Source organism: Pagrus major, chromosome 16 (assembly GCF_040436345.1).
Source record: "Pagrus major chromosome 16, Pma_NU_1.0".
NCBI classification, from domain to species: Eukaryota; Metazoa; Chordata; class Actinopteri; order Spariformes; family Sparidae; genus Pagrus; species Pagrus major.
This window is the reverse complement of record NC_133230.1, coordinates 5,865,889-5,931,225: the sequence shown is the minus strand read 5'-3', so window position 1 is coordinate 5,931,225 and position 65,337 is coordinate 5,865,889. Positions and strand designations below refer to the sequence as shown.

At 42.7% G+C, this 65,337-nt stretch overlaps 7 protein-coding genes across 11 annotated transcripts; 2 read left to right on the top strand and 5 right to left on the bottom strand.

Annotated features, from left to right (window-relative positions):
- The first annotated feature begins 6,357 nt into the window (after window positions 1-6,357).
- Window positions 6,358-21,506, top strand: LOC141010578 (guanine nucleotide-binding protein G(I)/G(S)/G(O) subunit gamma-2). Of its 3 annotated transcripts, none has more exons than XM_073483609.1 (4): window positions 6,358-6,493; window positions 15,409-15,485; window positions 19,492-19,615; window positions 20,328-21,505. In XM_073483609.1, exons 3-4 carry the CDS (start codon window positions 19,529-19,531, stop codon window positions 20,454-20,456), a joined length of 216 nt encoding a protein of 71 aa, XP_073339710.1. In that variant the 5' UTR covers window positions 6,358-6,493; window positions 15,409-15,485; window positions 19,492-19,528; the 3' UTR covers window positions 20,457-21,505. The 3 variants fall into 3 exon arrangements, with proteins under 3 accessions (XP_073339710.1, XP_073339711.1, XP_073339712.1); XM_073483610.1 differs by lacking the exon at window positions 6,358-6,493 and adding an exon at window positions 7,731-7,796; XM_073483611.1 differs by lacking the exons at window positions 6,358-6,493; window positions 15,409-15,485 and having other exon boundaries at window positions 19,523-19,615; window positions 20,328-21,506.
- A 980-nt stretch (window positions 21,507-22,486) lies between these two features.
- On the top strand, window positions 22,487-25,731 carry dusp23b (dual specificity phosphatase 23b). Of its 3 annotated transcripts, none has more exons than XM_073484069.1 (3): window positions 22,487-22,601; window positions 23,389-23,669; window positions 24,487-25,731. In XM_073484069.1, the coding sequence occupies exons 2-3, from the start codon at window positions 23,400-23,402 to the stop codon at window positions 24,670-24,672; spliced, it is 456 nt and encodes a 151-aa protein (XP_073340170.1). In that variant the 5' UTR covers window positions 22,487-22,601; window positions 23,389-23,399; the 3' UTR covers window positions 24,673-25,731. The 3 variants fall into 3 exon arrangements, with proteins under 3 accessions (XP_073340170.1, XP_073340169.1, XP_073340171.1); XM_073484068.1 differs by having other exon boundaries at window positions 22,487-22,617; XM_073484070.1 differs by lacking the exon at window positions 22,487-22,601 and adding an exon at window positions 22,642-22,719.
- Window positions 24,955-35,041, bottom strand: afdnb (afadin, adherens junction formation factor b). Its single transcript, XM_073483113.1, has 24 exons — window positions 34,946-35,041; window positions 33,522-33,714; window positions 33,312-33,418; window positions 33,090-33,211; window positions 32,903-32,985; window positions 32,082-32,162; window positions 31,777-31,982; window positions 31,484-31,629; window positions 30,964-31,058; window positions 30,533-30,804; window positions 30,183-30,326; window positions 28,921-29,119; window positions 28,729-28,820; window positions 28,558-28,644; window positions 28,372-28,437; window positions 28,185-28,258; window positions 27,932-28,050; window positions 27,699-27,854; window positions 27,518-27,612; window positions 27,218-27,358; window positions 26,104-26,982; window positions 25,783-25,846; window positions 25,620-25,671; window positions 24,955-25,048 (listed from the first exon to the last, which is right to left on the bottom strand). Exons 1-24 carry the CDS (start codon window positions 35,039-35,041, stop codon window positions 24,955-24,957), a joined length of 3,663 nt encoding a protein of 1,220 aa, XP_073339214.1.
- An 858-nt stretch (window positions 35,042-35,899) lies between these two features.
- slc22a3 (solute carrier family 22 member 3) lies at window positions 35,900-41,556 on the bottom strand. Its single transcript, XM_073484067.1, has 11 exons — window positions 39,344-41,556; window positions 39,107-39,210; window positions 38,868-39,022; window positions 38,528-38,696; window positions 38,324-38,441; window positions 38,105-38,208; window positions 37,791-38,005; window positions 37,593-37,701; window positions 37,092-37,204; window positions 36,900-36,999; window positions 35,900-36,657 (listed from the first exon to the last, which is right to left on the bottom strand). The coding sequence occupies exons 1-11, from the start codon at window positions 39,740-39,742 to the stop codon at window positions 36,609-36,611; spliced, it is 1,635 nt and encodes a 544-aa protein (XP_073340168.1). The 5' UTR covers window positions 39,743-41,556; the 3' UTR covers window positions 35,900-36,608.
- A 185-nt stretch (window positions 41,557-41,741) lies between these two features.
- LOC141011171 (prostamide/prostaglandin F synthase-like) lies at window positions 41,742-44,804 on the bottom strand. The gene is made up of 9 exons (XM_073484417.1): window positions 44,682-44,804; window positions 44,416-44,509; window positions 44,230-44,283; window positions 43,415-43,460; window positions 43,211-43,338; window positions 42,942-43,056; window positions 42,568-42,690; window positions 42,335-42,472; window positions 41,742-42,145 (listed from the first exon to the last, which is right to left on the bottom strand). The coding sequence occupies exons 1-9, from the start codon at window positions 44,788-44,790 to the stop codon at window positions 42,032-42,034; spliced, it is 921 nt and encodes a 306-aa protein (XP_073340518.1). The 5' UTR covers window positions 44,791-44,804; the 3' UTR covers window positions 41,742-42,031.
- A 1,012-nt stretch (window positions 44,805-45,816) lies between these two features.
- Window positions 45,817-50,330, bottom strand: txlnbb (taxilin beta b). Its single transcript, XM_073483883.1, has 9 exons — window positions 50,090-50,330; window positions 49,695-49,786; window positions 49,438-49,608; window positions 47,549-47,743; window positions 47,180-47,299; window positions 47,007-47,081; window positions 46,824-46,916; window positions 46,529-46,624; window positions 45,817-46,390 (listed from the first exon to the last, which is right to left on the bottom strand). The coding sequence occupies exons 1-9, from the start codon at window positions 50,319-50,321 to the stop codon at window positions 45,890-45,892; spliced, it is 1,575 nt and encodes a 524-aa protein (XP_073339984.1). The 5' UTR covers window positions 50,322-50,330; the 3' UTR covers window positions 45,817-45,889.
- Window positions 50,331-55,251: 4,921 nt separating this feature from the next.
- On the bottom strand, window positions 55,252-64,413 carry hivep2b (HIVEP zinc finger 2b). The gene is made up of 6 exons (XM_073484017.1): window positions 60,538-64,413; window positions 59,189-59,346; window positions 58,856-59,031; window positions 58,050-58,148; window positions 57,175-57,968; window positions 55,252-56,030 (listed from the first exon to the last, which is right to left on the bottom strand). The coding sequence occupies exons 1-6, from the start codon at window positions 64,411-64,413 to the stop codon at window positions 55,623-55,625; spliced, it is 5,511 nt and encodes a 1,836-aa protein (XP_073340118.1). The 3' UTR covers window positions 55,252-55,622.
- Between the last annotated feature and the right edge of the window lie 924 nt (window positions 64,414-65,337).

Below are 65,337 nucleotides of genomic sequence, written 5' to 3'. Positions count from 1 at the left end.
GCTGTCCATTTTAATTGTGATGTATCCGTTCATAAAACGTTAAAAAAGCAAAAAACAGTCACATAAATATCGTTTTTTTTTTACTTAGATCTTGAGTCCTAAATAAGACTTGTATTAATATAAACTCATTGATTAATTGTATATAATTTTAAAATAAAGTCTCACCGCATCATCTAAGTCGATACATTGCAATCATAACTTCATTTGTAATGTCAGCTTATCATATCACCTGATATGGTTATGCTCAAACCAGATGCTCTATGTGCTGACTTGAATATGACCTCACGACACGTGGTACCTTCCTCTGTGCTGTATCTGATGGGTTTACATCCTGCTGTTGGTTTAGGCAAAAAAACAAACAAAAACAAATAAATAAGAAAACACAGGATACGTCTGGAGCTGTTAGACCTGAGCCGCAGTTGTTTTTCTTATCTTTAACTCCCTTTCCTTTCTGACTTCTGGTGAACAACACCACCAAATAAAAATATTAAGAAATGTAATTGTGTTAATTCTTTTACTTAAAATGTCAGCTTATGGTAATATTCTTTGCTTCCCCTTTTGATTTATTCAGGCCCACAGCACACTGTTCTTAGACTGGAAACCAGGCTGATCTGTGAGCTTCTGTTGTCATTTTCATTTCATCGAGCCAATCACAACCAGCGTCACTGGTCCAGATTTGATGATTCACATGTCACATGTTTTGCAGGTACGTCCAGCGCAACTCAGGTCAAAGTGTCAAAACCAGGCTGCGCTTATGAAATATGAATTAAGACTCTGTCCCTGCATTCCTTATGTCTCTTAAAATGTCTCCGACATACGAGATCATTTCATTTGTGACCAGGAGTCTCATTTATAAACATTGCATACGCACAAAATGGGGCCTGAAAGAGGCGTACGCCATCTATAACAACAAACTGTGACGATTGTGGAGTGTTTTTCCTGTGTTTTTTGCAGAGGCGTGGCTTCCCTGGTTGGCTGGAGCTCCTGCCTCTCACACACCTGCAGCCCATCTGCTCATCAGCTTCAGCTTAAGTACTCCGGTCTTCTCTCCGCTCACTGCCAGATTGTTTCCGTTTGTCCCCGTGGTATCTATGGCGAAACCACTCTTGCTTAAACTCTGTCTGTCTCATTCCTGAACTCTGCTCATCGTTCCCAGAGCCAGTGCCACCTCTGAGCTCCAGCTCCACAGCCACACTGGCTGGTTAGTAGGCTGACATTAAATAGGAGAGGTTGCATCACAGTCAATCACACATTAGTGCATTTCCTTGAGGGATGTAACACCAGAGCACATCTCTCCCTGTGTGTGTCTCTCTGCAGAGCATGTGCAAATGGAAATAGACAGGAAGAGCAGAGCGAGGGCAGATAGTTTATCCATCGGATGCTGTCGTTCTCTCAGATGGTAAAAATGCTAAAATACGTTGTCAAATTTAATTGGGTGGCCAGCCAAGAAAAAGATAAGAAAGATAAGAAGATAAGAAAAGATAAGAAAAAGATGCAGCAGCGACATTTAAATATGGAATAATGTCGATTTATACTCGTGTTTTTTCAGCATTAAAGCATGTAAACCTGCTCAAAATGAAATATATACAAAAATGTCCCACATCTTTTGGACGCGTCCAAGAAGTCAAATATTTTTATATTCAGCTCTGTAAAGATTTTGGGATATGAAACTCCTATTGTTGCTAAGCTCCTGTATTTTGTTATTCATGTAAAATAACTAGAACAACCCTGAGCCTCTAAGCCTCAAGCAGTGGATGGACTTAATCAAGCAGATCTTTGTAATGGAGACGATCTCTCCCTCTATAGCAGAGGTGATCGTACCTTCCTGTGAATATCTATAGATAATAATGGACATGTGGAATCAAGATTACTTAACTGGTGTGCCCCCACTTTGTGTTTTGTTCTAATTATTTAAATAATCTTGAAAAAAAAAAAGTGAAATTATCGATTATGTTATCGATATCGGCCGTGCAAGGTAATTATCAGTCATCGTTATCAGCTGAAAAAACAATCCATATCGTGCATCCCTGTTCACTCAATACTCAGACAGCACTACAACACGACAAACTCACTGTGGAGTTTATAGTGAGTGATTTCGGACACGGCCACAGAATCGATATTTAAAGAAAAAAAAAAGAAAAGGAGAGCGACTCGTGGCAAATACAGGCAGAGAGAGAGGGAGAGGGACCATTAAAGAGAAAACATGGATGCTCTCCTCAGCGAGCTCCACCTCCTCCTTCCTCCACCACAGATAACGCGTCTCCCTCTCTCCCTCTCTCTCCCTCTCTCTCCCCTCCGAGCTCCACAGCTGTACAGGAAATCAGTCATCCACCATCCACTGCTGTCGCCATGGCAACACAGAGGGGGAAATCCATTCTCCGTCTCTCTGTCACCACCAACCCCCCCCCACCTCCCTTCTCCCTCTCCTTTTTCTTTTGTCTTGCTGAATTAGGTGTAGCTCTGTTGTTTTTGTGTTGTTATTTTTTTGTGTTGTTGTTCGCTGACCTTAAAAAAAAGAAGCTTCTCATGTTTTGATTAATTTCTGGAGGTTTCTCCTATTTTTTTCATTCTTTTCTGATACTTCCATACATCTTATCTTCTCATCTGTGAGCATGTGTGTGTGTCTGTCTCTGTGTGTGTGTGTGTGAGATCATTTGAGCCGATTGTTTGAGAGTATTAGGTGACAGTGTGCGTCTCCAGCAGCAGCAGTGGTGACCTCTCCGTAAATCCCATGGGGCATTGGGGCAGAACAGGCGGGGCGGCTCTGCTCAGCTCAGGCCGGCAGCTGCCTGGAGGAGCCAGATGGTCGAAAAATCAGAAATGAAAATCCAAGGCCCCTCCCCCCGCCGGTCGTGATAACCCCACCCCTCGTGTGCACACACACACACACACACACACACACACACACGCGCATAGAAACAGTGCTCGTGCAGGATCATTTGAGCATCCTTCACCCTCCTCCGCCTCACCTAAAATCACCTTTTGCTTTGTGAATATTAAACATGACCACATTTAACCTGAACTGACAGAGTACACACTTTTACAACACAGGTTCTGGATCCAAGGCAGTTTCTCCTCATTCCTGAAAAGCTGACTTGTGTCTCAGCTCCACCCTTTGTACAAAACGGCCCCATTTATCGCGGTAGAAAGGGCGATTTCAAGTGATAATAAGACCGCGAGTCACCACATCTGCCCCTTTCCTCTTAGAGGTGGATTAACAGCTCTTAATAAACCAGCCTATTAACCAAAACAGCTGCACAGACACCACAGGCTTCAGAGATGATCCCCAGAGCCGATAATAAAACATAGTAATCAGATTACAAATAAACAAATCTCTGGATTTATCTCGTTTCCAGTGATGGAGGGAGGGAGGGAGGCTCTTACTGTCTCTGCTGATGCTCAACAAGGCCGTAACATGCTGTAGTTCAGGGCGATGAATACCGACCAGGGGCACCTCTCAGTGCGTATCTGCAGTGTTTGCCTGAAAACTAGTGAGCAAGTGAGCAGATAAGTTGAAATAGCCAATTGGATGAATGTGTGAAACTGTAGGCTAACAAACAAACAAGTTACACAAGTAATGAATGGAATGTTGAAGTAGTTAGCTTAGCATAGGCTAATGGAAAAACATAGTAGACATACTCGACATAGTACACTAAAAGTAATGGACATAATTAAAGTGACTAAGCGGAAGTTTTATGTGTTTACGAAACAGTCTCATGATTCCTCTGATGATTATAAATGACCTGTAACATCAAACGAAACCGAAAACATCGCCTGTTGACGTCAAATGAATGAAAAAAACAGTCAAATAATTAGCTGAAAGTAATCACTTGATATAGTTAGCTCAAATTAAATGAAAAAATATAGTAAGCTAAAGTACGGAATAACCTGTTGACATCAAATTAATGGATAAACACTCAAAATAATGGATAAACTGTTAAAATAATTAGCTAAACATACACCTTGTAGTTAGCTCAAATTGGCAAATCAGTATTTAAATTGTTAAAATAGCAAATGAAAAGTAGTTCAATGGATAAGTGATTGAAATATTTATCTTAAAGTAGAATATGGATGAATAGTGTAAATATAATATTAATACAGAGTTATAATAATATTAATTAGCTAAATGTAAAGATTTGAAACAGTTAATCGAGTAGTATGAACGCAAACTTGAACGACGCTCTCTAAAATATTCTATAGTCTATAATTGATGGCGTCAAACAACTTCCAGTTTATAATCCGTTCAGAAAATAAAATTAGGAAGATGACGGATGGTGCCAGCTTGAGCCGACCTGACTGGGCTGTGCGGGGGCATCAGGCTCAAACGGTTGGTAATCGCTGACTCATGGGACCGAGGAAAAGGCTATCACAGATCAATGTTGTATCCTGGTGACAAAGACATTTCCTGTATTCTCCTCCAAAGGAACCATGACTCATTAATTCTCCATCTTCCTCCTCCTCCTCCTCCTCCTCTGTCTGAGTCTTTCCTTGAACGTGCACTGTTGCTGTAAGTTTCACGGAGAATAACAGCTGCATGAATGGAGCTGAGGAAAGTGTGATTCATAGAAAACATGGCGTTCGGTTCAGACAGTAGGGCGAGGATGAGTAACGCTGAGCCGAATCTCCCTGCAGGCAGAGCACGAACATGCATGAAAGCAGATGTACAGTATGCTTGTACAAACACAGATGGATAGATAGTCAGCAGTGTGCAAGACAAACATCACAAACTAGGAAGCTTTTAAATATAAAATACACAAAAGTGAGTTTTGTTTGCAGGATTTCTGCGTGTGGATGTGGTCAATGGTTTATGACAGTTTCCAGCAAATGAAACCATCACACAGGCTTATTTAAATATTTAAAGTAGGTTGGATGAAACTTGGAGGAAGGTTTAAACAAGAGTCGACAACTACTCTGGGAAGCTGTTTTTAGGTGTAGCAGTAGTTTGAGCTCAGCTAAAGGCTAATTTCAGCATGCTAACATAGTCATAATAACAATGCTAATGTGCTGATGTTTACCAGGTAGAATATTTTTACAATGTTAATCATTTTATTTTGTTTGCACACTAACAATTGTGAATTAAAGCTGAGCAAAATATACAGGTGAGGATGATAGTAATGTCAGAAAGTATACTAGCATGGCTAAAAACAATCAAAATGGTGGATAAGAGAAGTAGATACATTACCTCATCGTCATGCATCCTGCAAATCAAGATCTTTGGACAGGAGGCAGTGGGGACACTACTGCTTGTGTCCACAGGGGGCGCCAGAATCAATTAAAAATGATTCCTTGTAGCTGCTTTAATATCAGACACGATCAACTAGCATGTGTTTTTTTCAGTTATATTTAGGACACTTGTTTCTAGACAATTTTCACTTGTTTAACTGGCAGATTTTTAAACTTAACACAAGCAGAAACACATTTTCATTTTGTACTTTTACTTAGTTTTGAAGCGGCATTTTTCTTCCACAGTGGAAGAACAAAGAAATCCAGAAAAATACATTTCTTACTTGTTATAAGCAAAGCAATTCACAAACATAAGAACGTATGTATGAGAGTAAAAACACCCTTGGTGAAGGTAACAACTCTCCTCAGCTGCATGCATACACTCACACACTTGATCTTGTTGATCTCGCCTTTAATCGAGTGTATCCTGTACATGCAGAAAACCCTGTGCGTAAACACTCAGATGTGAAAGAGCTGTGTGTGCGCCACGCTGTTTGTTTACGCGTGTTGTTCCAACTTTGCTGAACAGTTGCTGGGAGCGTCTTTCTCTTTTTGTTTCAGTCTTTGATGCCTTCACTGTAATATACAAGTGGTCTAAAGATTAAAGCTCTGGCAGAGAACATGTCGTGTGTGCAGTGCAGGATGTTGTTGTTGTTGTTGTTTTTGAGGTTTGAATGAGTTTTTCTCATGCAAAGCCTGAAATCATACGAAGTAACGTTCACCGGGCAGGAAAATGTGACGTTAATGTGAGTGAGGAAGGCAGAAAAGTGAGCCGCAAGCGCCCGTCTGAATATTTATCAAGATGGAAATCCAGCTAGTCCAGACTGTCAGCTTTCCTGCTATGCATTTGTTTACTGAAGGTGTTTAGAGAGACAGTCAAGGCTTTTCCTGTGGACCTTTGGGAGATGGAGGGAGTGTGTCCAGATAGCAGAGAAAGACAGAAAGAGAGAGGGAGGGAGGAGGAGGAAGAGGAGGAGGAGGAGGGTAGTTTTTCTTGCAGCCTGAGCGTTTGGCTGAAGGGTGGAGACTCAGAGCAACAGCGAGAAGGAGGGAGGCAGGGAGTATCTCAGCTGGAGCAGAGAGGGAGAGGCATACAGAGAGGAGTGTGTGTTGTGTGGATGTGCTCGCCTGCCTCTCTGACTGACTGACTGACTGGCTGTGTGAGTGTGTGTGTGTGTGTGTTTGTGTGTGACAGACAGAAAGAGACTAGAGCGCGTGGATACTACTCCACAGGACTGGATGTGTTTGGCCTCACAGACACATAAAAAAGGTAGGATTTTTAAATTTTTTTTTTTAAGGGGCGGGTTAATTGAATTCTTCTCTTTTGGTGGCATCTGGGTTAATCGCATCCTAAACAGGGTGTGTTCCAGAGGAGGAGGGGGGTTTTTCATTTCCACGCTGTCGTTTTGTCAGCGCTCGAGGGGCGAGATTGATGCCACTGGCTGGTTTACATCATGGAATCCCCTCCTCCCTCTCAAATCTCTTAAAAAAAAAACCTCCTGGCTGTCAGGTGAACTGCTTTCCCTATCTCGTACATCCTTTCATACATGTGTATATGTGAAGGGGGAATAATAAGAGAAAGGACTCTCTTCTCCCTTCTCTTCTTCCTCCCTCCTTCTTCCTTCCCCCAGGATTGGGCAGATCTTATAATGGTGAGCCAGAGGAATTAAGGGCATCTGTTTCAGGGGATATTTGCACGAGCAGAGGGGATGAAAAAGAGAGCGAAAGAGAAGGATGAAAAGGGGGAGATGTGGCAGTCGAGAGAATCCCGACAGCCTCCTGTGAGGTTTTTTTTGCCATTCTTGCCCTCAGTACCGCGAGGAGAAAGGAGTCGACCACACACAAGGTCCATGTAGTGGTTGTATCAGGCAGATGGCTGGGAGAGGAGGGGGTGGGGGTGGTGGTGGAGGGGGGGTGGGTGTTTTTATGTTGCTCATAGACAGACACAGTCGCTGACAGGGAGTGCATTCGCAGGAAAACTGAGAAAGACGTGCTGTTTTTGCCACTCGTAGCTCGTCACACGAAGGCATCGTCACGTACAACTCATTAAAAACCATCCTATCATGTGCTCGTGTGTTACATATACAGGCGTGTTACAAACGCAACACAGCGAGTCACAATTACGCAAGAGCTCACGTCTGTACTGTATCTCCAAGGCAAGCTGCTCCAAGGCCACAGATTGTTTCACACACGGCGATGTTGAGACTAGAAGAGCAGCTCGAAAAAAAAGTATCACGGGATAAACAAGAAACATCAAAAACCTTGAGAGTTTTTCCGGAAGAGTGTGAGTGTTGCAGATAGAAAGCATGGAGGGAGTTAGGGAGGAATGACGCGAAAGACAAGTGAGAAAGAATGAGCAGCCATCCACGCCTTACTGACCACTCTGACCTCAACACTCCCATCACTGCCTTCGTCCAAGAAAATCCAAGTCAGGCCAAAGTGTGAGCAGTTCTCGCCTGCTGAAGTCTGGCCTGTGTGAAGCCTGGCCTGTGTGAAGCTTCCTCATCGTACTTTCAAACAGACCAACTTGTTTCTCAGAGATGTTCGAGTGTTCAGAGGGAAGGTAACACGAGGTAGGAAGGATAATGTCGCACTGAAGGCTTCGACCTTTGTACTCGCTGCACCTGTTTGCTTCTGACAGTGTTGATTTTTGGTTTTAAGCTTATTCAGCCGTGCTGTGGTTGGATGAGAGCATCCGGTGCAGTTTTTGAGTCTTTTGGGGGAAAGAACAAGTCAAGTCACAAGTCTTTAGAACTTGAATATTTTGGATTTCAAGACTCTAGTTAGTTAAATCTCGTAGCAGTCAAGTCCAGTCTTGCCTCAAGTCTTATCCAACAAGGTCTCAACTAAAGTCTGTAGTCCTTGAAGGCGAAATGTGAAACTTGAGTTAACGTGAGCAAACTCTTTACAGAGTCAAGTCCAAGTGAAGCTCCAAGTCTTCATCGTTTGTTTAAATCTGACTCGAGTCCAAGTCTTCATAGAGTCTCAAGTCTTGAATGCAAAAATTGAGATTTGAATGTTTTTGCTTTCAAGTCACAAGTCAAGTGAAGTATTTTGGGAAGCGAGTCCCACAGCACTCACAGTTGCACACTGTGCAAGGCAGCTGGATCCGTAAGATCATATGATCTCGCAAATCCATCTCACCAGACCTCAAGCTATGCACTTGTGACCGAACCACAATGTTTCAATCAATCAGTGGACTTTGAGGAACCACTGGCGGCTACGAGCGTGGTTTGGGTGTGACGATCCGGAAGAGAAACGACTGTTTGTTGTTTGGTGGCTCCTCAAGAGATTAGCGTAACATCAGTTGTATCAGAATCGGAGAGCAAAGAACACACTGAAGGTTTTATCTGCAAAAAACGTTTTCGCTCGTCCCTGACTGATTTCGTTGGTAGCGCTTTCCTGCTGTTGATCTTACTGGTTGGAGTTAGCCGTGATAGATGGTGATAGTCAGATGGTTTGTCCAAGTACCTGCCAAGTATGTTTTTAAAGTGTCCTTTTCCAAAAAAGTCCTGAGTCCTCGAGGGTAAAACATGAGACTTTGTGAAAGTTCTTGTTTTTGTGTTTAAGGCTTCAGTCGACTCAAGCATGTAGAGTCTCACTGCAGTCAGGCCTAGTGAAGTTCCTAGTCCTCATTTTTTTGTTACTTAAGTTGGACTCAAGTTCGAATCAAGTTTCAAGTCTTGTCCAACCAAGTCTGAAGTCAGGTTTTAAGTTTACGATTGAAAGGATTAGTAAATGCTGCCATAGCATCAGTCATATCAGAACTGGAGAGTATATTTCATTGAAAGAAGAGCAAAGAACGTCACTGAAAGCTTTTCTCTACGGAAAACATGTTCTTGCTCTCTTCCAACTGACTTCAGGTTCTGCTGGTGGTAGCTCTCTCCAACATTTGGTCTGACTGGTTGAAGTCAGCTCATGATAGATGTTGACAGACCGATGAACCATCTTTCCAGATGGTTCTGTGTGACAAACCATACGGTTCGTCGTGATACTCTCAGTCAAACTTGAATGAATGCCTCAAATCTACCAGAACTTCATTTTAACCTTTTGTCACAATTCTTGTCCAAACAAGTCTTGAGTCCTCGAGGGTAAAGCATGCGACTTTCTTGTTGTTGCTCAAGTCAAGTCAAGCCTTTAGGGAGGTCCAAGTCCTCATTCTTAAGTTGGACTCCAGTTTGAATCAAGTCCCAAGTCTTGTTCAACTAAGTCTTCAGTCAAGCCTCAGGTCTGTGACCTCAAAACATAAGCTTTGAATCTTTTTATGAATCAAGTCTCACAATTGTCAAGTCAAAGTTAAGTTCCAAGTCCTATTTTTGTGACTTAAGTCTGGCCCGAGTCCAAGTCCCAAGTCTAAGAGGATCATGGCAAGTCTCAAGTCATGCTCTATGAAGTCGTAAGAAGGGTCTCAAAGCTTTACAGCAAACATGAAACTTAAGTGTTATTATTCTCAAAGCACTCAAGCCCTTGTTTGAAACTTAACTATGACTCAAGCGCAGCTCTTAAATCTCAAGTATCTTTGTCTGTAGGGGGTAAAGTCTCTGAACAGTCAAGTCTAAGTCAGCATATTTGTGACTTATGTCTGACTTTATTCTGAGTCTCTCAAGTCTTCACCTGTGGAAGCATCAGCTACAAATGTTTCTGACAACGTGGATGAAATGTATGACGTGTTAAATCTTCCCCACAGCAGATACACTTTCATTACTTTCAGCCAAACCCACAGTTTGAGCAAGTCATGGTCTGAAACCGTCCGAGCAGCACACTCACGCTCTCAGCAGAATCTAAACAAGCCCGGATGTTTGTAATATTGTTAACAGCCCAGGAGTCTGGCCGTGTTATTCTTGGCATGCCGATTGATTCCAGAGGAAAAGTATGTTTATGCCTCCTCACTCAAGGCAAATGCACAAATACCGCTGAGTCCTCACAGTTAATGCACGGAGAATAGATCTTAATGTACACAAAAGCTGGTGAAACTATAATCTGTGACAAACTTGGGCAGGAAGTTAACCTTTTAAACTTGGCGACCACAGTCGAGATTATGGAAAAGAAGCTCCGCATGATGGCTGGTTTCCTGCCAAAGTTGTCTGGAGGAATTTAAAACAACCCTCTCACTCACAGCCAATATTCACCAGTATTATTTGACTTGTCGCTGGTGTTAATTTTCCACCCTGACTGCACTAAAACACATGCGTTTATTTCATCTAAAGTCTGTAGCTGTCCCCGTGACAGCAGTGACACGCATTGTTTCCACCCCACCAACTACGCTGCTGTTACATAACGCACACAAAAGGTTTTAAACATGAGTCTTTAAACGTTTGAGGAAAAGAAAAACCACTTGGTCGCTGCTTTAATGTCACAAAGAAAGAAACATGCCAGGCCTTCATCGTTTGATTTAATAAACATAATAGACCACATTTGTGCTCCCTGGAGCAATAAGCCTCCTCCCTGCTGCCTCCTTGACTCCCAGAGGATGCATCATTTCCTGGGCCACTGCCTTCTCCCCTCCCCCCTTCTGGGACCTAGATTAACCCTCCACCAACACACACACACACACACACACACACACACACACACCACTATCTCTAAGATGGCAGGGTGGGCAGGGCATGCTGGGGGTGGCACAGATGTCCGGGCTAATCGAATATTCACGGGTGGTCGTGGTCTGACCGAGAGGCAGCGTCACAAGGAAGGAAAGAGGAATAAGAAACATAACACATGAAGGTGGTCTATATCTTCTACCGTGTTCGAAGGAGTGGTCGTATACAAAAGCAACTATTATTGTCCAAAATGACTGTGCAGGAAAGTAATGTGCCCATTCTTAATTCCACCGACAAAAATATGATTGTTTGACTGTTTCTCTGTGAAAAAACATCAATGAGCACAACGTCAGGGGCCTCATTCATAAAAATATGCTTACATTCGTTTTATAAAAGATGCTGAGCGTTAAAAACCTGGCATAGGCAGTTTCTAAGCATCCCTCCTTGTAACTCATGTACATTTGAAAACTGAAAGACCAGCAGTTGACCAAATTAAGCAACAGATGCCTTCACATTTAAACCTCTTGAGTATACCATCTCTGTATAATGGGGTGTATGAGGCTGCTGTGATGCGATCCCGGAGGTCGGCTCGAGGTCCTGGTCTGATGCCGCCTCAGAGACAGAAATAGTGATGGAGAAGGACGCTCAGCTGTCACACTCAGCGTCATCTCCCCAGACAATCATTGCCTGACAGCGCTGCTCTCTGCGTCCTATCTCTTTGTGTGCTCAGGGAGGGGTGTCCTTTCTCCTATTCAAGGGCAGTACGTCCGTGCTGTATTACATTCAATAGTCAATATCCTCTTGATCGTGTTCATTAATAACTCCGGAGGTCAGTTTTATGTTACTTCAGCTTGCTGCGGTCGCTGTGAAAGATTCTCTGGGAGAAGATATTACAGTCACATCTCGGCCTCTTTTATCTGATGAACTTTTTTCCTTTTTATAAATTAATTTATCCTCATTCTACGTAACCTCTCCGACCAGTTTATGACTGTATAAAGCTGAGTGTGCCCTTCACGGTGACATCGCAGACTGTACCTCATTGTCCTACTGCACACTTGGGACATCTGAGGGTGACTTGATGACTGAACTTTCTGCATGTGCGCCAGTGTTTCTGCATGCTCAAGCACCACTGCTGAAAAAAACAAGCTTGCATTTTTGAGAATCTGCAATGAGGTTTCGTATTTCTTCTGTGGGTTTTTGTAGTAAAACACATAAAAGAAACGACTCAGTCAGCACCGAAAAGGATCGAGTCAGCTTTTACAGTAACAAAATTGGAGTCAGGAGGGTTTTTTTTGTGTGTGATGAACAAAGAAGCATCCCAGTTTTTAAAGGGTCGGTTCACAAAGATTCCTAAGTGGTAAATCTTCCATCGTTATCATTGAGAACTGCACATGTGTAGAGTGAGAAAACAAAACTTGACATTCAAAGCAACAGTAGGCCTCAGCAGCCCTCGCAACTTAGCCTCGCTTATCTCCGAGCGGGGGTCCCATCCTGCCTCCTCGCCTCCCTGCAGACCCTTGCAGGTTAATCACCGGCTCTCCAGGGTCCAGATGGCTGAGCTAAGGACAGATTTTTAATTACCACGCTCTGATTTCACACCCTGGGCATCACAGAGGACGAAGCACTCCCTGCCTGGCTGCCTTAATTTATCTCTTTGGATGCCGTAAAAAAAATATGATAATAACAGAAAGACAAAGAGGGAGAAAAGGGGGAGGGAGAGTCAGCGTGTGTCAGAGTGCGTGAGAGATCATCATTCTCGACAGGCCAGGAATTATATTTTCCTCACCAGGATGTTTCCTGCGGGGCTTAATCACCCTCTAAGTCAGCGACACCCAGAGTCGAGCAGCAGCTATAATCACATCTGTGGAGGCCCTCGTCATGAACACAGACCCCCCGAAAACCCTGAGGAAGGGGTTCAAAACGGCTCCAAATGGCAGGGGAAGGATGGCGGAGGGGGTCAGATTGATTCGTCGGTGTTAGCAGCAGGGCGGAGCGTGCTGGGGGTGTTTTAGTCCCATCACTGAACACCTGTCCGCCACCGAGGGAGGGATGGGAAGCAGAAGGCTGGAACACAGGAGAGAAATGGATCACCAGTCGCGTCCCGTAGTGCATCTTTCTGTTTTTTTTTTACTTCAGTTCAAGATACTTTAGAGAAACATGTTGCCAAAGCATGAAGACAAAACAAAGAGATCTCACTGCTGCAGGGAAATCAAATTCAGCTTTTTTCTTTTTTAAGGACAGACGGTAACATTTAAGCCACATTGTTATGCAGTGTAGACCTATGAGTAATTCTTCCTTGATCGAGTTAAAGGACTTTTTTTGTGTGTGTTTGCAAGATCTCGCTCCTTAAATCTGCTGTTTTCTGGCCTCTTCGGGGAGCACAAACAAACTCTGAACACAACAACGACGCTTTTTAGCAAAACGTTTCTTAATGGCTCATCTGGCATATATGGAGCGACATTATTATTAAAGGATTAGTTCACCCACTTCAGTTGTTTAGGAGGATGCTGCAACACTGTTTTGCTGTAAAGGTCCATAAATGTTTTGAGGACTACAAAACTTCACCCGACTTCCCATCAGCAGGAGGGCGACTAGATAATGACTCAATTTTGATTTATGGGTGAACTTATCATTTAATTTAGAGTCACCTGATGACATAAGTCCAAAAGTCACTGTGTTTTAGCTCACAGCTAAATACTTCACTATGTTCACACACTAGCCGCTACCTGTTGTCTGCCTGCCTTGTGCTGCTGTGCAGGTATGGCAGTGGGTTTTAATGAACCAGCTGGAAGATGCTAGAAATACCCCGTAGAGTGATGTGGGGTTCAACACTACGAGTGAAACCTTTCACATATATGCAGTCAACTGATCCATTGTTCGTGAAAATATTGATTGTATCAGGATCTCAGAATTGCATTACCACGTACTGATAATGTATCTCTGAAACAAATGAATGCAGACTTTAGAAAGCAGTGTTTGGCAGGAACGATGGACAAAATCAATCGAATCATGAACAGAAAACACTCCACCGTTATAAAACCTTACTGTCATCTCCACAACCTCCAAACCACCCGCAAACAAACAAACAACAGACGATTGTTAGTTAGTTTTTCTGGGAACTTCCCAGCTGTAACTGTGAGTCCTGATGAGCGACGAGCCGGATGCCTGTGAGAGCGAACACGTGCTGCGAGCAAATAAAACTCGTCATGTCACAAGTTACAGGTCATGTGACTCTGACTTTTGTTTGCCGTCTTGAGCTCATCTGTCAGCAGGAGAGAGAAAGTCAATAACGGTGGTTTGTTGTCACTGGGTCACACTGTGCTTTACATATTAACCGTCCTGAAGCACGAACAGTGTCTTGATGAAATAATGCAAGATTATGTGGGTTTCATATGAAAGTGATTTATAGAAGCAGATGCACATGATTGCTTATGTATTTTTTCTAGTTTCTCTATCAAAAGTGAGACCTAAGACATTTTTAGTAATGACCAAAATGTGTCCTGAGCATGGTTTATTCAAAACCGCATCCAACTCTGGTCAAATTCATAATCTTCTTAACATATTTCTGATTGATTGCTTCAGATTTAAATAAAAATGATGCCAATTATATAATGTTTTGTGCAGACAAAGTTCTTGTTTGCAACATTTAATATCTGAGGACTTTGGCACATTTTTTAAATGTAGAAAAACATGTTAAAAGCATATTATTATCTAAAAAACCTGAATTTAGTATCCTTCACACTAGTACACACTAGTTTAAGAATCACTGCACTGATAGAAATGATTGTACCACTTGTACAACATGCTGTAACAGCAAAGATTAATGTCTGTTGTTGAATCAGGAGTGGTGACAATACGCTACAGTGAGACATCCTGCTCTCCTTTTTGTTTGCTTTTTAAACTCTAAGCAGTTTCCACGTTGTTAGCATACTTTGGCTCAGGGGTTCGGCCGCTGTTGTCGAGCTTTCGTTAATGGTTGCCTTCGCTGTAACGTTGGTTTAGCGTTGCGAGCCGTGCCGTGATTTACGATGGGTGGATTCTCCCGTCCTCTGCAGATCTGCTCATGCAGGGTAATTGGCCCATTTGTCAGAGGCAAGAATGGATCTGTTCGCCCAGAGTAAGGGAGGAAGAGGAGGAGAGGTGAATGGGTCGGCACCAGCAGAAGCTCAACTTAAAGGAACTGATTGCTCTGCCCTTTTTGAGTTTGATGAGAAGATTGACGCTACAGGAAGGTGGTGCCAGGAGCCTGTTAGCTTAGCTTAGCATAAAGACTGGATGAACAGAAGGAAACAACTGGGATTATTTCTCAGTTGAGGGTTCTGACTTTCTGAAGTAGTCCAGCCCACAATCCATTCTTTACGCAGAACTGAGATAACCATCTCCTGGCTGACAGACACGAGAGTGGTATCAACCTTCTCCTCTAACTCTCAGCAATCCTGAACTCTTCCTTTTAAAGTAATTTATCCCCTCAATTAAGTTCTCACATGCATCTTCCTCTGTAGTTTGCTTCCTCGATGGAGCGTGACATTCTGACACAGTGATCAGAAGTCAGCAGCGACATACGCGAGCCTCTGCGTAATTTATCTGGAATGTGCGGAGCTTCTGCCTCCGATTCTCACACTCTTTATCTGTGTTTCTCTGTTCGCAGAGAGTCGGGCGGACGTGAACTGCTGACTGAACTGCAGGCAGACACCAGGGCAGAGTGCGGAGGAGTAAGCAGACAAGGTAAGTCAAGACAAGAGGGGGAGGTGCCGTAGCGTGTTGATATCGGTTAAAATCAGTTTCATATCGCAGCACGAGTGGTCGGTGACGTCACAGCCCTCGGCCTTGCTTGGAAACCGGTGCAAATTGTGCAATGGGAAAGAGTTTCGGCATCACAGCTTTCCACAGTAACAGGCCCGTGTCCATCTGAATGCATTATTTATCGCCGCCTGTTGCGATGTCACAGTTATCAGCATGTTGACACCATGTGCAACATCTCAGGAAGGTATTTTGGGCAGCTGACAGATAGGAAGGAAAGAAGCACAAGAGGCTTCGTGATATACTGTCAAAGAGGTGAAACTACACAAAACAGAACCAACGACAATCAGAAAAGCATCTCCAAAAGCAGAATGAAACAAGAGAGGGAACAGTCTACTCTGTTCATTGTTCATTAAACCCTTTCAGTTGCCTTCAAGGTACCAGCTCTTCTTCCTAGAGTCGACACATGCATGGGCATCCGTCTCCTCGCCCTCCCTGTCCAGATATGAAAATGTCAGCGTGGCATTTTCGCACGCTCCAACGACAATGAGCAGGAAAATGACTCTGTAGATACAGTGACAGCTCTGCTGAATAGCCTCCAACATGTTTTATGTTCTGCTTTTTTTTTTCTTCTTTACATGTTTTGCACAGGCAAGTTTGCATTTGTTAAAAAATGTAAGTGAACAAAAACACAAAATGAACACAGGAGGGAAATCAGACCTGTTATCAACATCTGTCCTGAGTGATCCGATCACGAGTGGACAGCTTTAAGCCCGTCACACCTGGCATAAACATGTGTCTCGAGTGACCACCTGTGTTGGGATCTAACCTCCCTGCTCTATATGCAAGCAACATCAATGCATACAACGTTTTTACACAACTTATCTTGATGTATAACTTTGCCGAATTAACAAGAAGGCCCAAATAGTGAAGAACATGTTGTAAACTGCACTTCACAAAGTTTATAAAGTTTCCCATTGCGCAACAACTCTCAAAAATTTGGGTTTTTTAAAGGGAGTCTGGGATCTTTCTCCACAGGCCAACAAAGAAGTAGCCTGTATTAGTTTCTTTTCTTGGTATCTTCAAAATCTGACATGTTTACCGTCAATAAAATGTTAATGTTCGTGCAAATGGACAAATCAGATTAAAAACAACGTGTTCAAACAGCTGCTGGGAGGAAGGAAGCACTGTGGACACGAACACAGACAGGCTGGTCCAGTGACGCCTCAACAAACTGACCCTTTTTACAAGGAGAAAAACAACTTACTGTCAAGCATTTAATGCCAAATTTACAGGGAGACTCGAATGATTGAGGATTTGTCGTAACCGATTTGTGCGTTTGTTAAGTTTCTCCTCAGGCAGCTCTTAAAATCTTATTATTTTGGAGGGAGCTTGTTTGACTTTGAGCAATTTGTAGAAATCGAGTGTCTCATGATCGCTTTAATTTCCATAGCTGCTGTGGCAAATTGTCTTATGTTCCCAAGAACTTGACAAACTCTTGAGATATAACACAATCAAAACTGGGTGTTCCTTCCTGTGTCTTCTAGCCCCTAAAGACACACTTTTCCATTCGTCCTTTATGGTATTTATTTAAAACATCATCTCTCATCATCTCCTGTCAATTCCACTCAAACCAGGCCATTGTGTCACAGCGTCTGATTATCTCCTGTAACGAACAAGGCTCTACTTTTGCCGTAGACATCCCAGAAACCTTAAAGAGTGACATCGCTCCCTATCAATAGTCTGATGATATGCTGCCCTGCTTCGACGCCTCCCCCGAGTGTTGAAACAATATTATGGCCTCGATACGAAAGACGCCAAAGACTAATTTCTACTTGTCAATCACACCTTTGTAGTAAGACTGTGGCCTATTTTTATTTTGTTGAGGGACGAAAGTGGGGTTTGTGTGTAAGTCCCAAGATAATTGTGCATAACTAAGTCTTTTAAAAGTATGTAATTCATTATGAACCTGACATATAAAACAAAACAACTTGCAGGAATGTGACTTTCACAGAGGGTCACCAGATTTTAGTATTTTAACCCGACAAAACACAGTTAGTCTGGACCCAGGAGTTGTTCTGCGACGTCTCTTTCTTCTGTATTTCTGCGAAAAGAAAAGCTTTGGGTTTAGTTTTTTAAATTACAGCACCATGACCCTAAAAGGTGATGCGCTCGTCTACGTGAGAACATCCAGGTTCCCTCTGCCGCAGCGACTATAAAACATAATGTTTATGTTACGCTGTTAACACTGTGCCGTCTGCTGCAGGTTGTGCTCATAAATCACAACTGTCATCTGGTTTGCACTGATAATGATTCAAGATTTTCCAGCCCGGTTCTGAGAAAATGTTTCAGGCCTAAAAAATGTGTGAATCACTCAGACAAACTGGAACCGGTGACCCTGAGCAGGTTTTAACTGATGATCAGTTCATCGGGCGTTCGTGTCAGTGTGCTGTGACAGCGGAGATTCCTGCAGCAGTTCAGCGTCCTGATGAGCAGGTGTGCCACCGTGGGTTATCAATATTCAGGCTCAGCTCCTGCACCTCGCTGAGATCAGTCTTAACCACACACTGAGTCGGACCACAGTGCACGCAGAGGGACGACGGAGGGGGAGCGGCACGGGGAAGATTGATTTCACACGCTGTTTTAGAGCGCTCGCAGCTTGATCCATCTAATCAAAGAGGTTATAAAAGCCAGAGGAGCATCTGAGGACAGGGAACTGAAACTGTGCACCGGTGCGGACGAATTAAAGGAACATCTTACTGAGACTTCTTTAAGTTGTGGTTTCATTCATCATTCATATACTCTGTATAGTATCCAGTTTGCATGGTTAGTATTAGGGCTGCACAATTAATTGAAATGTAGTCAAAATTGCAATATTACCAAGTTTTTCTAAGTGCTATATCGTTGGCAACTTGACTTGTCTCACTTTCTTGAAGACGTTTCACCTCTCATCCAAGAGGCTTCTTCAGATCTAACTAACTGGAGGGGAGTTGCAGGCTTTTGAACCTTGCGTGGGAGTGTCCTTACAGAGTCGTTAAGGACACGTGTGAGCGCTGAGTTTCAGAGTTTGAAAGAGTAAAAGAGTCCGTCTATGTCAAACTGGAACAACCGTCTTTGAGCAGAGGAGCTGGCCTACGACACAACCTATCACCCACCTACAATGCAGCACTGAGTTCCCTCCCCAGACAGCGCAACAACCATCCACACCCGGGCTCACCTAGCCCTAGCGACACTCCCACGCAGGGTTTAAAAGCCTGCAACTCCCCTCCAGTTAGTCAGAACTGAAGAAGCCTCTTGGATGAGAGGTGAAACGTCTTCAAGAAACTGAAACACGTCCAGTTGCCTACGATACAGCACTAAGGAGTGCACTATCTAAATCGTAGAGGCTGAAGTTTGAAGGTTAAATGTGACAAATGTGAACTTTGTTTCAGACAAAGTTATAAATAAAGCTTTGTGATGGCACCTATTGACTGTGTGTGGACACCAGTGATACACGCTGCCTGCGAGGTGACCTGTCCTACCTTGGATCAAAGACAAACTTCATCAATTTATCGATTCATCATCCTTCACACGCTGCAGACGCTCGACTTGACACTTGTGTGCCCTTGTGTGACACAGCTACTAAAAAGTGTCGATAAGTATGAGAAGGCACGTATGAGGTTTTTCATTTTTGAAGCCAGTTATGTTAGTTATCCGTTTATCTTTTTTTAAATATAGAGTTGGACAAAGCGCTGCCCCCTCACTCTCCTCCCACCGTCCCTGCCGCCCCCTCACTGTCACAGGCTGCCTAGCAACTGACACCATAAATAATATGCCTGTGTCTTTGGTATGTGTGTGTGTCTTCACAGGCATGTGACAATAAACAGGGCATCTGCTGCCAGTGCCTCTCTTTAGATGCTCCGCTGTATCATCGTGCTCGTCTTCATCAGTGTCACGCTTGCGGGTGAACTGTGATGTTTGGGATGTTTGAGTCTGGTTCTCTTCTCGGCAGGCACAGCACAGCACACGAGACCTGACTGACAGCGCCCATGGCGAGCAATAACACGGCCAGCATCGCACAAGCCAGGAAGCTGGTGGAGCAGCTGAAGATGGAGGCTAACATTGACAGGATAAAGGTGAGCAGACACACAGTGACCACAATGACAGAGAATTTACTTTATAAATACTACAGGTGGTTTTCTTTTTAGATTGATACCACTCTCATATCTGTAAATTGAATATGTAGCTGGAGCCAGCAGGTGGTTAGCTCATCTTAGCTTAGCTCAAAGACTGTAAACAGGGGGGAAACAGCTAGCATGCTCTGTATGTAATCTGAATTAATATTTTGTATATAAGAGGGCTCTTTTCAGTGGAAGACACATGCTGTAAATACTTTGTCTTTATGCTAAGCTAGGCTAATCACCACCCCTGCCACCTGCTCTGGCCCCATACTCAAGAAAAAGTGTGATATATTGAAAAATATTTACTTATACCTTCTTATGTCTGTCCAATAAATATGTAGCTGGATCCAGCAGGTGTTTAGCTTAGCTTTGCTTAGCACAAAGACTGGAAACAGAGGGAAACTGCTAGCCTGACCTACCTGCACATTTAAAGCTCATTTAATATCTCTTTATTGTTTAATCCGTGAGGAAGCAGATGTATAAAACCAAATATTTTTACGGTGGGCTTTTTGGATCTGTTTCCCTGTTTGCAGTTTTTAAGCTAAGCTAAGCTAAGCTAACAAGCTGCTACATATCGAACATACACACATGAGAATAGCGTCAGTCTACTCATCTTACTCTCGGCAAGAAAGCAAGTAATTGTATTTATTTGTCTGTTTGATTCCAGGTGTCAAAAGCAGCAGCAGACTTAATGTCATACTGCGAAGCTCATGCCAAAGAGGACCCTCTGCTATCGCCGGTGCCGGCCTCAGAGAACCCGTTCAGGGAGAAGAAGTTCTTCTGTGCCATCCTGTAAACTCGGCACGGGCCCTTCAGCAGTCTGCTCAGTGTGGGACTTTGAACGAGGACGTTCAAAATACGTAGAAATCTTCTAGTAGGAGGGGCACGGCGATTATTGCCCCCTTTCTTGAACGGCACCTTACGAGTGCGAAAAATTAAAAACCCACAGAGTTTACATGTAACCATGAAAGGGGTTGTGATTGCTTTTTGTTGAAGGGTGTTGCAGCATGTTGAAGGGATCTGTGCTTTTTAGATGACACAAAAAGGGATGATGAGGATGAGGATGAGGATGATGAGGATGATAACCCAGAGGCATGATGGACACCCAGTCAACCCACCAAGTCTTCAGGTTGTGATGTGTACAAAACAAAAACAAAAAATAAGATAAAATGAGAATAAAAATATGTTGTGGTTCTGTTGGGACTTCCAGATGTTCTGTTAAATGGTTCGTGGCTGGGTCGAGCAATCGTAGGACAGCAAACAAAAATACGCCACCTGATTATTAGAATGTTTTTTTTTTTAAGTTGTCGTTTATTTTATGTTTTATTTCAACTTTACCTACCAACTAGATATCTTTCTATACCTGTACGTGCTTACTGAAACAGTTCTGTTAACTCTTTTCTTACAACAGGTTAGTGAAAGCTTTTTTAAATGGGGATGTTTGAAACATTCGACTCTGTGATTCTCTCTGTCTGAAAATCAAGTCTCTGTGTATCGACACCTATCTGGCAAATGTGATGCAGTTTGTCTCCTTCAGATACAAACCCTCTTTCTACTATTTGTATAAAATGACTAGCAAGTAAACTGTGCTGTGCTGTGAGTTCTGGATGTTTGTGTTTGTATCATTAACTATTTGCATGAAATGAAACAAACAAAGTCTTCTCTATTTCCTTTAATGTGGAGTTTGTATGGAACAGGGGCGGCCTCCATCTGGAAGTGCCAAAGCTATATTAAAAACAAGAATGATTCATTACGGACTCAACGAGGACGTCTCTCGCATATAAATAAATTATAATGGTGACGAACATGAAGCTTTGCAGACTGAGGAAATAACTTTCTTATATCGCTAATGAGATAATTAACTGCAGGAGGCATCGGGATTTTTTTTTCTAGAGAGCAACCAAAAGTCAAACTTGAGTAGAAGTAAGACTTTAAAATATGAATTTGGTAAAAGTGGAAGCAGCTCATACGATTAATACTTGAGTAAAAGTCTTATTGTCTGATATTAAATGTACTTAAGTATCAAAAGTACAAGTAAAAGTAAATGAAACCTATATTTACATGTATGTTTTGTACACTACGAGTTGAATGATTATCGGATTCAGTGTTTTTTTTAATGTGATTGCTGAAATTACGTTACTTTGGCTCTGATGTAGCACCAAAATATACATAAACAGAAGAAATGAAAGAAATATGTGTCCGTATGTATACAAACTGATACTAAAATGGCTTGAGACAAAGTAGAAACTTTATATTTTCAATACAAATAAGTTAGAAGCGTATAGAGATAACTCTCTCTGTTGGGCCCATTGTGTTCCCCCGAGCCTGAAGATGTACAGGCAGCACAGGATCGTACAAACACAGCACATCTTGGCGATTGTTCACACTTGTAGTTACAGCTGTCCACTCAACAGACACATGTTAACGCCAGGCGAATTTTCAGAAGTGGGATTCGAACCCACACCTCCAGGGGGAGACTATCAAAGCTAACAAGTTCAAATCTACTCAAGCGACATGGTGAGTATTATTATTTACAACAGTGCTTTATATGACATGACTTTAAGTACATGAATAACAGCGTTTCGATAACAAAATGTTTCGACTATGAAGCAGAATATTTCGACCCAATCCTTTAAATTCAGATGTATAATATATTTATACAATAGGCTACATTCACGTTATAATAATGTAGTATACAAACTCAGTTACAAGCTGAACTTTTTGGGGGAATGGGGAGTGACGCGTAGCCCCAGCTGCGTAACTAAGGAACACCCCCTAAACCAGAAGTGATGTCCAAATAAGGCAATGCGCGTCACGCAGCAGGTCGATGCGACCGCCCTCAGCAGAACGTCGGTTCTGCGGAGCCGTTAGCTTGACTGCTAGCCGGTTAGCACACGCTTTTCAAATAGCGAGGACGTCCATTTGTCTCAAAGGAAAAACTGTACGTAATCTTGAAGGTAGTTTTTGGGGAGAGACGGAGCGTTGACACGGTTGTGTTCAGTTGTAGACGGGCAATGAATGACTTCCCGTAAGCTAATGGCTAGTGGCTAGCGAGTTAGGTAAGCTAGCTAGTAACTTGGTGATACATTAGCTAGCTAACGTCAAACCAGAAGCTACACTCTTTTTCCTTTTTCTTCTCATCTATCTGTAAACATGACGAGCTGTGTGACCTGCAGAGTGTATTTTCCCATCAGGCCTGTATCTTATTATACTGAAATAAGTACAGTTGTTGAACTAATCCTCCTGTCAGACACTGAACTATCCAGCAAAGCCAGTGTGCTAATGTTGGCTAGACAAATATCTTGAGGCTGTCAAACAGTGTTTGAGTGTTTCTGCACTTTCTCACGGTCTCTTAAACCAACTTGCTGGAAAGGTAGCCCTGTAAAGCTGGCTACAAAATGTCAAAGTCCTCCTTTTTTATAACCATGTGTGGTTAAGAGTGTTTTTTTATTAACCAGAGACAGATAAAGTTCAGTACAAGTGATCTTTCATGGCAGGGATTTCACTGCTTCATTTAGTGTTGTTGGGGTAGTTTCATGTGTTTTCTCCAAGTTCCTGTCATGGTTTGTCTTGAAACACTTGGTGTAATAAAAATAGTCATTTAAAACCATTACAACTGGTGTTTAGATCAAATGTCTGAAGGATATGAGGGTACTGATTTAATTTGGAGCACAACTTTAGGTCCCCTGAACTTAATAAATCTCATAATCTTTGCCTCCTCTCCTCAGTTTTTACAAGCATGGCCTCCATGTCTCCAAACAACTTCTCCTGGGTCGAACCAGGAAAATTGGCCGGACTGGCGCTGCCCAGGATGACGTGTGAATACCAGTACCTGCTGGACAACGGTATCAAACATCTGGTTTGCCTGTGCGAGAGAAAACCACCTTACCATGACTCGTGCCCAGAACTGCAGCTGCACCACATCAAGATCGCGGACTTCAGTCCTCCTTCACCGAGCCAGATTGATAGATTCCTCTCCATCGTGGAAGAAGCCAACTCCAAGGGGGAGGTGAGAGCTCAGATGCTTGATAGACTGTGGCTGACGAATGCTTGTGCTTATAAAGTACTTTCAGGACTCTGAGGTTGAGTCTATCATTGTGCACAAGCTTACAAACCACAAGCATTGTAACCTCATACATCTGGCATCAAGTTAACTTGATTTTGGCAAAAAAAAAATCCTGGAACATTGGGAAGGAAAAAGTGTCTTTCACAACCTTGCAGCTCCTCCAAAGTGCATGAATCAAAAAGCAAAAGGATAAAAAGCTGGAAAAGCCTTTGTCAGGTTATTGACTTTCATACTATGTACGCATTTATTCATGTCTTACAAAGGCTATCAGGTTTTAATAGGTTAGTCTGTTGTTTGTAGTATCTGCTTTCTCCTTTTAACAGTCGGTCAGGGTCGGTGTTCCTGATTGTGTTCAGTAATACCTTCAAAAAAGTTCCTATCCTGCTGTCTTTGATAATTTAGCCCCAGGACCTGTTTAATACCAGGTTTTGGTACTTAAGATGTAACTTAAATGATTCATTAGTTTTATAAATAGTCAGAAAATAGTGAAAAATACTTGTTGTAATTCTCAAAATCAAATGTCAGGATGTCTTCAAATCGCTTCCTACGTCAGATTAACACACTAAAACCCAAATATATTCAGGTTAACATCACATAAGACAAAGAAAAGCATTGTTTTCTAGAAAAAACTACTTCAACAGGTAAACGATACTCTAAATAAATGGCATTTAATTTTGTCTTATAAAAACAACTACCGCAGGATGTGTGTACTTTGTTACAGACTGTTGAACAAAGTAAATATTGTGTTGTTTCTGTTAAGGGCGTGGGAGTTCACTGCATGCATGGACACGGGAGAACGGGGACCATGCTGGCCTGCTACCTGGTGAAGACGAGGAAGCTGTCTGGGATCGACGCCATCAACGAGATCCGCAGACTGCGACGCGGCTCGATCGAGACTCACGAACAAGAGAAAGCTGTGGTACAGTTTTATCAGCGCACAAAGTAGCAGTAAACAGTTTTTACAGTTAATAAGCATGAAATAAGTGGAAGAAGTGCCTCGATTATACTGCTAAATGAACTTTACTATCTTGGAACAGGAAATACAAACAGTACTGAATTTGTGGCCCTGGGACATTTCACTAAGACGAACATCTCTAGTGTACATACATCCACACACCCTCTTTTCACATGGTACTGTATTCTGTCCTTCTGCTCGCACATCTTCACTTTTGTTTATATAGATTATATAGACACGTTCGCCCTCTGTTCACAGGGCTGTAACCTTCATTTAAGCACTGGACGCCAGAGAGAAGAGACGCTGACGCTCCTTGAACGTGAGCTTTTCAGGAGCCGACGCTCTCTTCATTTTCTCCTCCTGGTTTCTGTAATTAAACAATGATATTAGCCAAATACTTGAATTTTATTAACAGGGAATCACTTACAGGGGCACAAACAGCAGCCTGTGCTGTTTTAAAATGTATTTATAGAGTGTCGTCTGCAGATTTATGTTACTCAGGGATCTCTCTCAAATGCTTTAAAGGTTTGGGAGATTTAAATCAATTACGTGCCACTTTAGGAATGTACGTTCGCCCAAAAATGAAAATGCCCCCATGTCGCTTCAACAATCAGTATAAAAGTGTTCGCTCCACCACATCCTCCTCTCAGAATCAACCCATTTCATAAAAAATAAAAACTTGGCAGAATTAAATCTATGAGGTCAAGGAAGGGCATGTAGACTACTGTACTGTACTGCAGCCTTGGTAACACTTACTTGGAAACCTAAATCATATATAATGACTAAATCTTTCATTTTGGGGTGAACTGTTCCTTTAAAACAATTAGACTAGAGAAGCTTTGTGTGGTAGTAAACAAACTGTGCATGGAGATTTGTGTGTCATTAAGTCGTCATGAGTCGAAATGCTGCATAAAAAGCCAAACAAATGTTAAACTCACTCTTTGAAGCCGATGTTGATCATATCGTGACTCGGTCCACTCGGTCTTTGATCTGCCAAAGACATGGACGTGTTGTAATGTGCAATAAAATAATATGTCTGATGAACACAAACTCTTGTATCAGCAATTTTCTATTTTCTGTACTGTATCAGCAAACAGTTACCTGTTTTCTCCTTGTCGTCCTCTTTCGGTTCAGTGTCGATGTTCCCAGCAGAGCTTCTCCTGATCTAAACAAGGAAAAGAAATCATTTGATATAAGTTCTCGTGATGCTTTAAATATAATTTTTATTATTCAAACGTCTCTCTACTTAACGCAGAAGTAAAATGCTCTGAAACATCACATCCTGTGTACTTTTAATCTGTTATTTATCAATATGTGATGCTGAGTCTTATTTGTTGTACTCTCTTTTCTAACATCCGCTTTATCTACTCAAGTATTTTATGGTGGATCTTCCCTTTAACTGGACCCTGTGTGGTGCCTCACCTGCGTTCTTCTCTCCAGCTGCTGTATTGTCAGCATCATGTCCAGATCCTCGTCTTCCTCCTCATCCTCGTCCTCTCCTCTCTGCTGAATCTCCTGCAGCCTCTTCTGAAACTGCCACTCCAGGCTGAGCTTCCTGAGCCGGTCGCTCTCCTCCGCTGTGCGCTTGGCTTTACCCTGGAGCTCCTGCACCTCCTGCTCCAGGAGCTCCACCGCATGAAGCCTGTGCTGCTTCTCCAGCTTCTCCTGGGCCTCCCTCCTCCACGGACCAGACAGCTCCTGCGGGTCTTTTTGCTTTGTTGGGCCCTGAGTCGGAGGTTCTTGGAAGGAGACGTGTTTTGTTGGAGGGATGCTGACTTGCGGTTTTGCTGCTTGATCCCTGTGTGTGGTGGATCTTTGTGATGGATGTGAGGGCTGAGGTAGCTTCTTGGTTGCAGTAATGGGACATGCATAAATATGGTTAGCTTGGTTTTGAGGACTCTGTTTGTTTCCGTTTACTTTGAGGGTTCGGCTCATCTTCGCTGCCAGCAGAGACGAACTTTGGAAGGTGGTGAGTGGAGGATTTGTGTGTGTGTTCACCGCTCTGGTCACCGGGATATCTATGCGTATGGGCTGGATCGAAGGCGTAGGTGTTGGATGTTGCGAAAAAGGAGTTCTCCAGACACCGGCGCCACTTGTACGGCTGCCCTGCTGTCGCTTTGTATGAGGACAGTCGTCTGAGAGGAGGTCATGACTTGAAACACTTGAGCGAATGGGGAAAGATGAGTAGTGGCTCATGCTTTGCTTTGCATGCTGCTCCTTCTGCTCCCATAAATTCTGCCTTTTGTCCAGCAGGGGGCCTCCACTGTCCACGCACAGGTTCTCCTGTGACAGGGCCTGACGCTAGAAGGGGAAATGCAGAGATTTTAAATATGGTGGAGTAGAAAGATAAAGTAAAATGTAAATACTCAAGAACCTCTAAACTGTACTTAAATTCACTACTTGTTCTTAGTGACATTACACCACTGTGAACAACATGTTGACTTTTCCTTTCTTTACAGCTGATTAAATAATAAATGTGATGAAACATTTCTGCTCCCAGAGGGACATTAATACTCTTTATTTATTAAAGACTTACCATTAAAGTCCTTTTACTGGAGCGCTGTCCGTCTAAAGGCCTCAGAGAGACTTTAAGTGTTTGCTGTGGTCGACTAGGATCAGACAGGTGCTTGTCCTGGGATTTAGGAGTCGGAAGTGTCAAGTATTCCCTGTGAAATGTCTGGATACAGACATGGAAAGTAACAAAGAAGGATATAAATTCAGTTGACAGTGGCGTTTTTGTGGCTGTGCAGCATTTCCTTCCTCAATGCCTTTTTACAGCAACTGAATATTTTACAAATGTTTTAAGAAATTAGACAGAGAAATCTAGAAAACTCACGTCGGCACAAAGGTTGATACTGGAGACAGCAGCCATGTTGTTCCCTCTCACAACCGGGAGAACAGGTTCATCTCCATTCTCAGGGCTAAAATCTGCTGAAATAAAGAGAAAATGTATACATTGGACATTCATCATATTTCACAATAATGCATTTAAGTGATGAAAACAGAAGTGCACCCACTGGTCATGTTGGGGTTGGAGCGATACAGTTGTCTGTTTCTCTGCATTATCTGCTCCTTCTTCCTTCTGCTGCCTCCGTGATGTTCTGACGGACCAGCGTCCACGACGCTGTACAGCTCCACAGCTTTACCGTTTGAATTAGCCAGACTTTCATCCCCTTGTGAAGCAGGAAAAAGTCTTAAATCATGCCTGAAATTGTAAATAACAAATGGTTTGACGGGTAGAATAATGTACCTGGTTTCTGCTCTGAGGTCGGTTCACTCAGCAGAGCCCCGAGGCCGTGGTAGCTGGCTCCAAACTTGGCAACCTGTAAGGTCACAACGGGGCCGGTTTGCATCATGATCGCTGCTGCCCTAAATCATTGTAAGAATAATAAGGTCAGTTCTCCATTTTATTGACGTATTAAATTTTTAGTTTGGAAAGATTGCGCTGCTATAAAAAAAAGTACTTTGTCATGGACGTCTAGATAATACTGTCATGTGTCTACCGTTCTTGGCTGAGGCCGACCAGGCTGTGACCGTCCACACTCAGCAGCTGATCCCCAGCTGTTAACCTGCCATTCTGCACACAGTCGAGACACAAGAGATATTTGTCAGTTATTTCTTGTATAACTCCCCTAAAACGATTCTCGAACAACTGAAGTTCAGCTCAATCAATAACGTGTCGGCTCTCACCATTTCAGCCGGGCCTCCCCTGACGATAGATTTGATATAAATCCCAAGGTTACCTTGTCCTGCTCCCTGTGGCAAAACAAGAGGGAGGACGTTAATTAGCTGAGACGTTTAGCAGATATATTTCATGTTTGAGCAGTTCCAGTTAGTGAACACATCAGAATTAGGGACGAACGCTGAGGCAGTCACCTTGGCAGCCACGATGCTGACACCCATCCCACTGTTCAGAGGCTTGTTCAGAGTGACGGTCACAACCTCTGGCTCTCTTTGTGCTGCCTGTTGAAGAAAATGGAAATAAGACAAAGAGCTGCTCCACAAGTGCTGTATTTGATGTTAAAATTGAATTATATTTTTGCTTACCAAGTATGTGCTCCCTGCAGAAGAAGCCGGTTCATTGAAGTACGCGGTCCAGTCACCTTTAGAGGTCGGCTGGGATGTTAAAGAGCAGAGACCTGAGGAGAAAGATGTCATTCAGTATAAATATCCAACAATGAATGAGTTTATCTTACATGCAACACATTCCTGGTAATTTATATCCACATTTTGACAAACCTTTCCGGCATATTGGCTCCAAAAACTCCCTAAACCCTGGAGGGATTCCTCTCACAGAGTCACAGGAGTACCCTCCCTCCGGCAGCAGGAAGGGCAGGTGGAGGTCGAGGCTCTCCTCCAGCTGGACGTCCCGTCCTTCGCTCAAAATCAGGTTATCTGCAGAGGCCGCCGCGGCCGTCACTACAGCATCGATCAAATCCTGCAGCGGAGGATGACATGTGGATCGGACAGCGGAAACATTTCAGGAAAAGGTCGTTCTCGTGTGTGGATTGACATTTGTCATTGTGTGACAAGGCTTCAGGGAAGGGACATCCAATCTGTCTGCTGTGACCCTGAGAGGAATACTGGAGACCTTCCTGCGGACGACGCTGACTGCTGACCTTCTTAGAGAGGTAGAAAAGTCCAAAAATAAAGTAATGTATACTCACTAGAAACTGCTGAACAGAGTAAATGATGAGGGTGAAAAAGTATAGTTTTGAGGTACTTTTACTGGACTTGAGTGCAAATCGTGGCAGCTTAACCTCCGTTTTTAAGATATTCATCAAAAGACTCTTTGCATTAAAATAGTTTTCATGTTTAAATGTTTATTTTTTTTAATGTTTTTAACCTAACCTTACTCAAACAAAGAACAGAGGTGGAAATGAAACAGTTATTTGCTTGAATGTACATGAGAGGCGTAAACTGGGGCTTATTTTGCATTTCCTGTGATAATCTTCGTTGTGAATTAATTACTGAACTACTTCTGATGTCTAACTGCTGGGGGTCGAATTGAGTTTGTGTTACTAGCTTGATGTGTTTGTATTATATTGTATTTGACTGTAGTCTTGCACACAGCAGATCCACTGGACTCACTCCCTGTTTTATCACTTCATGGGGAGCTTGACATGGCTTTGTCACACATTCACAAACTCGAATATTCAGCAAAATATTAGAGAAATCAGTCAAAAGCATCCCACTATTCCTCATATATTATTCATGGTCATATTCATTATTTTTAATAATTCATATGACCAGATCTATACTGCTGAGCTCCTGTTCTGTGGTCGAAGCAGCACTAAATTCCCCAAATATCGACTCTGTACTTTGCATTTTCTCTGTTTATATAAAGACGCTCTTATTAGTAGCAGTACTTTCATTTCTACAGGCTTTTCCTCTTGATATCACAAATGTCTTGTAGGGATTTGTCCCAGAAAGCATCATCAGACTGTGGTGTGAAACAGGGAAGACAACAGCAGCATAAGAGGAGAGGAAGAAGTACTCACAGAGGGGATGTGAGGCTCATTGGTTGCATAGAGATAACCAGCCAGCAACATCTGCAGCTGCAGTGAGTTCAACTTGAAGCAGGTATTCTGGATGTCCTTCGCGTCTTTCATTGAGTACTTATTCATGGTCAGGAGCATGGTTGCCTAGAAACAGCCAGGCAATGCTATTTTAAAAGCTTGTACCATCTGAAATATGTGCTCTGACACGTAATTAAAACCTGGGGTAAAAAACTGCAAAGCATAAACAACTTCAGACATGTGTCGCCTCACAAAGAAGCTCAGATTGATGGACACTGTGTAAGCCTTTCTTTTTACCAGTGTTCGTCCATGTATTACAGGCAGGGACCGACCTGAATAATGTGTCCGAGGTGGCAGTCAGCAGCCAGCTCCAGGCCCTGCCTCTCCGCCCAGCCTTCGATGGCCATGAGCCTCTGGCGGAGAGCGGCTCCCCAGTAGTGGGAGCGCAGGCCGGGAGTGTTGGCCTCTGGGCTCGTCAGCTGGTTGAAGAGCCAGGCGCTGATGAAGTGGAAGAGTTGGGAGAAGAGCTGGATGGTGAGGGCAGGGTTCACACGACAGCGGCGTAAAAGAGACATCGTGTTCATCAAGGTGTTCAGCACCATCTCTGCAAGCAGGCAAGACAGAAGTTTATAGTTTATATGTAAAGTGGGAGGCAGAAGACTTTTATGACTTTCTGGTACTTTTCACAACACAGCTGGCAACGTCACAGCTCCTCTAAGAGTCTTAATTTATGTGTGCTGAGTAAATTAATTAAAGTATTTACCTATACCAGCTGGCAGTGGGCCATGCTGCTCCGGATCAATCAGAAAAGTTGGCAAGTGCTTCCTCAACTCATTCTGTAGACAGTGCAGCAGGCAGCTTGGTGGAGGAAAACACACATGTACATTTACATTATGTGAAACGTGCATCAGCACAAGAATTCTTGGGAATCAATGTTGTATCTGTAAGTAAAATATTGGCTGATAAACATATCAGCCCATAAATCATTATCAGAAAGTATTTACAGAGAGAGAAGACAGGAAAATTGCATGTTGAAGTCAGAGAATCAGCTCTAAAGCGCTTGTGTATATGTACTTTTTGTATTTGGGAGCTCAGAGCTGCTGCAGCAGTGGGAAACCTATTTTTAAAGTGGTTTGTTTTGGTGTCAAGACACTTGTGGGGCCTCCAAGAGGGCAAAGGCTTGGATAGATACTTTTGATTACATGTTTTTAGCACAGGGACTCGTTTGATGGGTGGTGGAAGGGTGATGTGGAGTGTGTCCTGCTGTTCCAGCTGTCTGTTACCTGTAGGCTTTGTGCACCAGGTGGGACAGATCCAGCTGACATTGCTGGGTGAGCAGGCTGAGGTGTTTGTCATGCTTGAGGAAGTTTAGCAGCTCAGAGGAGTTGGCCATCCAGAAGGCGAGAGCGCCGGCGATGGCCTGCTGCCTCTGCGAGGCAAAATATAGCAGCGGTGTCATATAAACGTACACAACACCTGGCAGATGTGACTTTGGTTTCACAGTTTGCTTTTGAAGTTCGAACTGTCATCTATTCAGTGTGTGCACTTGAAACAAAAAGAGTTTCCTCGCACTTGCCTGCATGACCTTTTCTGTCATGGCCACCATTTTGTTTGCGACGGAGGTGACACTGTGCGTCTGCCCCGAGGGCGGAGAGCCTCGCCGGTAATGGCGTTGTAGAGCGAAGCGTCCCACAGCGTAGAGGATGTACGCAGGTGAGAGCTTGAAATGAACAGTGGAGCTGTTGGTGTAATTTATGACTGCAGACAGGAAGGCCTCCTCAGCTGAAAATTAGAAAACACCAGCAGGGGGCAGGAGGACATTATGAGACGGGAAGGCAGTCAGCTTTCAACTGAAGCTAGAAAATAAGAGTTTCTACTCACAGTTATCACTGAATTTAATTCCAATAGGTAGTCCAGGTTGATCAGAGAAGTCAGGAGGAAGACTTCCTGTGTGCCTCACTCCTGTGTTTGAGTGGAGAGAAGTCATGTGAGGAACAGAAAAACAATGATGGCAGCCAACTATTTTGTAATCAATCATTTCTCAAGCGAAAATGACAATTATTTCCGTTTCTAGCTTCTTAAATATGAAGATTTGCTGCTTTTCTTTCTCATTAACGACAGTAGACAGGGCTGCACATTTAAATCAATATTAATAAATGGCCTTAACAATTGATTATTGGTTAATCATCAATAATATATGAAATATGTTGAAATATGATTCGATCTGTGTTTGAATACGCTTCATCCGGACTTATAAGAACAGAGAAAGTAAACACCAAGTTACTTAATAAACTAAATAAGATAATGTAATAATATCAGTTTGTGTAGAATATCTTTTTATATTTTTATAATGACATTTATTTCAGGTAAATACATTTCTTATATCAGTATTTTGTATTTTATATATTTGATATTTATGTATTTGTGCCCATCTGTGATTGTTGTTTAATACACTTTAATCTTTTAAATTCTTAAAAGAGATTAATTGATCAATCATTAATCATCAGTGTCCCTAATGGTGAATAGAGTTTTTAGGATTTTGGAGAAAAAACAGCAATTTTGGGGAAAATGTGTAGTATTATTCACATTTTTGACATTTTATAGACTAAACAATCAGCCCTGTATATGTATTTATATATATAATACAGTAGACTATGCTGTTCTTTATTATTTCTATCTTCTACACTTTGCACATGACTCACCCGGGGCAGCCTGCCTCTGTTGCTTTTTTCCCTCATGGTTGGAAACACAAATGCCGTTGTTGTTCAGTGGTTTCTCAGTTGACCTGGATGTTTGTTTAAAGGGGCGAATGTTATTCTGACGGTTTTGAAGGCCTGAAGCCAAAAGTCTGGAAAACAAACATTCATGGCGAACAATGAAACATTTTACCCATCCTCATCCTCTGAAACCTTGTCAGCCGCTTTGTTCTTCTCTTTCTTCTTGTCTTTTCTCGACAGCGTCCTCTTGAAGTTTTGGATCACGCCTCCTTTTTCCTTCTCGTGACAGTTTTCCTTTATTGTCGAACACATGAAAAGAACATAGATGTGAGATTGTATATGAGTGAAGAGAGAATGAAGCTGCTCGACTGTAGATAAATGCTTAGAGCGTTACCTCCACGCTCTCCTTGTCTCTCTTGAGCACAAAACGTCCTTCTCTGTTGTCTTTCGTCCAGTTTAATTGCACAACCAGAGGCCTCTCGTCTAGATCCACTTTGCGTTCTTATTCCACAATGAAAACACAGGAAAATAGTCAGAGCATATTCATAAATCAATGACAAACTCATGACCCTTTCACCTGGAGTCTCCTGAGTCCAATGAGTACCTTTATTGCCGTGGATCTCATACAGGGAATAACTCGTGGTCAGCATCTTCATGTCAGGCCTGAACTTCTCTGAAAGGGTTTCGATCAGCTCGTGAGTTGGAGAGTTGCTGCAAACACGCAGGCACTTGGTGGCCACGTTTCCTCCGACGTGATCCTCAAAGTAGAAGCGCATCACACCATGAAACTCCAGGTTCTGTTCGTCAAACAGAAAACTGTTACGATCTATTAAATCTGACTCTTACTGCTCAACAGTTTATTGCAGTTTAAATCTTAGCTTGAAAACAGAAAAGTTGTTGTTAAAATAAAATCAGTTAGAGCTTAATGTTTCTTTTTTGTTGTATGTGGAAACAGACAAAAGAGGAAAACATGGCAGGACAGAATTAGACAAAGCCAATGTGTGATTTATTTCCCGAGCCATCTTCACTTTCAACACCTCAACTCCCAACACAAACACTGTAAAACTAAAGGGCCACAGCAAAAAACACAGATTAAACCAGATTAGAGTAGTAGAGAAAGGTAAATTACACCAAACCCTCTCACTGATTAACACTTTCTTACAAGGAGCAGTAGTAGCAGTATTTTCATTTCTCCATGCCGACACTGCTGACAGTTGACTCTAAAACATGTTTAAAAAGAAGTGAATAAGAACAGTGCAAAACCCTAAATACATTCAGTTTATTACAACAAACAGCGGGGACAGAAAATCCTGGCATTTGAGAAGCTGTCAGCTTGTGACATGAAGGCTGTAGAGCAGGTTTGTTTACTCTGTCTGTCATTCCCTAAAGTGTGATGCCAGCAGCTGTCAATCAAACACAGACAGAGACACGCCCCTTCAACCGGCTAAGAGGAAAATTAGCATTTCTGATATTTTAATACTAAATACAAAAAAGTGAAATACATTTAAAAAACATTATTTTTGATGATGAAGCTGGATGACTAAATGTGATTTCAGTCAGACTACAACAAGCACACGATGCTCTCACAATATGCGCTGTAACTAATTCAATGTTTTCCCTCTGAAGAAACTGCTACCAGACTTTAAATTAACTTTGAAACAGACAGTTCAATACCAATAATATGATAATAAATATTATAGTATATGAATCTTTATTTAATAAAAACTTTAGTGTTGAAATAAAAAATATATTAAAGATGTTAGATAAAACATGAGTAACTGAATAAAATCAAATAACTTGCAGACCAGCAAGAAAGATCGTGTTAGAGTAAAAATCTAAAATCTCACAAGATGGAAACACTAAAGCAGCATCCCATTACTTCTTAACTACTTCATACTGAAGTACAACAGTTAAATATACTTTGGTGGGTGCAGTCTTTATATCTAAAGGTACATCTAAAACAATAAGCGTTCACCCAAACATACACAGATAAATCATTTGGTTTATGAACTCTGTCGGACAACTCACCTCATCAGGTTGGCTAATTTCAAACAAGTCCAGTCTGTTGTTGTTCCACTGTCTGATGACTTTGGCTAATCTCTCTCTTTCTTCCTCTTCCGGCATTTTTTCCCCCCAATTAAACTCAAAAGTTTAAGTTAACTCGAGTGGCTGCTGCAGATTTTTCTCCAGAGAGGAAAATATCCTGTGGCAGCAAAATAAAAAAAGCTCTAATCTGTCCTGGGTGTTGTTTCTGTTCGGACCCCACCCCTTCTTTCAATCTATTCCCCATTAGTTATAAACTCATTGTACTGTGCAGTGAGTTCTTAAACATAATTGCCTACTTCATCCCCGCATCCACATCCCCTCTCAAAGCCCCCACATCCCGCTGCCCTCATTTAACGGGTCAGTGGATCTTTGTTATGTGAGGCAAACAGTTTCCTAATCATATATCTGTCACAGGCAAACGATTCACCTCTTTATAGTCCGCCACTGAATTTTACCACATTATTTCCATGAGCCGGGGTGCACGTCTTGATTTCTCACTACGGTTTTGCTGGTGCACCTCTTTGCATGTATTTTCACCCCCGGCTGCAGAAGTCATCATGTGACACTGACAGTGTGCAGGACTCTCAGAGACTCATGAGAGAAAAGTCCATCCTCCTTTTCTCAGCGACACGGATATTTACGCTTGAGGGGATCCCACTTCTCATGCATACCAGTGATTTACAACACAATTTATGGTCTTCCCCATTCAGTTAGCACTATGTGTATGTAGGGCAGCTTTTGTTGGCCGCTCTGAAGCTTTCTGGGTAAAACTACAATGGAACAAAAGCCTCAACAAAACCAACCCTTAATTAGATATACAGTATAGCATTTAAAAAAAAAACACAACAACTTAACAATCAAGGGTATTGTTGTCTGGATGTTGGAAAATGAGGAGGAGATGAAACAATGATTAATTCGAGAAACAGGCACAGGACATCAGTAAAAATCATTTTATTTGCATTTATGAAGTAGAAAAAAAAGCATAAATCTGTCAAGGTTCAAGGTCAAGGTTTCATTTTTTGAAATAAAAGAAACACAGCTTAGACATTTTTAAACAGTATCCTAATCCAGACCTGCATCCAGTTGACTCAGGCCTTGATTTAACTCTGTCGGATGCTTAAATCCTCTCTGGAAACACTGAATTATAACGGCTATTATAACTTTAGCTTTAGCAGCACCCATCAAAGAGAGCATCAGTCAAATCAGTTAACAAGTTTATCCCAACAGGTAACAGACAAATATAATACAAACAAAGATAAGCAACCAAAATCAACACTATCCTCATGTGATGGTAAGTTTCACTGCCCTAATAAACGTTAGCTCAAGGTGACGTAAGCTACCCTCAATCTGGGTATAAATAAACATCATTTCACTGTGGGAAAATTAGCACTGTTGAGGTGTGAGGCTGCAAAGATATGGATTCTTTCATCATTTGATTTCCCAACACCTCAAAGTCTCACGTTAACACCTTTTAAAGCTTCAGAATATCCAATGTAACACAAGACTGCAATAACAACCACCGCAGTACATGTCACAGTACTTAACGCTGGCTGTACATCTAATAATGAGACATCATGCGTATTGTAAACTCAGCACATATATGTAGGACATATGCCAACAATGTTCCAGGTCTTCATGGCTTCAGTCATATGATAAAGCTGTTCCCTTCTGCATCCTTTGACTTGTTTTTCCCGCTGTCAGAAAACACAACAAGCACAAGAAACACAAGAAAGGCACGTTAAGGACTAAAGAATGAACATCTTAAAAGTATATTTTTGCCTCTCAGGCATCAAGTTGTCCCCTTTTCTTGCACTGCTCTAACAATCTCCCCCGTCTCGACACCTTTCTGTTCTGCCATAAATGCTTTTCTGCTAAATTTCTCCGCCGGACGGACATAAATGTATCTAATTATGTATTTTCAATAAAATCTATTCACCCTCCGAGATGCTCCACGTCCTCGATGGTCTCCGGCAGCACAACTCCTCTCATCTCAGGCAACATTGTCACCAATGCACTGTACAGCACCGACATCACACCTGAAACAAATGTTAACTTAAGTTGGTGAGTTTGAATTTTCCTCATGTGTCGTTTCAGAGAGCTTAGAGTATTTAAAGATTAACAAACTTACCATAAAGCAAAAGAGGCAGCTCTTGCCAGATCCTGGCCAGTCTGTAGAGCAGGAATGGGGCTACAATTGCTCCGAAGTCACTGGCAGATGAACACACCGACACACCCAGATTTCTGTGAGACATTGAACAGCAAATGAAACCACAACCGTGTAAGACATTCACAATTTCTTTACATATAGGACCTGGACATCCCGCTCAAGTAAAGTCTGTGGTGGAGTTGTGCCTTTGTAATGAGGCCTTTGCTTTTTGTCGGCATTGTTGAGGACGTCTCTGTCTAGTTTGATTCAACTTTATTGGAATTATCAACGGACAAAGCTAATCGTAGCCTGAGCTTATGTTCAGCGTGAGCATCCACGTCATGGCTCCTCAAGTGGAAACAGGAGATTAGTTTGGCGGCGTTTGAGGATGTCAGTGTTGAATCCTGTGTTGACATTGTTGATCATCTTTTTCAAGCACATGAAAAGCTGATCTTTGTTGACCAACAGACTTTGGATTCAAACCTTAGAGTTGTTGGGTACATCTCCGTGTTGGCAAAGTTCAGGGTCTCAAGTCCAATGGCAACAGCAAGCCTCCCGATAATCACGATTGACTTCTTCAGCCAGACATAATCTGTTGGAAAGACGGATGAAACAAAACGATTGTTCAGAAATGATCAAAATCCATTTTCAACTTCTGGTTCCTCAGTCAGCTGTGCTTACCCATGGGGATGAAGGGGACTATGAGGCAAGCGATGCCGCCGGTGAAGTTGGTGACGGCCATGACGGAGCGTCGGCCGAGTCTGTCGACCAGCAGGTAGAAGATGAGGCCGGTGGGAAGCTCCACCACAGCAGAGAGAAAGAAGTCCAGGTAGAGGTTATTGCCTGTGATGCCTAGCCGCAGGATCAGGCCTTGAAACACGACGGTACTTGTAAACCTGGATAAGAGGAATATCAAATAAGATATTACTTGCACATCCGTCAGGGACAGGATCAGGGCAGTATTTTATTGTATTGTGTAGAACAACTTGACTTACCAGGCATAAATTAAAATTAGTGTGTTTTTTCTTATATTTGGTGTCCGAAACAAATCCATTACTGAAATAGGAGTCACTTCATTTGTTTCCTCCACAAGAATAATCTGGAAAACATTATATCGAACAGTTAATCAGATTTGGTAAATCAGATTTCTAGATTATCATTTTATCCGGCACAGTTCACAGAAGCAGAAGCAGTTTTTATAAATGTTGTCACACCTCTGGAAGATTTTGCGGTAAAGATCTCCCGTTGCATTTGGCAATAGTCGCAGCAACCCTCTTGGCGTCTGTATTTCTTTTTTGTGAGAAGAGCCAGCGTGGAGATTCAGGAACAATCCTTTCAAAACAAACACACATCTGCATTGGATTCGACCCAGAGATGAATAAAACACGGCATATACGAAGCAAACCATGTTTGTATACCAGTGGTATGAGATAAACAGGATGCAGGGCAGACTCATGACCAGCTGCAGGGTCCTCCAGGAAGACAGGAAGTAAGCCAGGCCCGGCAGGATGACCATGCCAGTGGAGTAGAAAGTCCGACTCACCATGGACACATATTTCCTGTTGTTTGATCCGAAGAACTCAATCACTACGACAAAGAGAGATGATGTTGTAGCAGACCGATTTACCCTTTCACATATGTATTTATTTGTCAAAGCAAAGGCACAAGTTGTGAAATATTATAATCATGCAATATGACTAACATCAAGAAACAGAATTAGATATATGTCCTTAGATGAGCTCCGCTGTATGAACGTACCGAGGACATAGCTGGCCGTCCATGCTCCCTTTGCGCAAAACCCTTGTAGGAATCGAAAAGTAAGCAGCATCGGGTACCAAGGCGACAGCATGACCCCCACACCTGAGACGCCAAGGCCAACCATCGACGCAATGAAACATGGCTTCCTCCCAAACCTGTAAAAATATCAAGTATTATTAGTATTTAAAAGTAATTAGGAACTGATTGTGAGAGCTGAAACTAAACAGTGCAGAACAGACCTGTCAGCCATGTAGCCGGTGACAAAAGCTCCAACAAAAAATCCACATGCCAGGAGAACTTGATTCAGATCAGCAAGCCAGGATCTCTCACAGACCAACGAGAACTAGGAGGGAAAAATGTGAAAACACCTTTCATCCAAAACCAAAGCTAATAGATAGATGGAAGGTGCAGCCTCATATCAGATTGTGCAACACTGTTTCTGTTGGTAGAAGAGGCAGGAAGAAAGATGCACCTACCTCAGAAACAATAGTGCTGTGGCTTTTATCAAACACCCATCCGCTGTCACAGGGCACCAACTGGGTCACGTTAGAAGTCAGCAGCCAGTCAAGCTTGTTGCATTTGTCATGGCCGCTGCTCCAGTCTACGCCAAACCTCTCACAGCGGCTGAATGATCCTGACTGTTCAGAGCGGGGCACGGTGACTTGCCGCACCTCGAGGTCCGTCCAGCCACATTCCTCCTGGAGGCGCTCAGATTGAGGAGTCCAGCACCAGTGATCCGGAGTGTGCCCTAAGAAAACAACCCCGACAATTACAAAAGCAAAGAGTATCAAGGGTAACGAACCGAGCGTAACAACTTTCTTGTGGAAAGGCCCAAAATCTCCTATGTGCTCCATGAGTTTGTCTACATTTGCCATATCTGCTGATTATCTGACGTCTGGCATAAGATGCTGTGTCTGTCAGAGCACTCCCGTCTGAGAATGTCTCAGAGAAGGTGTGTCTTTAAAGAGACGAGAGGGGCACAGGTGTTGACACAAAGTCCTCCCTCCTTTCTCACTCTTGAGTTTACTGGTCATCTTTTCAAGGAATTGTGCAAGCTATTATTAATTGGCCTGTAAACAAGACTCCAGGGGCCACATACCATCCTTATTCCTCACAGGGAAGGACAGAAACTTTGTCTTCAGCGGTCATGTTTTTGATTCCCCCAAATTGGGGACAAAGAGTTATAATTAAAGGGTCAATTTGTAAGATATGGCCAGAATTTTAATTTAAAATGTGTGATGAAACAAGTGTTGACATGTCGATAGCTCCAGTAGTTTCAGCTTGGAGATATAAAAGCGGTGAATTTGCTATTCAAGTGAAGGCGTAAGTAAGCTTAAGGAGTCAAAATAAAGTCATAAAATGTAAAGAAAGGAGATATTTTTACACTTATTTCCTCACTAAACAGAAAAAAACAACTGTACATCGTCTGAATTCAAGTTTCTTTCTTCTACCAAACTAAGACAAGCTAAACTGCCTCATTAGCTCATCGCAAAACACACAAAATAAATCAAAGGAAACCCACAAAAACAGTCTTGGTTTGGTCTAAATAAATTCTGGATTCACAGAGTAAGTTGGGGAAAATATTCCAGCTCAAGCTCACAAGCATAGTTTGCTTTGCATGTTTCAGTTTGTCTGAGATAAACGGCCTTATCAAATTCATACCATAAATTGTGTTTGCTGTTTTTCATGATAGATTTCACTGAGCTCAATGAATCCAGAGGAGTGTGATAAACAAAACAAAACAAACAATGCCTGTACACACTTTAGGATTCTCAGTTTAACGTAAAGATTAACTGAAATGGAGCATTTCGGAGAAACGGGACGTTTTGCATTCCAGGTTACTGAATTCCCTTTTCCTAAACCAACAACATATATGTCAAGAGTGGCAACTTTCTGTCTGTTGGTTTTCTGAGAATTTTGTGCTCTTTGGTTGACATATTTGTGCAGGTGTTAATGTACACCGACGTCAGGACACCTTAGTTTCATCTTTAGGAACACTGTCCTCAATCATCTGGGTCCAGGACCTCATACAGAGAGCCACAGTCATTTAATCTGCCCTCACAAAATATAACTCAAGTTTGAGATCACATAAGAGTCTTTACAGACTTTAGTCTTTGAATTATGTATTTCAGATCAGTGATTTTGGTTGTTAAACTTCCTTTTAAACCTGGAAAATGTTTCAAAATATATGTTCCTTTGCTTCAGTTTGACCCTTCAGAAGGCAAATATCAACAGAGAGAACAATATATAGATAAGGGCGACTGATAAGATGGTAACCAGTAACTTTCAGCACGCGTCTGTGGTGTAAATCACCAGTAAAACATGTCAAGGGAACAATGTAACAATCCTCTTCTGAAAAGAGCCCAAAGCCTCTGTGCTTGATGAGTTTATTTACATTTGCAATCTCTGCTAATTATTTAATATCTGGCGTAAGATGAGGGTTTCAACAGCAGTCCAAAAAACATGATCTTAATTTGTTCTGCGTATGAGATTAACTGTCTCTTCAGATTAATTTACAAACAAAAACAAAACAGGGTAGCTTGAGAAACAAAGAAGACACAGCTGTGCACACGTTGAGCAGTCAGAATGTAGCATAATGTAAATATTAACCAGGAAACAAGATGTTCTGTAATCCAGGTTACTGAGTTTCCATAAACGACTTATATCACTCTCTCGCTGTGTTATAACTGATTAGGCAACCTTTCTGTCATGTGGTTTTCTAAGAAAAGTGTGCTTTAGTTGAGCAGCGTGATGAATGTTTGCGCCGTTACCTTGAGTAGACTTTGAGTAGGATTTTTCTGGGTTCAACCATTGTGGGAAGCATTTAGGACGATGTAAATACACAACTCAACAAAATATATAACAGTGTCCGGGTCATTTTTAGACATTTTATTGCGGAAATGTTACATATTATACAGTATCTCTGAAGGCATTAGTGTCTTTTATTCAATTTTCATTACAGAGCTCAATGAATTTTGTTATAAAAGTAAGATAATTGTGCAGTAACATTTAATTCACATTTGTTATCAACAAGTTGAAACCTTTTCATTTGTTGCTTAAAGCTTAGCAGACGTTCTTATTCCAAAACTGGACAAAAACAAACTGGAACAGGACATTAATTTGCTGACGTCGCCTGTTTCTGGTCTCTGTTAATTAACAGAGTTTCATCTTCCCAGTGCAGATAAGATGACCTCCACTGAGGGTCTGTCTATGGGGCTCTGACAGCAGTGAGAGAACAGCACCCTCCCATGTTCGCCCAAAACAAAGTCGCCTCCCAGCTAAAGAAATAGAAAAGGAAAAAAATTCAATTACAAATTAATCCTAATAAATTCTGTGTACTAAAGTGATCGGGGGAGAAAATATTTAACAAATAAAAATCCAGTTGGTGAATTAAAAAAGTCAATTATTTATTCTATGGTGAATAATTTCATTCATTTTCGTACGTGGAGCTTCGAGCATCGTTCTACCTGAAACATGTCGTCTTGAATCGATGGAAGCTCTCGTGGAAACTCCATGTTGTCCGCCACGTATTCGGCGTACAGCAGCATGTTACTGAAGTTTAACACTTTCTTTAGAGACGCTCCCAGGCCGAATGCTGCGTACATCTGCAACACCCCGGCAGAGTTAGCAGCTAACTTACCATCGGAAAGGATATGAAGTGTGTTTTCTATATTATTGTTGTGTAAAGTTGACCTCTGACCTTCCTCTCATGGTCCAGGAGCATGTCATATTGACAACCAGTCTCCTGCAGCCAGTGTGAAGCTCCCTCCTGACAGCCAAATGAAACGACCACCGCTTCAATTGAATGTGCGTCCAGGGACCTCTGAAAAATAATGTCAGGTACAGAGGACGATAATGAGGATAATTATAGCCATGTGTGGGTGAGAACATGCAGGATTTAAAAGGCAAATTATTGCATCCAAAGGTAGCTGTGCCAAATATTTTAGTTTAAAGTTGATTATTGAGATTGTGGTCTCTGTGAATAACACTGCACTAATAACATGGTCAGATTAATTAATTTGCCTCCTCGCTACGACGAGCGTGACCGCTTCAGCTTTCACTCTGTGTCTTTACCTGATTCTTCTCCAGATCTTTAAGATGGAGACGGCAGAGCAGACAGGAGAACTGGCGGATTAACACCAACAGGATCTTTTTACCTTCCCCAAGATATTTCTCTAATCTCACTTCTCTGCAAAACACACAGAAACAGCAAGCTTATGGCGTGAAGGACAAGGCAGTACACCAGAAAGGTTTAACCAGAAAATGAAATAAAGAGCACAATTTGTTTCTAGCTGAATTTCTTATCAAGTACAGCTGCTCACACAGAAATAAATCACACCTACTCTCCTGTTCTGGCATTGATGAGAGATGTATCTGGTGAGACGCATTTTGACTGATCGTCTGTATCCAGGATTTTAGCACTCAGTTGTAACTCATCATCCAAACGCTGCAGAAAGGAATCCCACTGCACCTGCGTTACATCGAACACAGTCAGTAAAAAACAAGATGCTCACACAAGAATGTTTGTGAAAATATCTTTGACTCACTTCTAGTTGTTCGAAGTCCTTCAGCACGGCCCGTAAGGCAGCACAGCTGGAGAAGTCACACAGCGAAGTTTTTACTAATGTTTCAGTTCATGGAAATGATCATTTTTGCATCACAATGTTTTGTTTTCTTACATCAGAGAACAAGTTTCTGCAGCACTATAATGCTGTTCTGTCACACGATTCAGATATTGCACTTGCAGCCCTGAACGAAACCTCATGCCGTGACTTTAAATATTATTTATTCGCTCCTACAAGGGCTGCAACTAACAATTCATTTCATTATTGATTAATCTACTTATTGTTTTTTTCAATTATTCGATTAATTGTCTAATCATGAGAAATGTCCTAAAACTCAAGTTGACGTCTCTAAATAGTCCAAAACCAAATCAAAACTATAGTGGCACTCAGTAGAGCATACACCTCCGCCAAGGCCCGACAGCCCCTTTAATTCAATCATGCCTAATCCAGTATCAAAGCTGATAGTTCAACAGATGTAGCATCTGCATCAAAATGTAATCACTCATAGATACCAGCCACTTAAAATACGCCTGTTTTCTTTATTTCCTGAGAAATTATCAAAAAGTTCCTGGATGGGCCCTTTTTTCTAGAGCTACACCAAAGGTTAATGGTGTCTATTCTGAGCCGAGACCCATCCTCCATCCACGTTTCCTGGAAATCAGTTCAGTAATCTTTGTGTCATCCTGCTCACAAAAAAAACATAACCTTCTTAGCAAATGATTACAATTGAGAAGCTGGAACGTCTGGATGTCAGGTGCCAAAATGTCAGGTCAGGTGTGAAAAAAATAAGCTCTTACTGATTGTTTATTCTCCACAGGTGCTCTGCATCAGTTTTCTTCTTAACAGACAGACTGAAATCAGAAAAAATCAAAGTAAACGACTCGTATCTACGTGTCAAACAGTGGAAAGCTGAATCTGTAGTGCTTTAAAGCTGTATTTACTCATTATTATATTGTTTATATAATGTGGTTAGTGCTCGTAACCTTCTGTACAGATCTGCACCAGCTTCAATCAGACCCAGCAGTGACTGTTTCTGCACGACGCGGATTTTCTGCCTGATGAAGTCCTGGAGACAGCCTGAATAAGCAAAAGTAAATGAAGTTAGTGTGTAACAGTCTGTCTGAGTTCAGTCTTTATGTCCAATGATTGACAGGCCTCCTGCTTACCCGACCCATGCTATGTCCATAAATCGCCTACCAGCTGTGGGTCACGGTGTCTATTTTTACATGCTGCACAAAGTGCTGCCTACCTTCCCGGCTCTCCGTCTCGGCTCGTTCCAGTAAAGCTTTTCCCTTTTCGACAAAAGCCGTGAGAGCTTTCACACAAGAGGCTGCAGCCGGGTCGGCTCCAGCAGCCATTTTATGTTTGAATGCGGACGTGTGATAGTTACATGAGTTATGCAACTTCTTATCAGCACACCGGGGTGAAACAAACTCTGCTTTCTCGCCAAGTCCACTCTGGGCGAATGGGGAATAAAAGATTAGCAGCTGAAGCTCAGTTTAAAGGGGCACTCCGCTGATTTTACACATGAAGATCAGTTCACTAGTCATTAGGAGTGCTACTTGGTTTGTTAAAGTGGTTGTATAATTTGTCAGGTCTGAGGAAATGAGCTTTGAGTTGCGTTATCTCAGATTGAGACTCCTCAATTCATCCTCAGCATAGAAAATGTTTTTATTTTAATACTTCAGCCCTGGTGGCTTCTTCTCGCTGATGGTCTATTATGCTTATGTAGATCAAAGAGGATCAGTATTACATTTAGACTGTTTAGATCATATTTTCAGTGTTATTTAATCCAGCAACACAGGATTCTTTTTGTTTTATCCATCAGTTTGTCTAATCGGTGATCGCTCTAAATACAGCAATTATCCACGAGCCTCAGGTGCCTGTTTCTATGGAGAAGGAGCCGGACAGATTCACAAATTTCAAAATGCTTCATTGTTTCAGTAAACATTCAACAAAACAGCTTGCAGTGCTATCAACCCTATTCCTCAGCCACCCAAGATACCGTATGAGCACAACCTCCTGCACAATCTACGTGTTTTTCATGGGAACAGGGCACTAATCCTCTTTCTTAGAGCGACGTGTGTGGTGTATCTTTCACTCATTTAGATCTTCTTTACTGAAATAATACGTCTGACACTGTTATTATGCTCAGCCCACTCAGCTAACACTTCTAAAGCCCTGAAAGTGCCGCCAGTGCATCAGTTATCAGGATACTTAGATACCTCAAGTATCCCTCATAATGGTTTCCCAGGTAACCTCCCCAGGAAACTAGTGGATAGATGAGGAAAAGGAAGATGTCCAACTGATCTTCAAAGCCCTTGCATCTCTCTGATCTGCTGATCTCTTACATATCGACACATCAGGGTCAGACACTGAAGATAAAGCCAGCATTTTTCTTTTTATTGCTATGAATCTCACATGAACCAGGTACAATTTTCCACAGTAGTGGCTGCATTAATCAACAGACTGCATTTCCAGATCTCTCTGTTCTTGAAATCCGTCCTCCTGGACTTCCTGGAGGTGTTCGCCGTTGCTCTCCTGTATTAGGTTCTCCTCTGGTTCCTGGACGCCCTCAGAGAGTCCTTGTGATTGGCTAACGACTGTTTCTGTGGGTACAACATGGGAGATTGTGAAAGAAGTGGCGATCTCCTGCAGACGGGCCTGCTCAGACTTCAGCTTGGCCAGTTCATTGGTCAGTGGAGTGGCGATCGTTGGTGTGGCAGCGGGGGCTGGGGCGTTCTGGACGGGGTGATCGTCTTTAGGCACTTCAGGGGTCTCCAGCACCTCAGGGACCTCCTTCTCCGTTGGTTCGCTGGTCTTACTGTCCGGTTTGCCTGCAGCTCCCTGCACCTTGTCGTAAAGGCTCTTCCTCTCCTCTTGCAAAGCCCTGCACAGATTCTCAAGCTTCTGGTTCTTCATGGTGACGAGCTCAAACTCCTTCTCCTTGATTGCTTTCTGTAAAGGATTAAAATGCACAGAAACAAAGTGATCAAAGTGAAGAAATCACTGCCTTTTCTTCGGCCTTCTGGTGGGTTTTACATGGATGCCAAACAACCAAATGTTTTGTTTTGAGCTGAAGACAATGTCCCTTACATCTGACACCATGTCGAGGAGACTCTTGTTGCAGCCATCAAAGCGAGTCTTCCATGACTGGCACTCTTTCTCCAGCTTTTTCATTTTCTTGGCCATCTACACAACGACAACAAAAACCACGTTACACACCGCACGCTCAAAGCCACTTCTAAAAATAGGATCATACAGTTTAAGTGTTAGTGTAAATCTCATGGGATCTTTTTGCTCTTATCCCAGTTTCTATCCTATTTTTTATTCAAATAATATAACCAGCATCATGAAGCTGACTTCAAATATTCTGCGGATGCGCTCTCACTTTGTCCATGTCCTGTTTGAAGCCGCTGTAGACGCTGTTACTCTTTGATACCGTGCCCTGGAATTCATCAAACTTCTTGGAGTACATATCGAGCTGAGGAGAAATGGAGAAAAACACATTATACGAGCATCAAGAGAGAAGGAACAACAAGCCAATACTGCCCATGATGCCCTGTTACAGTACCTGGATCTTCATATCGATTTCTTGCTCCTTCATGACCTTCACTTGCAATTTATACTCCGCCGCCTGTTTTAGCGTCTGTGGAATATTAAAACGTCCCATGAAAATGAGCATTAGGGGATTAGGATTGCAAATGTGCTCGTAGCGCTCAACAAATCTGATACACAAAAACGTACAAGCTCTCTCTCCAGCTTGTGCTTCTCCTCGGCCTCCTTCAGCAGCATGTTCGCCTGCGTAAGTTTGGTCTCCAGCAGCTTTTCTTTCAGGTCTCGGTGTTTGAAGACCTTCTCCAGGTTCTGGAAGACAATCAGGAGAATTTATAGGAGTCGTTTTCACACAGAAAAGCTGTTTCATTTCTTGCTCGGGGAGCTTTTTGGCTGCATAAAACTGAAATACTGCAGCTAATAAATGTAAGACCTGGGTGAAATGTGATAATAATTCACAGGTTTGAAACTGGCACAGAGGCCCAGATGTGTGAGGTACAGTTCAGGTTATGCCAGGTAGGTTTGCATGTAGATTGGGGTTCAGGGTGTCAGGATCAATACCGCCTCTCGCTGGTCGTATTGCGAAATGAGCCCCTTCAGTTTCTCTGCCAGACCGCTGTTCTCCTGGCACAGCTTGGTGTTGCGGGTGCTGTGTTCCTCGATTTGGGCCTGGATGTCGCTCAGCGTCCCCTGGAAATGGGTGGTGATCTCTTTCCTCTTCAGGTCGTCCTCTCTGCACCTCTGCAGGGTCTCCTCCTGCAATGTCAGGGACGGATGTGAAAGCTTAAAACCACCTTGCATGTGACACATTTGCAATTAGCACGGTGACATAGAGCTAGGAGCATATCGAGCTTATCCTTTGAAGTATAAACCCGCTCTGACGTCACCCATTGCTTTGTAGATGACCGTTTTGAAGCCATTACAGCTGACGCCATCTGCAGCCAGAGGTGACCGTATTTGTACAACGTGTATCTGACTGAGAACCTGAGGATCCGTCGCACCATAGACTCATTAAGAAACTGTGAAACATTTTGTAATAAGCTTACATACAAGCTGACCTCTTTCTGGCCCTGCTGGCCTTCTGGCGTCAGCGTTGTCTTTGAATGCTCTGTCCTGATATTATACAGTCGATGGATTTAGCTGAACTGACAGCATCTGAGCTTTTTTGTGGTTTCACAACACCAGCTTCGCAACTGATTAACTGCTGCTGAGTGTGAAGTTATAAGAGCGTAAATTAATGATTCATTCAGTGCAGATTAATCTGCAGATCGTTTTCTCGAGTAATTGTTTTTTCTTTTAAAATGTCGGGAAATATAATATACAATATAATAAAAAGCAAAGGTGGTCTCTTTAAGTAGCTTATTTTTGCCAACTAACCGTCTAAAACCAAAAGATATGAAGCAGAGGATTATAGTGGACAAAGAAAAGCAGGAAATCTGCACAGCTGAGAAACTATAATCAGGTGTCAAATGCCTCAAATGATTGATTTACAAAGTCGTTTGCTTAATTAACTCATTGATTCTATTCCAAAAGTTGTTCTTTTAGTTGGAGTCAGTATAAAATACGCTCAAGTTTAACTTCTGAAGAAATTTCCAAGCCTGTTGTGACTTCACACCTCAAACCATGGGTGTCATTTACAGCGTAAAGTTGTTTTGCCCCCATCCCTTTTTCAACAGCACAATATGTTAATCACAAGATATCATGCAATCCCCTCACTATGTTGCCTAAAACCGCATTTATCTAGAGTCTGAGTCCTTGTGTCCCCGTCACTTTTCAACACACAGTGACGCCCTTGAGTACTGTGCTGGGTCAGACTGGTTAATGTGAACATCCACAGGAATAATTTGCCTTGAAAAGTGTTTGAATGTCCTCGAATTACTTCATTTCAAAAGACCCACTTGTGACATGTTTTCTGTACCTGCTGTTGGTTGGCAGTGACATTACCCGTATGTCAGCATCACTTTTCAACACGCCCTTGCCTCAAACTCCCAAGCATTATAATATATTGCCACATCAAACCCTTTATTTCACCATTAAATGTCCCTTTATGTCTCTTTAAAATGTTTACGTTGTTTGAGCTGAATTTTCAGTCTGTGTCTGAGTAAAATATTCAAAACCACGGCTGCTCTACAATCAAATTATGTTATATATTAATTTTCATTTACATTTCCCCAATAATCAGGCTGATGAGCTGCATTTTAAGACTGTAGGCTCTCTTTGGCTTCACAACATGACTTGTGGGTGTGGCAGTTTCAGGTCAAATCAGGAGCTTTGACATAATGTTTGATCTTTGGTGCCAGCTGATGTCACCTCCTGTCGAGCACAACATATGGCTACAACACCCGGCACCAACAAGTAAAATAACAGCAAATGGCCTTTTCAGTGGCTCAGACTCGATGACGTACTTCCTCTCCCTCACAGAGAGGAGGCACGACGGCAGCTTGAGGTACCTTTAAGGTTTTGTTGTGCCGCTGCAGTTCTCGGCAGAGCCCCTCCAGTTTACTGCGAGCAAGCACGGCCCGACTGTGCTCGCTCTGCAGCTGGTCCTTCTCCTTCATCACCTGGAGCAGCTTCTTCTGCAGAAGCTTCAGCTGCTTCTGATCGCTGCGATGCTCCTCCAACTGCAAGAACACACAGGAAAATCTACCACATGCCCCTGAGAGTAAAGATACACGCCACTTCTTCTTCTCTATAAGCCTCAACTCACCAGCTCAGCGTGCTTCTTGATGATGGCTTCCAGTTTCTGTTCTGGAGTGTTGAGTTTGTTCAGACTTTGCATCAGCAGCATGGCCTCCTTCCCTGAACAGCCACAGAGAATCACACATGACGGTCAAGTCGGGTTTGAGCTTCGTTTTAGAGCAGTAACTGTCCATGTTTACAAGAAGTCTGTCTCCCCATGTGAGCCAACTGAAGCAGACTATAAACAGCATGTGGAAATACTATTTTACCTGCTCGTCTGCTGCGGATGGATGCACTTACACGCATAACAGCTCCGCTTACACACCTATCGGTTTCAGTACAACTTGGACTTTCGCTGACTGAGCTGAATGAAAACCCACCTCTGCTAAAATCAATAAAACATTCTGGAAAAAAACAGAACACCTAGATTTTTGAGCATCTTCTTCTCCAGTTTCTGGTCCTTGCGGGCGTCTGACTCCTTGACGGCTGTGACCTCCTCCCCGTCCTCTGGCTCAGCGGGATTCTCGGCCTGGTAGGTGCTAATGATGTCCTCCAGCTGCTTGGCCAGGTCCTCTGTCAGGTCAATGTGCTGACCCTCGGCTGGCAGCGCCTCCGGACCCACGGGTGCAGGGCTGCTCATCTGACAGGCCTCCATTATTCTGGGCTAGTACTGAGAGGGAAACAGCTGGTTTTCTGTGACGAAGCGGAGGAATACATGTGATATTCATCTCCTGCTGGCATTGTTGTCCAAAGGATTAGTCTCTCGTGATCAACTCTGACCCGTTGACCTCATGTTCACTCTGTTTTAACAGTCACTTCCCTCCACCGTGAATCATTTTGACTGATTTTCAGTTTGATTTTCAGTTTGATTTTTTAATATGATTACACTACAAAAACCTGTATTTATCAAATCAATGTCAACTTCAAAGTGTTTACAAATGTGTCTCGTCAGCGTCGGAGCATTCTCCTAAATCAATTCAATTTGGGATCTCAGGGCTTCTCGAGACTCGGATTAGACCTGAGCCGTGTTGTGTTTTTTGTTTTTTGTTTTATTTTCCGGTTGCTCCAACGCTGTTTGGCTGTGAAATAAACATTTTTCTGCTTAAAAATAGATTCAAAAGTTCTGGTTATATGAAAGAGCTTCTCAACAGGCCTTTTCACAGCAGATATTTTTAGGAGAAGGACAGGTGTGACTCATAACATTAACAATGGCTGTGTTCCACTCAGGTCTCCCAGTGTGCACAATACCACAACCTTGAAACTGAAACAGCTAAGTGGAATGCAGCCATTATTAATTTTATTATTTGTACTTGTACTTTTACGGCTGTGAACATTAGGAAGACCTATAGAGTTAGACTGATTACAGATTTACAGAACAGAGCTGCAGCAGTAGTCGATTAATCCAGTGTTTCTGAGACTTTTTACACCGTGTGCCACCTCAGAAAATATTAGGCTCTCTAAGTACCACCGTTAAAGTGCAGTAGACTTTATTCAGGTTACTGTTTTGCACTGTTTGTTGCTAACATTAGCACTCAGTCATCAACCACAGGGTGTTTGAAATATCCTCCTGCTGCTCTGCAAATCTGTTAGCGAGCTGTGTTTGTTGTGTTGTGAACCTTTCATTTTTCCTCCGCTCACTATCGTGCCATTGCAGTTTGAATTTAGTTTAACGTGGCTGCAAGGTACACTAGATGGAGAATAGTGTTTGCCATTTTTCTGTCTTTTAACCAGTCAATTCATGATTTTAGTCATTTTTCAGGCGAAATATTTGCTGGTTAAATGCTTGTCTTCATGATACATGACAGTAAACTAAATATATTCAGGCTAAGAACTAATACATAGGGCATTTAAAGATGTCACGTTGGATTTTATAACAGGTATTTCTCACTGTTTTCTGATATTTTTCACACCAAACGATTAATTAAGTAAGCAAATAAGCAAGGCACTTAAAAACAGCTGTCTATTCTATACACATGGAGCTCAGTGAGATACATTACACACAGACATACAGTATTTTCTTGGTCTTGCTGTAATCTTAAGAAACACTCAGTAAAATATGACCCTTTTTTGATTTAACATGATTCAACCCCAGTTAATTAGAGTGGTAACAAAGCATATTAGTGTACCACAGTGACTGAAATGAAGTGCCATGCTGCCTGAGTGCCTGTTCTGGAGGCTCACAGCCAGAGCCTGTTTACGTGCATAAAATTAGTGCAGCCTTCACACTGCCTGAGCTTTCACAAGCGGAGCGCGTGGCACCTGTTCCAGACCCCACAGGCTATTTTAGGAACTTCTTAATATGGGCAAGATATTTATTTATTTCTAATCCATTCTTATTGATGTCAATGTCAGTGGTTGTGCGTACAAACGCCGCATTCCCAACTATTATAAATATCTGTGTTACATAAGCAACCCCCATCTATATTCAATAGTTTTTAAAGGAGGCAGTTAGGCGGAACGGAAATTCAACTTTAAAAAACAAACGACTGTAGGAAAAGGCGTTATTGATTTCTTCACACACAACAGTGGTTGTGCACAATCAGAGAAATAAATTAAAAAAAGAAGAGTTGTCCAAAACAAAATGAATCTCTTCCCGTTTCTGTTAACAAGTGACACAGGCAAGCCTCAACAAAAGCATTCAAGTTCAAACAAACAGTTTAAAGAATAAGAAGGTGTGGAAAGCCTCTCAAACACAGAATCTAAGAGTATCTTTACGCTATTTAGGTGTAAATGTCCCTGAAGAAGCAGGGTAACGAGCAAACGGGGTCTTACCAGGACCAAGGGCCAGAGTGGGAAAAGGAAGAGTGTCGAGGGGCTTGGACAGGCTGCCACCACAGATACAACAGCTGTGATAAGACCACCTCAAAATAAACCAGAGGAGCACAGCTCACTCTGAGCAGAGAGAGGGAGGACAAGAGGGACTGTGTGACTCTGTCCGTTCACAAAAACAACCCCCTCTGATTGTAATCTAAGGTGTGTGAGTACGCTTCATCATTTAAAAGGTTTTTCCTGTTCAGATCTTCAGCGGCCATTTTATGTGATACCTCTGCTGCTTTACACCAATGCAGCACTAATTTTATTTTAAGCTGAGATGCTGTTAACAGCCATATAATTATTCTAACAAATGGGCCTGACAGGCCGAGTCGCCGAGCAGGAGAGGGAAAAAAATGAACTGTCTTTCTGATTGGCCAGAATTAGAACAGACCTCCTCCCCGACCCAGAGAAGATAATATGCTCTAAGATCACAGTCATTTCCCGGCTTAATATATGCTTAACACATGCAGTATTTACTCACAGTGCAGAGCAGTGGCTGCGCTGTTATGTGCAGTGGAGTTTTGCTGAATTTGATGCAACCTAGAGACGGGTTGAATACATTATCCACAAGGTGAGAACTATTTTTGGAAGCATTCATTTATTTTTCTTGTTCCATGTTATGACTGCAGTAATAATTTTTCACCAGAGGATGTCACTGGTAGGAGTCTCTCCAATTTTTCACTCTGGAGGAGTTTTTTTTTCTCCACACACTCCCCCTCCAGATAAAATGTGAATGATCTCATCTGAAAACCTTCCCTCGTGCGCTCTAATTTAAACAGCCGTGAATTACGCAGGTGGAAAAAAAAGGCACGGACGCCATTTTGAATAATCAAGTTCAGAAAACATGAAATAAGTCTGCGACACACATCCTTGGGTTAGAAGTATATTCTTTTAAAACAATTTTTTGAATTTAATCTGAAAAAGTAGAGCACCAAAACAATAAAGTCCCCAATAGCATAAAAGAGGCACTCCGTCCTGACTAACCAGATCTGATGCAAATAGCTAAACAAACGGATTGGCTACTGAGGTTTCTCCCCTCAAAAACAAAAAAAAAGATCTTAGCTGAGAGGTAAAATGATTCGTCCTCTGTGTGTTTTACAGGGAATTTCATAGACATGAGAGGCACAATGCAGTTCAGTAAATATGAATACACAATAGAAACAAAACACAATCTGAATACATACTGTATGCAAAAGCAAAATCGAAGGCTTCACTTTTCCCTTCACATTTTATGAGCATTCTGCACCGTTAACCACGACAAATAAAATTACATAAATCAAAGCTACATACATCTCCAGAAAAGGGAAAAACACAAAAATTAAAGCAGTGCACCTTTAAAATTTCTTTATGTAAACATGAGTGAACAAAGTGTTTTTTTTTTCTGACTTTGAAATCCATTCTCAAACTGGTAACAGAACCACCTGAAGATGTGAATACACTTGTTTTCTTTCTTTTTAAAAGATGAGACACGGCGTCGGCGATGAACACCGTGCTATTTTCCGCCCTCATTAAACCTCTGTTACGTCAAACTGCAGACATTTTACCTCTTAAAGAGACATAAACAATCTGCATAAAAAGTTTTCAGAATTCAAACACTGCAAAAATAGTTTAAATCATAAAAATACACGTATATATACAGAGAAGAAGAAGTAATGCATCGGTTGAATGATTACTTACACTTTGAGCTGAAGCACAGTAATAGTCAACCAACTCACGCTGTTAACATCATTACTTTAGGATAACTTACAGTAAGTGATATTGATTTATCCAGTTTAAATGCAAGAAAACACACTATTGACTGATCATCATAGCCCCTTGAAATTTGTGTGCAACATGTTTCACGAAAATGAGAACACGTGAAAAAACGACTGGAATGTTTCAAAAACCACAAGAGAACATAACACGTTTTACTCCCCCGTCTCCACTGACCGAGTCAGTTCAACATCAAAAGATGAAAAGGATGAAAGTGCATCGTAAAAACTCATAAAATGCTTATGGTCATCTGTATAAGAGAGAAAAAAAAAATAAAAAGCTGTTTAATCAAAGCAAATACATGAGATCAAAAGCAATGCCAGCGTGGCTCACTGCATAACTGCATCACTGCTGCATAAGTACAGATATACCATATAAATAGTAGTCAAATATTTACCAGTATCAATAAGTGCTCACGTTCTAATATATAAATACATCTTACAGTATTCATAATTACATATTAACTTCCTCTATTTTTGTGCAATAGCAAATCCCATGCATTTTTACCAAGATAAAAACCACAACATTAAGAAAAATGCAACATAAGAAACATTTCTTTAAGATTGTTTCACATAAAATCAAGCTGCATCCGTCCGCCAGAGCAGAACTGACGGAACAAAGAAAGAAAAAGCTTCTTTTTTTTTCTCCTTTGAGCGAACTCACTATCACGCGCCTCACTCGAGAGTACCTTGACATTTTTTCCTTATTCAACAATAACCTTCTGATAACAAAAATGATGAAAAGCAAAATAAAGGCACAGACCCTTGCCGCTTGATTAGAAGCACCAAACTGCACAAGAAGCGTCTACTTAAAATTTGGTCAGACTGTTTCATAATACACATACTTTTCCCCTTATAAATAGTCTTTATTTACTGCACTACTGCATCACACCTTGATATGATTACATTAAACAACAGTCTATTTTTCAAATTACACATACAGTAAAATACACTGTTTGTATGCATCTAAGAAGGAGTATATGTTAAGGACATTTGTACAGAATCCATAAATATAATTTATGTGCAATTGTACGCAAACTACTATGTCAGACAAAGGCATATTAGCATAATATCTTTCCATATTGCACCTGCACCCAATAATGATTCTCCACCTTGCAAGACATCCCGCTGCTCATCCAATCATTTCAAAGAGTCTCCGGAGAGACGAGCACATCAGACAGGGTGGGCTTCTTCTTCACTGTGAAGGTTTGATCTCCACTCAGACTTAAAAGGAGCTGTCTGAAGCCATGTGCAAGACCAGAGGAAGTGTTATTATATTGCCTCTAATGGGATAAAGATGAGGTTATGTGCCTAAAGGGCTGAGGACCACAAGGTTGGAGCAGAGGGCATCTGTTCCTGGAGCAAAATCAAGGAGACAGAAAAAGGGGGTTTCAATGAGGGTCCTCCGTGGTGATCTTCAATGAGGCGATGGCTTTCAAGCAGGTCTGGACGCTCTCCTCCTGTCTGCTGTCCCTGACGCCGGGTTCGAGGCTTTTCTCCTGAGCGGACAGCTGGCTCTGGCCTCTGATGTCCTCTCCTCCCGTCTCCAGCCCGTGGACAGATCCCTCCCTGCTGCTGCAACGCTGGCCCTCGCTGCTCTGGGGGCTTGGCGCCGAGGAGGGGGTGACATCAGTGCTGGAGGAAGGCGGGGAGTGCAACATCTGGAGCCCTCCGACAGGAACGACGGGGAGCAAACTGTGGGCCTGCTGCTGGGAGTGAAGAGGGAGGTGGCTGAGGATGTTCTGGTGATGAGAACTGGCAGCACCAGGCAGACTGGAAGCCAAGCTGCTTCTTTGATCCTGAAACGACATATTGGCAGCGTTAGCAGCAGTTTCAACACTGCCAGGATAAGTTCTCATGTGAAAATATATTACAGTTAGCAAAAATGCAGAAATGTGAGGAATACAGCATTATTTAGTAAAAAACTTTAACCAGCACTTGGAGAACAGATATCTCCACAGCACGGCTGCACAATCCACTTAACAATATGTTTGTAGTATTTCCCACGATAACAACAGTATCAGGATACAGCGACGCTGCAATAATCAATTGCAATGCATCACAATATCTAACTAAAGAAGAAATAACCCTAAAAGAGCAATGTGCAGGAATTATGTATTTATTCACCCCATGAAACTGGTGTCAGTTTCACAAAATTTGACATGAACTGATGAAACGATGTATAAAAAAGGGTCATTTATTTCAATATAATATAAAATAGCCATAAACTGGTGAAAGGTTACCTGCCAGAAAGCAGAACACTTAAAAAGTTTAAAGGAAGGATACAACTATGCCTCACAGAAGTTTACACCACAAGGAGTTATGAAGAAATGACGGCGCCAGTGTATCAATAACTATTGCATAAGGAAGGGGTACGGTATGTTGTCCTATCGATATGTTTTCCCACACCGAGAACCAACAATGAGTTAGTTACCTCACAACTTTGTTCCCACTAAAGACTCAACTCTCAAAGAAATACAACATTTTTTAAGAAGAGGCTAAATAACTTCCTGAAGCACATGAGAAATGTAGTTTAAAGCAAAAGTTACAGATACAGATACATAAGCCGAATCCGCCCTTGTTGTATTACCAGATGTTTCTTTTAGATTTGTTATTGTAATAAATAAAAATGTTGAGAATGTTTTATTCTGGATCCACATCAAAATACATGGTGACAGATGAATAAGATACCTTTTTTCAGTCAGCAGTTCATGAGAAAATAGTAAAAATGTTTCAAACTAATTTATCTTGATGTGTTCAAAAACCCTTTAAAATTCAGAATCTGTTCCAAAACTCCAATTCACTTGTTCCTTTGCCAATGGTCTAACTTTCCACCAAATATCACACAAATCTGTTAGCAAGTCTTTGTTTCACTTTGCCAGTTACTAAATCCCAGTTTGGCAGAGGTACAGTTGAACCTGGTGACCACTTCATGATACATACCATTTCCATTTCAAAGGCTGCTTGTTGTTGAGCCATCTCCATCTCCATCTTCGCCTGGTGTCTGGTTTTATCACCGCTGCCTTTGTGTTGGTGAGAGCCTCTGCGTGGTGAGACTGCCCTCAGCACGACCCTCTGCCGGCCTCTGACCGAAGACTCCCGCTTCCCAGCCAGCTCCGTTCCGGGAGACATGGGTCGTTCAATTGAGGCCGGGGAGAGGTGCTGAATGGGTGTGAAGCTGGGCGAGCCGGGCCTCAGCGGGGAGGTATCCCATCTGGGAGAGGACCGACCTCGAGGGGAGAGTTCTCGCCTTGGGGATGGGTAACGCAAGCGTGACGGGGAGGGCTCCCTGATAGGGGACTCCCAGCCAGGAGAGAGCAGACAAGAAGAATAGGGGTCAAACAGGAAGCTGGCCTGGTCTGGAGACAACATAGTCAAAGAGTCTTCATCCACGGACTTCTCTCGTTGGTCTGTTGCAAGGACGGGACGGTGATCCGAGCCCGTCCGCCTGACAGAGGACTGCGGGCGGACATCGGTGTCGGGCAGAGAGGTGAGGGAATAGCCGTGGATGGCGGCGGTGGCTGTGACTGACAGAGAAGTAATCCCAACCGGCTGAGGACTCGTGCTTCTTGAACGTAACTTTGGAGTGGAGTCGCCCTCGTATTCGTCGTCCTCCTCATCGTCTTCGTCGATTTCGTCAACGTCTTCGTCCATGCCGTCAGAATCCTCTGCGTCCGAGAACTGGTGTTTGGTCGGGACCACCACCTCTGTCTTGGACTCTTGTTGGGTGTCATCTACTTTAATAAAAACAAACGCATCAGTTTAGTTGGATTTATTCTGCTTTAAGTTCAAGAATATTATATATATCAGCATCTTACCATGTTCCTGTATCTCCGCCTCATCCATCGACACTGACACTCCCAGTTCAAGACATTTCTTCATGTGTGCCTTCGACTTCATATGTTTAGTCAGGTTTCCTGCAAAAGAAGCATATAAGTCACCGTTTTTATGCTTCTGCGCCTGTGATAGTCGTAAGCATTATGTTTACAGGTTGTCCGTCTGCCCCTCCATCCCGTTCTTGTGAAATCAAGAACACCTTGAGGGAATTTCTTCACATTTGTTCACTTGGACTCAAGGATTAACTGATTAGATATTGGTGGTCAGAGGTCAAGGTAGCTGTGACCTCCCAAAACACATCTACTCAACAATTCACATGATAGTTAACTTCACTGTGACATCATGATATTCTGCAAAAAACTATCCTGGCTATTTTTCATCGCCATAGATCAGGATCAGCAGCTTTACGGCAGGTGCGCAGGAGCGTACGCCCGCTAGTAAATCTAGTTTCAATGCATAAACAGATTTTCCTAACCCAAATTTTATATCCCCACACCCGGTGTTTTTTCTTACTACAAGAGGAAACTGAGAAACAAAGAAAGTGAAGAGAACAATGAGGAGACAAAGCTGCTGATATTGCACCATAGTACCTCTAAATAGCAGCAAAAACTACAGAGCGTTTGCTTGTGCTGCAAATGGTATTTTTAAAATCTGACACACAAACAGATTAGAGTAAAGACTGATGAGAAAGTTGCATTTGTTTTAAATCTAAACTGTGAATAGTGAGTCTCATGTATCATCTATGAGGTCAGTATTCGTTCTTGTGTGAGTTTGAGGAAATGCTCACCTTTAGTCTTAAAAGCGAAGTTGCAGACTCTGCAGATGTACGGTCTCACGTCCGTATGGGTCCTGATGTGTTTCTTCAGCATGCTCGGCTTCTTACAGCGAATACCGCACTCCTCACAGATGTATTTCCCCCGTCCTCGACCTCTGACATACACGTAGTCTTCATTGGACTTGTACCTGAAGGACAGACACATTATTCCAATGAGAGCATTCATAAAACAGTAAAAAGAGCACATGCAGATGGATAGTGACTGCGCTAACATCCCTAATATAGCTGCTGTACTTGCTGTCAGCAGAAATGACAAGTGTTATGATAACTAATATCTTCACTGACCCTCCCTCGAATATCTTAATACGCGTTGGCACTGCTTGGGTTGTGGGGGCCTCCCTCTCTTTCCACTCCTCCTTGGCCGTTTTCACTCTGCAGCTGACGTCTTTCACCTTCTTGCCGTAGGTGATGTCCAACTCTTTGGGCTCCGGTTTCCTCTGCAGCTGAATTAGATGATCAAACATTTTGTTAACATCCATTTAAGTGGACACCTTATCGACAATGTAATGCGATGCCTCCAGTATTGTGTGTCACACGTGGCGTTACACAGCATGTTTTGCAAACATGGATTACTGCTGCTGCTGCTGCTGCTGAGGAAAAACTAAGGACAGATAACTCTTAGGAATGAATTAAGTTTTTTATGTGTACATTTTACCAGCCCTCCATTGCCAAGGTACATGATAGTCACTTGAATTTAACTTTGGTGTCTGGTATTTCCACTGCCAACACAGCAAGTGACGAATCAAAGCTTAGAAAATCACAGCTAGAAGCAGGAAAAAAATATATCCAGATACTTGCCAATAGTTGCTGTCGCTCCTGCCAAAAGATTTGAAGTGTGTAGTTTGCCATTTTCTGGTCGGTGAGGTCATTTTAACTTTCTACATTTCAAACTGTTATCTCTTAGTGACATACGCAGAGTATTTAATAGTGTGTATTTACTTAATAACTGTAGTTTCTTTATGTGTAATGGTGATATTAGCAAGACCAGTTCAATATGTCATAAATGACAAAATGTTCTTATGAGTGTTCAAACTTAAGGTTAAGCCAAAATTGATAATTCGTAGTCATTATCTACTTAACCCCATGCAGATGGAAAGTTTAAGTCCACAAAACATTCCTGGAGCTTCACAGCAAAACAGCCCTGCAGCATTCTGCTAAACAACTGAAGTAACTGGGGTCTTGTGAAAAAGTGAACAAGCAAAAACAAAGTAATCCAAGTTTCCAGAAGCCCCGAGATCCCGAATTGTTGATGAAGATGTTATTTACACCCTTTATAAGCCAAATCTTTCACTGTAGCTGCGAAGCTAAAAGCATTGACACACACCCTGTTTAAAGTGGGCGCACAAGCTTGGCCGTACGTCAAGGGTGTAAATAACGTCTTTTAAAATAAATATGGGACCTTTGGCCTTCCACAGACTTGTATTACACCGGACGAGCTCTATGGAGCCTGTTTATGTTTGTTTACTGTCCCCAAACATATCCCTGCTTCAGTAGATAAGGATAATTCTGCAACGCTGTTTTGCTGTGAAGCTCCAGAGGATGTTTCTGGACTCAAGGGGGTGAGAAGATCATGACTGAATTTTCATTTTTTGGTGAACTGATCCTTTAGGAACATGCAGTGATCATTTCCTCACCTGTTCCATGGTCTGCCTCCACAGGATGAGGGATGAAACCAGTTTCCCGGTGCCAGGCTGACACATGGCAGCCACGGTGTACATAACCTTGTCTCCCCTCTGTTTGGACCGCAGCAGAGCCAGAGCAGCGCTGGTACTCAGTTCGAGAGGGTTCGGGTTGTGGGAACTCACACACCAGGTGGCGTACACGGAGAAGAAAGGGGCGTTGCTGTGCGAGCAGCTCGGCTTGGTGTAGTTGAGATAACACCAGCTCACACCTGTCGTCGTGCGAAGACTTGGAAACTGAGATAACACTTTTGAATGCTCAGCGTCTGAGATCAGGATGTCTTGACTGGTAACCAGCTGTGCCACCATATCCATCTGCACTCGTTTCTCCGTGCCAACTTCTTTCACTTCGCTGGCTGATATCATGGAGTAGGGAGGAGAGCCGGTTTCCAGGGAGCTGCTTTCCATAGCTGACTCAAATCCGTGGTCGGTGGCCTCGGATACTTTTTGCTGAAGTGTGATAAATTTACTCCTACGTGAGTCATCCTGAGCATGAGGTGTGGATGCACCCTGCATCTCTGACCCGTGCCCCTTCTCTTCACTCAAATTACTTTTTCCCAGCTCCACAGCACTCAGCTCCTCTACAATCTGCCCAAACATTCTCTCTTCTTTCACACGTTTTTGCTGCTTGACCTCCATGAAAAGGTCCAGGCTGCTGGCAGGGGATAGCATCCGTTTGTTAGTGCCACCACTGGAGGCGTTAGTGGTCGAGATGGTTCTGGAGGTCAGAGAGAGAGGGATGCCTGTCTTGAGCTTAGCTGACGACAAATCAAGGGCTTCAACACTGATGGTCTGCATCGAAGGTGGCCTGGTATAAGCTAATACATTATGAGAATCAACATTTCCAGACAAACGTGAAGTTTGATTCTGAGAGGTGGATGAACTGGAGCTAATACTGTCATACTGATTGTCGAAAATCTGCGATACTGAGGTGTACGTGATACTGCCATAGGACGGCACGTGAGTCTGTATTCTTACAGGAACTAACAGGCTCGGGTGTGACAGCTGGGGAAATGTATTCCCGGTGGAGAATATTGGCAAAGTCTGCGGCAGAGCAGCAACTGCTGTGAATGGAGGGGAGGTGCTGCTGAGGTACTGCGGAAACACTTGTGATGGGACTTGTGTTACCTCAGCGTCCATATTCAATGACTCCTGTCGCACCAAGTTCCCCCTCCTTCTCTCCCTCACAGCCGAGTGGCCTGCGCTGATGTCCACGTGTCTAACTTTGGATGTGGGAGAAAGACTGCCATAGTCAAATGATATGCTGCGTACCTCTGGGAACTCCTTGCGCAAGTTACACGGCGCCTGCTCTGAGGAGGAGCGTCTCATTTCATGTTGTTGACGCTGGTTGAGCACAGAGAGGGAGTGCCCACTGCCTGGCACAGCTAAGAGCTCAAGCGGTTTGCCAAATTCATCCTGCCTGGCTGGAGAGACTGACTTCAAGCTCTCCTCTCTGTCAAAAGAGAAGGTGGAGCTGTAAGATAAGTTGCTGTCTTGGCTCGGGCTGCGGGAGAGGCTGGTGCAGGCAGACTCAAAACTAGATTCACCAGAGGAGTGCTCGATATCAGCTAAGCGTAGCCTTTTCTTCTTTGGAGGGAGCTTTTCTGGAGGGAATTGTGCTAAAGTTTCACTCCTCTGAGGCCACTGAAACTCCTCCACGTGCTTCTCTGGCTCCTTCACCTGCACCTCTGGAGCTTTTTCCGGACTGTCAGGCTCTACTGTCACCCTAATTTCTGGGACTTGTATGTTGGGCTGCCGCACAAGTTTGGGGCCCATTTGAAATGATTGCCTCAGCCTACTATCAATCCTTTCCATCTCATATGAATCACTTGCTTCCATAGCTTGAAATGAAGAAATGCTTTCCTGTCTCTGCCCGTGATACTTGTATGAATCTGACTGTTCGGAGTGAGGCCTGTTTAATGAGTTTGTGTGCTGGATAACAGAAATTACATTCCCCAGAGTTTTTCGACCAGACATTTCAAGGCTCACTGATATGTCCATGTCACACCTGTCCATCTGTGCTAGCACACTTGAAGAGTGTCCTTTTCCCAATGCCATAATTCCGGCTGCAGCTTGTTTTGCGTCATAATCCTTACTCGAATCAAACATTTCCTCACACTGTTCGTGATGGATCTCATATTGACCTTGCAAATCCTCCTCTTCCCTCTTCTCTTTCCGACGCTTCCGTGTTGCCAGCTCCATTGCATGTCTCTGATGGCTCATATTAGACGCCATAGAGGGGTAATTTTCCATTTCCAATCCTGAGGGTGATGTGCCACTCTCGCTCATCTTTCCATGGCTGTCAGTGTCTGCATGGCCGTCATGTGCCGAGAGTTCGAAAGCAGCTTGCCGCCTGAGCCTCCTCATGCCCCCGGTGCTTGTTCTCTCATCGAATGAGTGGCTGCCTCTGAGGGCTTGAGGCATAGTCAGACACACTGCTGAGGACGTTGGCATAGAGTTGCTTCTGATCAGAGGCCCCATATCAGCATCTAACATGGGTTCTTTTACCTCCTCCCTCATGAATGACTTTGTGTTTATTCTGATTGACTCCACAGTGTCTTTTTCTTGGGTGAACACGCGAGAGACACCTTTCTCTGAGCGCCTCCCAGTATACTCACTCGAGTCTGTGCTGCAGGCCACAAAGGCAGCTGTCTGTTTTGGACTTGGCCTGTAACACTTCCCGAACATAATTTCTTGATAGGACTTGGCGTTAGTGTTCGGAGGACCAGTCTGGTGCTCGGTGCTCTCGGACCGCGAGAAGTAGCCTGAGTCCGTGCTGCCCTTGCTCGACTGACTCGGGAGGGACAGATTGTGGTCAGAGTCGCTGCTTCTTTTTTCAGACAGCCGAAGTGCAAGCCTCTGTTTGATCGTGCAAGATTGGATTGCACGGCTAGCCTCGGCAGCAGCAGGAGGTGCATTGATTTCTTGGGGCTGGGATGAACCATCCTGAGCTGACATCGATGTGGCTCCCTTTTTCTGAGCAATGAGATTTAGTACTTTTACAGCAGTGTTATCTGATCCCTCCACTGGAGAGTCCAGCAGCAGCAGCGGGTCGTTAAGAGTGTCCTCGTCCGTGTCCGTGCTTTGCTCAGCATCAGAGAATAACTCTCCTTCCCCTTCAAAAGACCCCTGGTCTGTGTTGGCATTGTAAGAACCAAGTTCTGAGAGTGGCACTGTTCCAGCTTTGACAGAGTGAGCATGAGACTTTCTGTGTTTGTATAAATTACTCTTGGTTTTGAAGGAGAATCCGCAGGGGACACACGGGTAGGGCCGTTCCCCGGTGTGTGAGCGAATGTGTTTCTTAAGCACGCTCGGTTTGGCACATGCCCTTCCACAATAATCACAAACATACTTGCCAGGCTTTTGTGGTTTCTGTTCCACCTTACACACAGTCTCTGACAGCTGATCCATCCCTGAATGGGAGCACTGTTGTTGGACTTCAGGTGAACTGGTGGACTTCCTGTGAGATGCAGGTCCTGGGGACTGTGCAGAAACTAAGTGACCTACAGCTTTCTGTCTGCCAGTAGGAAACTGTTTTGTGGGCTGTACTGAATGTGAAGACACCTCATAGTCTTGATGGCTTGTGGACTGGATTTGGGAGTGCTGTTCTTCTAATTGCAGTGATTTCCCTGAGTCAGACATTTCTTTGAAACCACCCGTGTCTCTGCTCTGACTGTCTTGCAGTTGTTGGTGCCACCCCTTTCCTTCCAATTCGACCGACGGACTCCTTTTAGTCTGTGCTGCCTCTGAGGTGCATTTTTTCTGGGCAACATTTCTGTCCTGGCCCTCAGTGGAGCTTTTCACCCCTGCAGTAGTTTCAAGTGACTCCATGAATCCAATGTCACTCTCTTTGGGATCGATTTTCAAGGACACTATCTGTTATGTAACTGTAGTGATATTAACATACGTGTGAATTGATTGCAGGGAAGGGTCACCTGAAAGAAATCATACAGAATGGACAATTAGGACAACATTTATGCACAAGAGGATCATCAAGACAAAAAAAATGTGAAAAAGTTAATAGATTTCATTTTTAAATCTGACTCATTGAGAGTGGGAGAGCTTTTCAAGTGTTTCCTAGAAGTCTTCCTAATAAAATCGGTGTATAAAATTCATAATGAGCTCCATCGCAGCAGGAATGGAAAAAATATTTTCTCTTTACCAGCCTCTAAAAAACACCCAAAGGTACCTCATGTCAAGCCTGGCAGATGCCCCAAAATTTGCTGAAGCCGTGTGAACGTGTGAGATGTGTGTAGGTATTTAAGGCACATGCTTTTTTTTACTGTAGCATGTGTGTCGTGAAGGGTTGTAGATGTTTACTGTGTGTTGGGAGCTAATCGTTCATCACAGTGAGGACTGTCACTTTAATTTGAATGCACACATATATGCACAAATACGTGTATATGAGTTCACGGGGAACCACGAGGCGGGGAACTTTTATTAATACTGTTAAAACTGTTGGCTTGACTGTGAAATATCCTTAATCAGTGATGGGATGTAAGAGGTATTTACATTTTTTGCTACTTGATACTTCCTCTCACTACATTTTGGAGGAAAATATTGTACTTTTCACTCTCTACATTTATTCAATAACTTTAGTTACTAGTGAATTTGCAGATTGCATCCTACATCACAGCCAAAGTTTTTTTTATGAATCTTGAGACATGAGAGAAGATTGTAGGAGTACAAATCCCACTTGGGCTTCGCCTTAACAGGAACAGGAACAATGAACATTGTGTCTATAGTCTGAGTTGT

What these genes read in the sequence shown, in the direction of transcription:
- dusp23b (XM_073484068.1), top strand. Translation starts at nt 22,488, where the DNA reads ATGCGACCGCCCTCAGCAGAACGTCGGTTCTGCGGAGCCGTTAGCTTG. An exon ending in AACTGTACGTAATCTTGAAG is followed by an intron (nt 22,618 to 23,388) that starts GTAGTTTTTGGG and finishes TCCTCTCCTCAG; the next exon opens with TTTTTACAAGCATGGCCTCC. An exon ending in AAGCCAACTCCAAGGGGGAG is followed by an intron (nt 23,670 to 24,486) that starts GTGAGAGCTCAG and finishes GTTTCTGTTAAG; the next exon opens with GGCGTGGGAGTTCACTGCAT.
- hivep2b (XM_073484017.1), bottom strand. Translation starts at nt 64,413, where the DNA reads ATGGAGTCACTTGAAACTACTGCAGGGGTGAAAAGCTCCACTGAGGGC. An exon ending in ATTAAGATATTCGAGGGAGG is followed by an intron (nt 59,032 to 59,188) that starts GTCAGTGAAGAT and finishes TCTGTCCTTCAG; the next exon opens with GTACAAGTCCAATGAAGACT. An exon ending in GGCGGAGATACAGGAACATG is followed by an intron (nt 57,969 to 58,049) that starts GTAAGATGCTGA and finishes TTTTTATTAAAG; the next exon opens with TAGATGACACCCAACAAGAG.
- LOC141011171 (XM_073484417.1), bottom strand. Translation starts at nt 44,790, where the DNA reads ATGGCTGCTGGAGCCGACCCGGCTGCAGCCTCTTGTGTGAAAGCTCTC. An exon ending in GGTGCAGATCTGTACAGAAG is followed by an intron (nt 44,284 to 44,415) that starts GTTACGAGCACT and finishes TTCTGATTTCAG; the next exon opens with TCTGTCTGTTAAGAAGAAAA. An exon ending in AAGATCTGGAGAAGAATCAG is followed by an intron (nt 42,691 to 42,941) that starts GTAAAGACACAG and finishes ATTATTTTTCAG; the next exon opens with AGGTCCCTGGACGCACATTC.
- txlnbb (XM_073483883.1), bottom strand. Translation starts at nt 50,321, where the DNA reads ATGGAGGCCTGTCAGATGAGCAGCCCTGCACCCGTGGGTCCGGAGGCG. An exon ending in TCAAGAAGCACGCTGAGCTG is followed by an intron (nt 49,609 to 49,694) that starts GTGAGTTGAGGC and finishes GTGTTCTTGCAG; the next exon opens with TTGGAGGAGCATCGCAGCGA. An exon ending in TCCTCGACATGGTGTCAGAT is followed by an intron (nt 46,391 to 46,528) that starts GTAAGGGACATT and finishes AATCCTTTACAG; the next exon opens with AAAGCAATCAAGGAGAAGGA.
- LOC141010578 (XM_073483611.1), top strand. Translation starts at nt 19,529, where the DNA reads ATGGCGAGCAATAACACGGCCAGCATCGCACAAGCCAGGAAGCTGGTG. An exon ending in CTAACATTGACAGGATAAAG is followed by an intron (nt 19,616 to 20,327) that starts GTGAGCAGACAC and finishes GTTTGATTCCAG; the next exon opens with GTGTCAAAAGCAGCAGCAGA.
- afdnb (XM_073483113.1), bottom strand. Translation starts at nt 35,041, where the DNA reads ATGCCGGAAGAGGAAGAAAGAGAGAGATTAGCCAAAGTCATCAGACAG. An exon ending in GGAGCCAATATGCCGGAAAG is followed by an intron (nt 28,821 to 28,920) that starts GTTTGTCAAAAT and finishes CTTTCTCCTCAG; the next exon opens with GTCTCTGCTCTTTAACATCC. An exon ending in GGGGAGGCCCGGCTGAAATG is followed by an intron (nt 28,259 to 28,371) that starts GTGAGAGCCGAC and finishes GACTGTGTGCAG; the next exon opens with AATGGCAGGTTAACAGCTGG.
- slc22a3 (XM_073484067.1), bottom strand. Translation starts at nt 39,742, where the DNA reads ATGGCAAATGTAGACAAACTCATGGAGCACATAGGAGATTTTGGGCCT. An exon ending in ACCGGCTACATGGCTGACAG is followed by an intron (nt 39,023 to 39,106) that starts GTCTGTTCTGCA and finishes ATATTTTTACAG; the next exon opens with GTTTGGGAGGAAGCCATGTT. An exon ending in AGTCCCCTTCATCCCCATGG is followed by an intron (nt 37,702 to 37,790) that starts GTAAGCACAGCT and finishes TCTTTCCAACAG; the next exon opens with ATTATGTCTGGCTGAAGAAG.